The sequence below is a fragment of the Lactuca sativa genome, chromosome 2, assembly GCF_002870075.4.
Source record: "Lactuca sativa cultivar Salinas chromosome 2, Lsat_Salinas_v11, whole genome shotgun sequence".
Classification (NCBI taxonomy): domain Eukaryota; kingdom Viridiplantae; phylum Streptophyta; class Magnoliopsida; order Asterales; family Asteraceae; genus Lactuca; species Lactuca sativa.
Genome location: NC_056624.2, coordinates 230,436,587 through 230,508,675, shown reverse-complemented (window position 1 = coordinate 230,508,675; position 72,089 = coordinate 230,436,587). Strand labels below are relative to the sequence as shown.

General features: G+C 34.7%; 2 protein-coding genes, 1 long non-coding RNA gene and 1 pseudogene across 4 annotated transcripts; all 4 read left to right on the top strand.

Annotated features, from left to right (window-relative positions):
- Window positions 1–14,124: 14,124 nt before the first annotated feature.
- On the top strand, window positions 14,125–14,767 carry LOC111888444 (uncharacterized; annotated as a pseudogene).
- A 2,049-nt stretch (window positions 14,768–16,816) lies between these two features.
- LOC111888457 (scarecrow-like protein 8) lies at window positions 16,817–19,018 on the top strand. The gene has a single exon (XM_023884628.3). It carries the CDS (start codon window positions 17,021–17,023, stop codon window positions 18,860–18,862), a length of 1,842 nt encoding a protein of 613 aa, XP_023740396.1. The 5' UTR covers window positions 16,817–17,020; the 3' UTR covers window positions 18,863–19,018.
- Window positions 19,019–50,133: 31,115 nt separating this feature from the next.
- On the top strand, window positions 50,134–53,286 carry LOC111888447 (proline--tRNA ligase, chloroplastic/mitochondrial). Its single transcript, XM_023884620.2, has 11 exons — window positions 50,134–50,536; window positions 50,945–51,001; window positions 51,073–51,183; window positions 51,316–51,402; window positions 51,471–51,584; window positions 51,664–52,008; window positions 52,106–52,267; window positions 52,342–52,541; window positions 52,622–52,705; window positions 52,786–52,958; window positions 53,045–53,286. The coding sequence occupies exons 1-10, from the start codon at window positions 50,204–50,206 to the stop codon at window positions 52,925–52,927; spliced, it is 1,635 nt and encodes a 544-aa protein (XP_023740388.1). The 5' UTR covers window positions 50,134–50,203; the 3' UTR covers window positions 52,928–52,958; window positions 53,045–53,286.
- A 2,660-nt stretch (window positions 53,287–55,946) lies between these two features.
- Window positions 55,947–58,246, top strand: LOC111888451 (uncharacterized). 2 transcript variants are annotated; one of them, XR_008230065.1, is made up of 4 exons: window positions 55,947–56,380; window positions 57,100–57,166; window positions 57,752–57,843; window positions 57,918–58,246. It is a non-coding gene; the product is annotated as an uncharacterized LOC111888451 (long non-coding RNA). The 2 variants fall into 2 exon arrangements; XR_008230064.1 differs by having other exon boundaries at window positions 57,752–58,246.
- Window positions 58,247–72,089: the final 13,843 nt, after the last annotated feature.

Below are 72,089 nucleotides of genomic sequence, written 5' to 3'. Positions count from 1 at the left end.
TAAGGGTGACGGAACCTATTACTTTATGGACCGAATCTGGACCCCACGCCATGGAGGTTTCAGAGAGTTGGTTATGAGGGAAGCACACAACACTCGTTACTCCATCCACCCGGGTTCAGATAAGATGTATCTGGATCTCAAAAAGCTATACTGGTGGCCGAACATGAAAGCGGAAATCGCTACCTTTGTAAGTAAGTGCCTTACTTGTGCAAAGGTCAAGGTCGAATGTCAAAAGCCATCAGGACTCCTCCAACAACCGGAAATACCAGAATGGAAGTGGGAGCGAATCACAATGGACTTTATCACCACGCTACCCAAGACAGCAGGTGGATTAGATACCATTTGGGTCATCGTTGACAGGTTGACCAAGTCTGCCCACTTTCTACCCATCAAGGAGACGGACAAGATGGGAAAGCTTACTAGGACTTATATAAGAGAAATAGTGCGATTGCATGGCGTCCCTATATCTATTATATCAGATAGAGATAGTAGATTCACCTCTAGATTTTGGCAATCATTACAAAAGGCACTAGGGACGAGGCTGGACATGAGTACAGCCTACCATCCGCAGACTGACGGGCAAAGTGAGAGGACGATCCAAACATTAGAAGACATGCTGCGAGCTTGTGTGATCGACTTCGGGAAATCGTGGGATACACACTTACCTCTTGTGGAGTTTTCCTACAACAATAGTTATCATACGAGCATCAAGGCAGCTCCATTCGAAGCCCTCTATGGCCGGAAGTGCAAATCCCCTTTGTGCTGGGCCGAGGTGGGAGACATTCAGTTAGCTAAAGGACGAGTTCCTGACAGCGCCCTCACTGGTCCAGAGATCATTCGAGAGACGACCGAGAAGATTGTACAGATACGTGAACGACTAAAAGCCGCTAGGGATCGACAGAAAAGCTACGCCGACAAACGAAGAAAACCCTTGGAATTCCAGGTGGGAGACCGGGTTCTTCTGAAGGTCTCGCCCTGGAAAGGCACGATACGCTTCGGGAAGCGTGGAAAGTTAAACCCAAGGTACATAGGGCCTTTTGAGATTCTTGCTAGAATCGGCCCTGTAGCTTACAAACTAAACTTACCCCGCGAGCTAAGTAACATACATCCTACTTTCCACGTCTCAAACTTGAAGAAATGCCTGTCTGATGAGACTCTCGTGATCCCCCTCGACGAGATCGAGATCAATGAGAGCCTCAACTTTGTGGAAGAACCTGCGGAGGTTTTGGATCGTGAAGTAAAACGGACGAAACAAAGCCGCATCCCAATTGTGAAGGTTCGGTGGAACGCCAAGCGAGGACCGGAATTCACTTGGGAGCGCGAGGATCAAATGAAACTCAAATATCCTCATCTCTTTGCTTAGTAATATTGTAGTAGCGTATTCATTGTATTCTAAATTTTGGGACGAAATTCCCCTAACGGGGGGATGATGTGACAACCCCAAATCTATTCCCGTTACAAATCCCGTTTTCACTAACGGAACGTGTCACTATACGTTATTTTATGTAATAACTGAGATCGTCAATATCCGAATATCTAAATTTATGCATGGCTTGATATTATCATAAGAAATATAACTCGTATGTGTTAACCCTGTTTAACCTAATAGAGTTGTATTACCTTTCCAACCACTTCACCCGGGTAAAAAGTTTTAACCCAGTTAACTTTAAACATCGAGTAGCCGTGTATCGGGTGCGATACCCGAGACATATGAAATGAGTGTACGCAACATTTGAATACCTTTTACCACACACCCACTCTCTCTCTCTACTTTCTCTCTCTAGACTCGAAATCGACCCTGATTCCGCTAATTTCCGACTTCCAAACGTAAGTACTCATCCTCTATTTTAATCTAGTCATGCTTCATTGAACTTAGGGGCCAAAATCATAGAAATCAAGGAACAAAGAGGAGTTTACGGCCTAAGAAGCTCCTTAGGCCGTAAACCCCCAAAATCATGCCAAAGATCAAGTTTTTCCTTCTTCTAAGCTAGTATACTAATTAAGGCATATATCTAGAAGAGTTTGGACACTAAAACACAAGGATTTGATGCTTAAAAAGGAGTTTACGGCCCTAGCTTGTGCTTAGGCCGTAAACACCTTAAACACCCCAAAAATCTTGGATTTAAGTCCCAAAAACTCATCTAGGGTGTTTAGTATTTTAGCCTTGACACTAGTAAATGTTTAAATACATCAAACAACACCATTTGAGGACAAAATGAGGAGTTTACGGCCTAGCTTAATCTTGGGCCGTAAACACCCAAAAAGTTGTGTCAAACAAGTCCCTAAACCACTTAAATGCATGTAAGGAATTTAGCTAAGGCCTTTGGAGGTGTGTTGTACCATTAAACTTCACATTTGGAGGCAAAATGAAGAGTTTACGGCCAAAGATGTTCTTGGGCCGTAAACTCCCCAAAAGTTCATGCCAAATTGTCCCAAAACTCATTATAGGGCCTTCTAGGATTTATCTAAGGTGTATGAGACCATGTTGTACCATTAAAACATACATCTTGAAGGATTTATTGGAGTTTACGGCCCAAGAACAAGTCTTCGCCGTAAACTCCCCAAAAATGTCACACATTTAGAGTTTAATCCCTCCCTCTTAGTCCAAAACACATACCATTAAATTAAGGAAGTGATATAAGGCCCTAAACATACCTTTTGGAGTGTCACAAGAGTTTACGGCCAAGCCTAGGGGGCTTACGGCCGTAAACTCCCAAAGGATGGCCTTTGGGCCATAAACTCCAAGGGAGTGAGCTCATGGACCCTCCCGTAAATCATTCATGGCCTTGTACCACTCCCGGGAACCCTTTCTAGGCCTTAAAACCCCGAAAACGATGCTAGAATGTCCAAATACTATAATGAAAAGCATAAGATGATTAACTTCTTGTAAAATACATATTTCATATAACATTAGGGTCCTAAAAGGTGCTCAAGTGTTTATTTGGTACCAAACGCTCAATCGACACTTTTACCCGATTTACCCGATTCACCCGATTTCCGCGATTTCAGGTGAGTTCATACCCCTTTAATGAACCTTTCAAATATTTTAAATGTTTTAGGGGGGAGATACAAGTTGCATATAAATGTTTATGTAAAGTTTTACAGAACGGTTTCCGCGTTACAAGGATTAATCACATGCGATTCACTACCTTTAGTTCAAATCACATGTGATTTGTCCCTATGCCTTATAAACGGGTTTTACCCTTTTCAAACTATTTTTAAACAGTGAGTCAGATTTTAAATGTTCTTTTGGAAAAATACTTTTATTTAATCAATTTACTTATAAAATGTAACCACTCTGATATATTTATATAAGTAAGACTTGGAGGACTTAGGACCGATATCTCGCCTTATTTCCTGTTCTTGTTTGATTGTGGGCTTAGGGTAGTAGTTATCCGTCCGACTGTCGTTGATTTCTTAGTTATATAATATGTATATCAGTGTGGGATACGAATGTTACTGCTTTCACTTAATACTAAGGTCACTAACATGCCAAGAACCATCCTCACTAAGATAACTATAATAGGTATAGTTACGGTTGCTACAGCTACTACTCGCTAAATTCATTTCTATCTACACTATATTACTCACTATTACTAGACAATACACTAGTAAGAGAATACACTATGATCAATACTAAAAGATTACTACACTATAACAATAGAGAAAACACTAAACAAACAATAATACACTAACCCACTACGAGATACTCTATTCGCTATCCACTACGCCCGATGTTTTCCAGCAGGGAGACGACTCTACATGTATAGATCTATACGGGGCAGACGCTATCACATCCCGACTGTTAATTTCAGTCCGCGCCGTTCAGGCCCAGGGATGCCACTACTTCACTATACTGTGCATGACTGGGAAGGTCATGGGATCCTCTATTATCCTCACTATTAGTAATATACAAGGAATACTCTACAACTACTCTAAAATACTACACTAAATGCTAAACTACATCCCAAAGTAAGTAAGTATCTATCACTAAAGGAAGCTTGCACCTCTATCACTGATTTCAGGCTTAACCTATTCTATCACATTTATTATTTGGAGTTTTGCCAATATACTTTACAATAAACTGTTTCAAAGAAATGAAGAATGCATACTTTTCACAGATTGTCACTAAAAATGTATTTTCTGGAAAAATATGGGATTTTTCTAAGTTTCTACTACTTATGAATAATGATACATTTTTCGCACCAATGCTTTGTATACAAAAACTCACACTAAACTCTTATGAACTCACCAGCTTTATGCTGATATTCGTTTTCAAAATAACTTGTATCTTCAGGTCAAAGATAGACAGGTACAGACGCGGCATTTTTTTTTGGAGAAGGTGGAGCACACAAGACCCATCTCTTATTTTTGATTTACTTTTGGGTGATTGTTAAACATTACAAAACACACTTGTAATTAAATTCACTATGTAATGCTATGGTTGTATGTTTCTTGTTTCTACTATTATGCAATTGTGATGATACTGTTCACTACGTCATCCACCCCGAAACGTATTCCGTCGTTATCGGTTTTGGGGTGTGACAGTAGCAAAGGACACTCGATACATCTAAATTTAACATGGTTTCATCATGTAAACTGTAAACTGTGCAAAGGTGCTCCAAAATATGGAAACCATATATTCATCGAGTGATTAGACTCGGATACAACATGTATATTCATCGAGTGCCTAATTGTTGGGGAAGTTTGTCACAAAGTTTGAGCTTGGTGGAAATTGTTCTCGATTATATACTCAACAGTGATAGAGTTAATGTTGGCTTTTAGCAAAGACAAAACACCTTTTGATACAACAGGTTTCAAGCAGAGCAAGTTTTGGAAGAAAGAGCAACTGACACACAAAAGTGTTTTCTGCATATATCAAAAGTAACGAAAGCTACATAGCATAAAAACAGAAATAAAACTAAAAAAGAAAACTGCTGCTACCTAGAAAACAGGAATAAGGCTATGAAAACAAACTACCCACTAGCTTGACTAATTCAGCAAAGCAATTACTAAAACATAAAGAAAATAACTGAAGAATAACGGAAGGCTTGCACGTGACTGGTTGACCAAGTTGATATTGTTCTCTTTTAACATTCCCTCTCAACATCAACTTCTACCATACCCATCTTGTCGCCAAACTCAACCAGTTTTGCACTTGATAGACTCTTTGTGAGCAGGTCTGCAACCTGATCAGCAGTGTTTACATATTTAAGGTCAATTTCCCCTTTTAAGACCTTTTCTCTGATAAAATGATAATGAACTTCAATGTGCTTGGTACGTGCATGAAAAGTAGGATTCTGAGCAAGCTTGATTGATGACATATTATTACAAAGCAGCGGAATACTATAATTAACTTCTTGGTTCAAATCCTTTAAAAGTTGCACAAGCCACACACATTCCTGAGATGCTACTGCAGCAGCTCTATATTCGGCTTCAGTTGTGGAAAGAGAAACTGTGGGTTGACGCTTGCTACACCAAGATACTATACTGGATCCAAGCATGAAGATATAACCTGTAGTTGACCTTCGAGTGTTCAAATCACCAGCATAATCAACATCACAAAATCCCATCAGCTTACATTCAGATTCCCTCTTAAACTGGATTCCATAATTGAGAGTAGTCTTAATATACCTTAATACCCTTCTAGCAGCCCCAAGGTGGGGGTTTCTTGGACTCTGCATGTAACGACTTAAAACACCAACTACAAATGCAATGTCTGGTCTCGTTAAAGTGAGATATATAAGACTACCCACCAACTTTCTATACATTGTTGCATCATCTAACTCCTTACCCATGTTTGCACACAACTTAGCGTTGTTATCCATGGGTGTTACAGCTCCCTTGCAATCAACCATTTTGAACCTCTTTAATAGATCAGTACAGTACTTATGTTGGTGCAGAATTAAACCATCATCATCATAGTTGATTTCTAACCCCAGAAAGTGTTTCAATTTCCCTAGGTCCTTCATGAAGAACCGAGTGCACAAGTTCTATTTGAGCTGAGCTATCATGTCATCCAAATCACCTGTAATTATTAAGTCATCGACATATACAAGCACCATCACTACTTTGCTTCCAAATTTCTTCACAAACAGGCTAGCATCTGCAGATGTACTTGTGTATCCATTGTGTTCAAGAAATTCACCAATTTTCCCAAACCACGCCCTTGGAGACTGTTTAAGCTCGTACAACGCCTTCTTGAGCTTACATACATAATTAGGATGCTGTTTGCTTTTGAATCCAAGAGGTTGTTCCATGTGAATGACATGGTCCAAGTTTCCATATAGGAATGCATTACTTACATCCATTTGCCAAAGTTTCCATCCCTTGCTGGCTGCCAAAGCCAACAAAACCCTGATTGTAGTTAACTTCGCCACTGGGCTAAAAGTGTCCTCGTAGTCCAGCCCATATTGCTGTGAGAAGCCATGAGCTACCAAACGGGCCTTAAATCTTTCGACTGACCCATCTGCATTACGTTTCACTTTATACACCCATTCACACGAGATGGGTTTCACTTCAGTAGGTTTTGGAACTAGTTCCCACGTCTAGTTTCTCATTAAACCAGCTACTTCTTCTTCCATTGCTATAACCCATTCTCGTTTAGTGGCAGCTTGATCATAAGTTTCTGGTTCACACACATCTTCTTTTACTAAAGCAGCATTGGCATATCTGGGATTAGGTTTTCTAAGTCTTGTAGACTTTCTGACACTTGTGGCTTCATGGTTCTCATTATCATTGTTGATTTCATTGTTAGCATTGTCTTGGATATCTTCATTATCAATAATGACTTCATCATTATTCAGGTGTACTCTTACTTTAGAGGATTTTACTTCATCTCTTAGGGTTTTAGAATCAGGAAGAGCATTGTGATCAGTTGACCACCATGATGAAGTTTCATCAAATACCACATTCCTTGATACATAGCATCTACCATAGGTAGGGTCACAACACTTCCAACCCTTCCTTTCCTGGTCATAACCCACAAAGATACACCGAACAGCCTTCTTATCCATCTTGCTGCGTAGATGGTTGGGTATGAACACATAACATAGACACCCAAAGACACGAAGATGACTAACATTTGGCTTCAACCTCTTAAGCTTTTCAAAGGGAGACAAATAAACAAGACTTGGTTGAGGAATTCGGTTAATCACATAAGTTGCTGTCTTCATAGCTTCTGCCCAAAACTGACCTGGTACATTCTTGTCATGAATCATGCTTCTACAGATCTCGCCCAGGTGTCTATTCTTTCTTTCGGATACTCCATTCTGTTGCGGAGTGTTTGGACATGTAAGTTGACGCTTGATCTTGTGTACCTTAAGAAAGTCACTGAATTCAGAGGTCAGATATTCCCCACCATTATATGATCTTAAGCAACCAATATTATACTCAGTCTCTCTTTCAACTTCATTCTTGAATTCTTGAAACTTACAGAACACTTCAGACTTCTCCTTCATGAAATACACCCATACGTATCTTGTATAATCATCTATAAAGGTCACCATGTATTTCAAACCTTTGATAGATGGTTTCTTAACAGGTCCAAATACATCAGAATGTACAAGTTCTAGAGGCAACTTAGACTTGTACTTTGAGTGTTCGAATGGTTGTTGATGAGCCTTTCCAAATTGACACCCGGCACACACTAAACCCTTTTTGACTTCAAGTTGAGGGAGACCTTTCACCATTTGCTTTTTGATCATCAAATCAAGCTTGTCATAGCTAACATGACTCAACTGCATGTGCCAAAGATCCACATTTTCATTCCTTTTTGTCTTCTCTACATAAGTTGTTTCGGCAGACATCACATAAATTGAGTCTGATCTTCGTCCTTTTAGAATTGGCTTTGATGGAGTCACAAATTCTTTATAAATCTTCACATCATCAGGGCCAAACAATACATAGTGGCCAGCATAAGCAAGTTGAGAGACAAAAAGAAGATTCTTTTTCATACCTGGTACATGGTACACACCTTCAAGTTTTAGTTCCCTGTTATTGTCTTCTGGGCAAAACACAACATTGCCAATGTGAGCAATCGACAACTTTGAATTATCAGCTATCACTATTACTTTACTGCCTTCATAATTTCTGGATTCTTGCAACTTTTCATGCTCTGGTCCAGTCATGTGATTATAGCATCCAGAATCTACTATCCATTCTTCAAATTTGTTGCCACGACTCTCTACTGTTGCGTTAAATGCCACATCTTCTTGGTGTTGAGTATAAAAAGCTTCTGCATCCCATGTTTCTTCTACTTGAGAAGTTGCAGCATTTCCTTCCTCAATGTTTTCTGAACGACAATCACGTGCCATGTGACCCCTACGCCCACAATTATTACACCTGAAAGGGAATCTTTTGTGGGAACGGTTACTCTTTGTCTTATCTTCAGACGATTCTCCTTTATCAAACTTACGACTCGTCTTTCTTTGTTCATGGTGCTTACTCTTGTCTGAATTCTTTTTAGACTGTGATTTATACTTCCCTTTACTTTTCTCTGCGTAAAGTGCTTCATCATCAGTCCTAACCGTGGCACCTCCCATCTGCTTCACTAAGGCTTCCTGTCCTGCCAAGAGATTCTCAAACTCAACTAGTGAGGGTTGAGTTGCCCAACCTTGAATTGCAGTTACAAAGCTTCTAAACTCTGGTTTGAGACCATGTATAATGATCCTTTTTATCCTCGTCTCACTGATTTGAGACTGAGGATCAAGCTCCGTAATTTCTCTACAAGTAGACTTCACCTTGTGGAAGAACTGAGGAGATGTCATGTCTCGTTGAGACACAGACAAGAGTTCATTCTCGAGTAACTGTAGCTTTGTATCGTTCTTCTTAGAGAATAGGGCTAACAACGTATCCCATGCCTCTTTTGGTGTCGACATATCCCTGATATGCTCGAGTATATCTTCTTCAACGGTTGTCTTTAAGACGAACATTGCCTTGCCTGCCTTGATCTTCCACTTTCGTAGGTTTCCATTGTTATCTTCTGCCTCAGGTTGTTTTGTTTCGGTCCCTTTCACAACTTCCCACAGATCCTGTCCTTGCATATAAGACATGATGCAAGTTGACCATGTGTTATAGTTCTGATTGTTAAGCTTCTTTACTCCACCAACAACTTGTAAATCAGCCATTGACAACGAGGCTCTGATACCACTTTGTTGGCTTTTAGCAAAGACAAAACACCTTTTGATACAACAGGTTTCAAGCAGAGCAAGTTTTGGAAGAAAGAGTAACTGACACACAAAAGTGTTTTCTGCATATATCAAAAGTAACGAAAGCTACATAGCATAAAAACAGAAGTAAAACTGAAAAAGAAAACTGCTGCTACCTAGAAAACAGGAATAAGGCTATGAAAACAAACTACCCACTAGCTTGACTAATTCAGCAAAACAATTACTAAAACATAAAGAAAATAACTGAAGAATAACGGAAGGCTTGCACGTGACTGGTTGACCAAGTTGATATTGTTCTCTTTTAACAGTTAATCCAATATAGGTGATCGCTATCAAAGATTTATGAAGGTATCACATTGGTTTTTGTTTGGGTGCTCTGGAATTTAGGAAATCACAAGGTGCATTATTCTAAACTAAAAACATACTTGGCTCTGGCGTATGAGATACTAATGAGTATGCCCTCACACCTTTGATTAATGCTTGGAGAAAATGAAGGAAGTAATCTCATATGGTTTGAATGGTGTGGCGACCAATCACAGAATGGATAACTCATAGTAGTATACTAGTATATGATTTCATCTCATGTACTCTTTTGTTTTCTTATTTCTCTTTGTCTTTATCCTATTGTACCCACTACCCGCCATTTTCCTACTAGTTTTATAATTTATGTAAATGTCACTTTTTCAATAAATATTGTTTATATATAAAAATTGACCATACTTTAATTAAAACTTCAAAAGTAAGTAAATAAAATAATAACGAGACCAATTCCGAACTTTATTTCAAAAGTATATGACGTAGGACATTTTTTTTATAAAGTGATATTCTTTATCATTTATATATCTAATTTAATTATTAAAATTTAATATTGAATGCATATTTATATAGATTCTTTTAAGTAACATAACGATTTTGGACGACACACAAATGTAATTATGTTTCTAGTTATGCAGTAATAGTCAAGTGAACGCTCTGGTTTTTAATAAAAAGGGTGCAGAGAGGATCAACTTTTTGATTTTGTAATGTCGTATTCTTTTAATTGAGTGTATAGTAGGAAGTAGGAACCGTAAGATTGCTAAAAACTGAAATGCATGGATACAAAATCCTGTTATGTAATGTTTTTATTTTCTTTTTAGCTAGTGCCTAACTAACTTTAATAATATTCGGTTGTTAAAAAAATAGTTAAACGGGAATCTTTATAGAAATTTTTATATTTTGGAGGTCATTATCGATTAAATCATGAAAATTATTTATTTTTTGAAAATAAAATACAATTAGTTTTGTAGTTGTCTACACATTGAGACTTAATAGTTAAACAAGTCACCAACCCATAAAAGTAAAATACGATGACTTTTTAAAATACATGATTAAAATTGAACGGGTTTTTGTTTCTAAAAAATGTATTTAAAAGACCTTTAACTATTACTTTTATTATTTTTATAATGAATAACACACACCATTTATATTCTTTTGGGGCATTCAGAGCCTAATGTTTAAGGTGCAAAATTTCACACATGATGTTCATTGTTAAAACATTGGTAAGCCTATAATAGAGAAATTAACATTGTAGCACAACAAAGCTTTGATTATGTTCCGGATTGGTCATGAAGTTTTTTTTTGACACAATAAGTATCTAAAATATCAATTTACCTATCAAATATACCATTTTTGGAAAGGAAAATTGTAACATACACGTTTAGAAATCGTGTTTTGTAATGAATAATATTATGAAATATTATGTGATATTGAGTATTGAGTTCTAACATATAGTTTTTACTGGAATTGAAGTAAACCGAAGTAAAAATACATTTAGAATCACTCGGAAAATACTGGAAGTCTTATGAGATTCCAATCTAATGTCAAATATTGAAATTTAACAAAAATATAAAATTTGAAATAAGTAAAATTTTATGAATGTTGTAGAGAATCTCGTTAGAAACATTTAGGCGAAAACTTCATCGAAATCCGAGTTATAACGAAGAAGTTATGACTATTTGAAGTTTCGCGACAGAACCGGCATGACGCCGAATGACGTAAAAAGTGAGTTTTCGATAAACTAATTTTTAGTCCTTATGATCTAAATGAAAGTCATAGTATTCGTTAAACCGAGAATTTTCATAAAAAAAACGTCCAAATCTGACTTCGTATGAGTAAGTTATAATTTTTCTAAATTTCGGTATAACAATAGACAACTAAAAACTCGAAATAAAGATCGAGCGATTTTTTGCCAACACAACCTAAACGAGAATCGAAGGTCTCGTCAATAGTGGTACAACGGTAAAAAGACAGAAGAAAACGGACATCGGATGAAGAAGTTATGAATTTTTAACAGACTTTTCTTGTCCCAGCCCGTTAAAAATATAACGTTAGAAATAAAGTCTTTAAAAAAATAAAAAGAAAATATTACTTAGCAAATAAAAAAACAAAATAAAAATTGTATAATGTAAATGTTTTAAAATTATTACAAGTTTTTAATTAGAAGTCTATAAACTTTTAATTTTTATAATACAACGTTTTAAACTAATATTTAACGAAAATATTTTAAAATGTTATAAAAAAATTTAAAACACTTTAAAAATACTGTAAAAGAAAGTTTAGAAATAACTGTATGGAAATTATATTTTTTTTAATGAAAATGTAAAAGAATAAAAGTTAAAACATGTAACAAAAATTTAAAACATTTATAAAATATTTGGTTTAGAAGCACTTGTATTAAAACTATATGAAAGTATAAAAAATTGAAAAATTATAAGTAATGTTTACAACATTGTATTAGAAAAAACTATATGAAAAAAATATCATAAAAATGTTGTTAGAAATTATAAAAAATCTGAAGAAATTTATAAAAAAAAATATTTACATTTAAACAACTTTCTTTTTTTATATACATTTGACAATTTAACTTGTTAAATATGTTCATATATTATCATTGTCACATGCTAATGCCATAACATGTGACGATGATTATATGTGAACACATTTAACAAGTAAAATTATCAAATGTATACAAAAAAATGTCTAAAAACGTAAACACAACGAAAAAATAATTACCATGACAGTTAATTTTACTTTTCTTTATTGATGATGTTGGTATTGTGATTTCTACTAATTTGTTCCACTGTTCCTTATTTATCATACAATTCTCAATATTAATCATATTTGTTTTTATTACCCACTTAATCTAGGAAAATAGCAACACTACCATGATTTAGAAACTTGTCATATATATATATATATATATATATATATATATATATATATATATATATATATATATATATATATATATATATATATATATATATATATATATATATATATATATATATATATATATTATAAAGGGGAGCACTTCTTAGGAATAGTGCCTAACCAAGGTTCTAACTAAGGTACTGTTCATCGGGTTCGCTCCTCGACCATGGTAAGGAATATCTGTCCTTCAGTCTTTTGCTCTTATCCAACCTTTTCTTCTCCCATCAAAATCGTCTAGAAGCCCTAACATGTCTTCTCGATCGCGTTTCTGGATCCTTCTCCACCAGTTCATATCCTCCTGATGAAAACGGGTTTCTACCCACCGCCTTATCAATACATGATCTCTCCCAAATCTGAAATCGGCAACGGATCTTCATTGAATGGTTGAAACGGCCTCAGGACGGGAGCGTATTACCGGTGTACCTACACATCTGCTCATTTTCTAGGTTTTCTAATCTGATTTCCACCCTTTTATTCTTTGGCTCCACCCATTTCTTTTGTTTTGATCGGCCAAGAGGGAAGACGAACACAAGACAGAAGTTAGGGAAAAGACAAATGGGGGGTAAACCATGGTCTAACCGGTTCATCGATCTTTTGCATCACCGATTGAGAACTGCCAGCGCCACCTTCTGAGTTCATTGGGTTACTTTACTTATGATTTTGGTTACCTTCTTAAACCGCACATCACTTGATGCGGCTTCTGGTCATAAATCAGATAAGTGTGGAAAGAAATACATTTGATTTCCTTTTCTGTATGTTCTTAAATAAATCTGTCAACTGTTTAGCATCCTATATCTTTCGTTCAGCTGAAGTTCTTTTCAGATGTTGGTAACTTAAAAAGGTACTTACTTAAAGAAGGATTGGATTGTTTTTGTTGTTCAAACTTTTCAGATTTGAGGATGCATATCAGGTGCTTGACGAATTGCTTCAAAGAGTCGGTATCAGCGGCGTCTCCTTCTATTTCTATTCACCGCCGTAGACGTTTAATCGCCGCCCGTTCTCCGATTTGAGATCTTTGATTAATTTGACCAGCTGAGGTGAGATTTTGCTCGATTTTGCATTTACTTTTGTTTTGTAGGCTCATGAATCATGATCGTGACAGCTTTTCCTTATAGCGTTTAGCGCACTTCTTTCTCCTTGCCATACCATCTTAAATTTAGTTTTCTGCAATTTATGTGCATGTCACGAATCGATTGCTTTTGTTTTCTAAATCCTGAGATCGATGATTTGTATATACGTGAATTACTGATATGTATTTTATGGGTCCAGTCTTTTGTTGTTAGGAGTTAGGAGAACACCTGAAATACTAATATCGAAAAGTCAAGTGTGACATGCAAATATTGTGGCCTTAAGTACATAATAAAGATCTAAGCAAATACCAAATGGTATGTAAAGTAGTGATGATAAGATGTTGGTGCTTAAATCAAATGTGATGGCTTTCATCGAAGGTCAAAAAAGGGACTGAAGTGCTTTGTGAAAGTGAAATTTGATTTGCAAATTACTAAATATACAACAAAGGTGAGGTACTATTAAGGAATGACTGGAGTAGATGCAATCAGTTGCCCAACCTTTGAACTTAAAACATCATTGTGTGAGAAAGATGAGCTTTGTTCATACTTGTTTTTTCTTAATCTTTCAATAGAAAAAGGATTGTAGCATTCAAAAATGATCATTTACAAGTAAATGTTTCTAATCTGTTTAGATGTCGTATTTGCATGTATGTATGTTAATTGGATGATGAAAGTTGTTAAATGTATATATGCAACTTGTAGCTTCCTAAAATGATATGATATTGATAGATGACAGAAGAGATGAATATTGTTGATTTTTAGCATGGCAGAAGAGATAGATATCATAGCGAGGTGTTTGGCAGCTTCAAAATTTGACAGTGAGCTACTGTAATTGGGGTGGAAGTAGCAGGGGGATTAGGTATGTAGTCTATTTTTCACATAATGAATTAATGTACATGTACATTTGGGTTATAGATTATGATTGTGTTTGTTGTGTTGTGTAGGGCATTTATGGAGTCGCAGTTGGCAACATTTAAAGGAAGCAATCCTCAGCTACAGGTGGTTACAGAGCTTAACCGTGGTCTATTAAGATTAGATTAGATATTATTTATGAATGAATGCCAATGGATATGAAGATGATTAAATGATATTATTTGGTTAGAGAACAAGAATGAGCGGGTTGTATCTGTGATGAACATGAGTCCAGAAGATGTGCTGCTTTGTGCAACCAGCCTTAGAAATTCACTTGGAAGAAACATGGTGAAGCTCAAGACCAGACATGTCACCAAACACCCCTGCGTGTAAGGAACCTAGACAACAGACTTGCAGATCTGATCTGCATCTGCTGCTACATTTCTTTTATAAAACTACATGTATTAACTCTCATCTCAACTCTCAATTTGACATCATTAACAAAAACTTAACCAGTTACCAGCTTCTCAACTCTATCATTGATGCCTATAAAGCAGACACTATTTGTTTTTAAGAGACAGTTTTGTGTAAGGATGGTGCATGTTTTTACTCAAATGCTATAAATTGACCTCTAACTCTGTGCTCTACAACAACTAGAGGTGTACAAAGCAGACCAAACCGTTGGTTTTCTTTTCCCATTTTTAATAAAAAACCCGAACTGAACCGAACCGACTTTTTAACGCAGTTTCACTTCCAAAAACCAATATTACTTGATGAGGAAAAACCCATGAAGTATTTGATCCGTGGAATCTGGCTCTCCAGTTTCACTTCCAAAAATCAATATTACCCAAATATGAACAAAACGAAAAGTAAAAATTAAATTACACGAATGGTCCCTGTGGTTTGGGGGAATTTATATTTTTGGTCGCTAACTTTTTTTTTAACTTAGATGGTCCCTACTGTTTATTTTTGTTGCACGTTTGGTCCTTGTCTTACCTAAAAAGACTATTGTGCCCTTATTAATTTATTTTTTAATTAATTTTCTTATTTATGTATTTATTTTTTTACATATTTAAAAAAAATTAATAGACCACACATATTTGTATCTCCTCGGATGATCCCTACTGTTTATTTTTAATTAAGTTATTTTTTTAACTCGGATGATTCCTATTGTTTATTTTTGTTACGCGCTTGGTCTCTGTCTTACCTAAAAATACTATTTTTCCCTTATTAACTTTTAATTAATTTTCTTATTTATGTATTTATTTTTTATAAGTATATAAACAAGAAAATTAATTAAAAAAATTAATAAGGACACAATAGTCTTTTTAGGTAAGACAGAGACCAAATTCGTAACAAAATTAAACAGTAGAGACCATCCGAGTTAAAAAATTAAATTAATTAAAAAATAAACAGTAGGAATCATCCGAGGAGATATAAATATGTGGTTCTATTAATTTTTTTAAATATGTAAAAAATAAATACATAATTAAGAAAATTAATTAAAAAATAAATTAATAAGGGCACAATAGTCTTTTTAGGTAATGCAGGGACCAAACGCGCATCAAAAATAAACAGTAGGGATCATCAAAGTTAAAAAAATAAGTTAGGGACCAAAAACACAAATTCCCCCAAACCATAGGGACCATTCGTGTAATTTAATTTTTACTTTTCGTTTTGTTCATATTTGGGTATATTTTTTTTGTACACATCTAGGTAATGAACTTGTTGAAAGCGTTCAAATCTAGGATTTAACCTGCTATAGCAGGTCATAATGGTCATATGTAAACACTTTCAACAAGTTTGTTACCTACATGTGTACAAAAAAAATATAGTTACCCATATGTAAACATACCGAAAAGTTAATTACCTTAATAAGTCATATTCTCTATTTAATAAAAACTAATAATTTTTTATTATATTTATTATCATTTAAAAATAGTAGGACAAATCATTGATTTATATGAATTTGAAGTCTACAATGATGAGTTTATCCTATTTGGTGTATTTATGGGTTTAAACTAGAGTTCTATGTGTAGCTGATTTTTGAATGGTGTCACGTTATAGAGTATTATTACAATTGTATGAATTATATCACAGTAATAATCAAATATTAAGAGAGCTAATTATCCCTCTTTATTTCAACACTAAATCATTGAATTTCTATCAAACGCTCTGACATTTTTTTTTTGGGTTTTACGATTTTTTTTTTTTTAATTTTTCTGCACCGCAATTTTAATAACTTAAATTATATATCTAATAACCTTCGACCGTGACGACGTTACAGATGAACGACACACAACATACTGCCTATTAACTATGCAGATTTATAGTATTAATTATGCAGAACTAAAAATCATAAGTTTTAAACAGTAAATATTTATGTGTATCAAACATTACCGGTCTATATTGAATTTCATAATTTAAATAATCAACCGTATGGTGTAGAATATATTTATTGTAATACGTGGCTCCCGTCAAGAAAAGGAAGCTTTTTATAAGCCACTTGTAACAAACAATACTCATACCTTCATGATCAAATACAAGAATTGATCCAATTTTGCTTTTCGATCAAATTCACGAAACCCCTTTTGAATTTCCCCCTCCATGAATATTTTTTCCTCGTAAAACTAAAAGCGTTTCCTTTTAGCTTCATTCCATTTACCTCCGGTGATAATGTCGTCTGGGTTTTCCGGCGGGTTTCCAGATTTCTTCAATGCGAACGGAGGCGGTGTAAGCAACGTATCCGGAAGATCTATGTCCATGATGAATGTTAACAGAAGTAATTACAACCAGCAAGTGAATTACAGGTCTCCGTTAGCTGGTATTCTCTCCGATTCCTTGTCGCCGGTCGGTGGGTCACGATCTGACTTTGATGGAAAGCGATCGTTGGCAGAATTCCAACAGCAACACCAGCTCCGGCAACAAGCTGCGGTTTACATGAGAAACGTGAAACCAAGGGCGTATAATCAACAGACGGATTTCTTATCTTCGCCGGAAGTTTCTTCGGTTTCTAGTATCTCCTCGTCGTCTGTTTCTAGATACGGTGGTCAGATTCCTCAACAACTCCGGCCAAACTTCAACGGCGTCATGAGTAATTATCAGATTAACGATTACTCTCCTGCAAAACAACTGCCGAAGAATCAAGAAATGGAGACAAAGATGTTGAATCGTTTACAAGAACTAGAGAAAGAGCTTTTGTTAGACGATGACGACGGAGAACACGACGCTGTTTCGGTGATTACAGACACCGAGTGGTCCGAAACGATTCAGAAGTTACTGAATCCTCTTCAGGCACAAAATCCAGATAATACCGTTGCACCTTCTCCAACGACGTCGTCCACGTCATCATCTGCATCGTCGTCAGCGACAGTTTCTCCGAAGCAGTTCATATCAGACGCCGCCGAGGCAATAACAGACGGGAAATCAGAGATTGCGATGGAGCTAATCACGCGCATTAACCAATTTTCCAACGCGCTTGGAACTCCTGAACAACGCTTGGGTTTTCATATGGCGTCTGCTCTCCGATCGCGCGTGAGCGTGAACTCCACGGCGGAGGAACAGTCCTCCCCAGCCACGGAGTTGTACCGAAAAGAGCATATTTTGTCAACGCAATTGCTGTACGACAAATCGCCGTGTTTCAAGATAGCTTTCATGGCGGCGAATAATGTCATCCTGCAAGCTTTATTGGGTTCGGGTAGACCCGAGAGAAGGATCCATGTGGTCGATTTTGATGTTGGTCATGGGCTTCAGTACGTGTACTTACTTCACGAGATTGCCGCGGCGCGTAAGATTGACGGAGTGATTCCCATTTCGTTAAAGCTCACAACTTTTAAAGATTTCGGTAATGGGGGTTCTGAAAGACTGAAGCTTGTTGGTGATGGACTCAGATCACTTTCTAACAAATTGGGTGTTTTGTTTTATTATAATGTTTTGGATTTCAAATTATCCGATCTCAACAAGCAAGGTTTAACGATTGAAAACGAGGAGGTTTTGGCCGTAAATTTCGCTTTCAAGTTGAGTAAGTTGCCGGACGAGAGCGTGACGACTGAGAATCTGAGAGACGAGGTGCTCCGACGGGTGAAAGACTTATCACCGGCGGTGGTGACGGTAGTGGAACAGGAACTGAACGCGAACACCGCTTCCTTCACGGCGCGTGTAAACGACTTGTTTAGTTATTACACCTCCTTTTTAAATTCGTTAGAAGCGACGATTCCAAGGACCAACCCAGAGCGAGTCAAGATTGAGGAGGGACTGAGTCGGAGAATTTTTAACTCGGTTGCGTGCGAAGGGAGGGACCGTGTTGAAAGATGCGAAGTGTTCGGCAAATGGCGGGCCCGGTTGAGGATGGCCGGGTTTGATTCAAAACCAGTGAGTCAACTCACCGCCGAGTCGCTTAAGTCAAAGCTGAATTCATGGACACGTGGCAACCTGGGTTTTACTGTAAAAGAAGATTCCGGTGGGATTAGCTTTGGGTGGATGGGACGGCCACTTACCGTCGTCTCTGCTTGGCATTAGCCTATAGATGGATTAATTAATTAATCGTGTTAAGTGTTAGTTAATGTTGTGTAATCCCACCTAACAAAAACGAATAAACGTGGCACTTGATTATGGGATTAATGTGTATAAAATGAAGCTCCAAGGGTAGGAATATAAATACCAAGTTCTATTCTATTTTTTAGTGCATTGTTATCTTTATCAATTTTAATAGTATACTATTAATTATTTGTAAAACTAATAAAAGAATGAATATTGATGCACATTCGTACCCATTTCATCCGTCCTACGTGCACGTTTTATCACTTACAGTAATGATTTGTTATAATAATTTTATATCTAAAAAATAATTTATTTTAGAGTAAAAGAGATAACGTTCTTATAATATGAACCAAAAGGGAGTACAAGGGTTGTTAGGCACACAACCCCTCTAAATGGCTTGTATTGTATGGTAAAATGTCTTAGGTAAATAAAGGGCTCCATTTTGGTAGGTATTTTAAGAAAGGTTGTAATCATAAGGTCGTGTATGATGAAATATTGAATGATTGTATCCAAAGTTTCGTGATCCACATGAAAGATACACGGTAAGTTTGACAAAAAAAAGTTGATAACTAAAAGCATTTAGCTTTTATTTAGTTTTCATTTACGTAGAATTATTATATAAAAATACTTGTATTTTTATAAAAGAGTAAATCACTCGTTCTTCATGCATGTGTCAAAATTCATATTCAGTCGTTATTTTCAAAAATTAACTTGGATCGTCTTTCAAGTCGTTAGAAATTGCACGTTTCATCTTCCGTTGGTTTAAATTTGCTAATTTTTTATTCCCTGTGACGCATAAAAAGACTATTATGTCATTTTTCTTTTATTTTTCATTTATTTTTTATACTTATGATATTTTTAATTATTAAAAATTATTTTAATTGCTTTTCTATTTTGTTGAATAAGAGACCTGACCACGACCAACACCATCGGAAAGCGGAGCACCACCGTCACCCCTCACTTCACTCCATCCATTACCCCCTTCAAAGTTCACATCTTTCATTGAAAATAACCGCAAACCACCATCGAACTAGCCACGTTTACTATTAACACCACCAACAGCCTCCATCGGAAAACCCACATGCAAATCTCAAAAAAAAAAAAATTAATCAGGGCAAATCAGGAAGGATGAATTGTGGCATGGTGGCGACGGATACTAACGACTTTGTTTCTACTCCATCGAATCTCAACAAATATCCTCATATTTACTGTCAATACCACCAGCAGGCACCCTCTTCGATCTCCGGTGTGCACTCCATCGTCTTAGATCGGCGCCAACTAGGGTTTCGAACCTTCACCTTCATCTTCTCATATCTAAGATCATTGCCAAGGGTTTAAGTACTTGTTACTCTCGTTCATAGGCTCTAATACGAAGGGAAAATAAACACGGTCATCACCACTACCACGGTTGTCCTTATTCCACAACCAAAGAATCGACGGAACAAGCGAGATGGTGGTAATGGAGGAGTCATAGGTATCATCGTTGCCTCTTTTAATCCACCAGTCGACAGAGAAACAATAAATGGTAGTGGTGAGCCACGATGGTGATGGCGAGCCGCAGTGGCAATGGCGGTGTTAGTGTTGACCGATTGTGATGTTATGTACAGATGGTGGATGTTGTATCGATGGAGAGGAAGAGGAGTGAGAAAGATAGGAGACTGAGTTAAGGAAAGGGAAGGGGGGAAGGGTAGGTTAGGTGTGTGTATGTGTTTATATATATATATATATATATATATATATATATATATATATATATATATATTATTTTCATTTTTCAATCTATAAATGATAAGTAAATAAAATAAAACTGAAAAAAAAATATTAAGGGCAAAGTAGTCATTTTAAGTTTGTAAGGATAAACCGAGTGAAAAACAATTATATAAGGGTAATCCGAGTTAATTTTTGAAAATAGGGCATGAACGCGTCTTTTGCCACCTATAGGAGGGATGATACGCGTAATTAAAATATATAAAACTTTATAAAATATAAAAGTTAAAAACTCATAAACAAAAAGTATTGATCATAAACTTTTTGTTATAAAAGTTTTAAGCGTCATAGGTGAATCCATTATTATAACATCCGGATCCTTGAGGTATGAAATTTTAATTAAATGTGAGTTTTAAGGGAGTCACGATGTTACATGGCTATGAGAGATGTGAGTCTCATTTAAGTGTCAAAACATTACACTATAATGGTCACGACGTGACATCTGATCAGGGGCAAACCATAATTTTTGGACTTGGACCCTATTTAAAGGAAGTGAAGGGCTATGGTTTCCATCACCCTTAGCCTCCTAAACCTCCTTGAAGAAACCACAATCCTTCTCTTCCATTTTTTGACCTCATCTTGATGTTTTTGGTTGCTTTTGAAGGAAGAAAAAAGGCTTTAGTAGTGTTTTAAGCATCTTGGCAAGCTTTGGGACTTCATTTGGGTATCTTTGGATCTTTTCTAAGCATTCAAGATCCAAACTTTATTCTAGGTTTTTAGATCTAAGTTTTAGTCCCTTTATCTTCAAGTTTCCAACTTTATGGATTCTTGAGGTCCTTTGAGTGTTATATGCCTTGGATATGAAGTGTGCTTTTGTTTTGAACCCATGCATGAGATTCTTTGTGTTGTTTCTCCATTTTTGACTTATTTTGAGCTTTAGGCTTACAATGGATATACATTGTTGAAAAGCATCAATTTTTAGGTAGTATTTGACGTTAGGAAGCCTTATGGAAGGAATGAGTGGATGCCTTAATAGATGGAGATTTGAATCCATTAAGTTTTGGAAAGCTCAGTTCACGACATGATAACTAGGGTTTTTTGGTTATTTTGGACTGATTATGTCACGACGTGATGGTTAGACAATCACGATGTGATGGTAGCTTGAATAGGGATTGAGTTAGATTGTGATTAAGTTTGTGATTGGACCGAGTTTGTTTTCCCCAGAATGTAACCAAGGGTTGGTCACGATGTGAGAGTCAGATGATAGTGATATTGACCGTTGACTTTGACTCTTAATGTTAACTTGTTGACCTAAGTTGAGTTTTGGTAAAATTTATTGTTCTAATGTATAGACTAATGCGGGGACTTTTTTGCTTCGATATGTGAGTTGTACCACCTATTTCGAGGCATCAAGTTGTGGTTTATCTGACTTTGTGAGAAATGTGAGTCTTCTCACTATACTACGTAGGTTGCTAGATTGTCTTTGTGACTCTTACATGAAAGATTTTGGTTGGATCACAGCACTTGTATGAAAGATTGTGGTTGGATCACATCAGTTGTATGAAAGATTGTGGTTTGAGCACATCCCTTGTTTGTCTTTGTGACTTGCATGGAAGACCATGGTTGGATCATGGTAGAAATGCTAGGGCTAGGCTGTAGTCTGGAAGTGATTATAAGACTATGGTTGGATGATAGCATTCATATAGAGTTTTAATACACCCCTAGAGGTGGGCCTACTGATATGTATGGTTATTTTGTATTTTTGGGAACTCACCAAGCTTTGTGCTTACAGTTTTGTGGTTTAAACATTTCCAGGTACTTCCAGATCCAAAGGGAAGCGCTCGGTTTAACTACACAGCATCCCAGATGATTTTCTGCACTGATGATTGTTATTTTACTCTGATGATTGTGATATATTTTACTATGAATTATTTTGTAACATATATTGTGTGAATTTGATGATTTAGAAATGAAATTTTTTATTAGTATTTTTGGGATGTTACAATTATATACCACGGTAGGTCTTAGGATCCCACATAAATTTTTTATTTTATTTAATATTTATGTTAAATGTGACTTGAGCATATGAATCATTCTCATGGAGAATTTGATTTAAATAGAGTACTTAAGGTTCATGGAGCATGTCACAAAGGAATAGATCATATGAGAAAGGAATGCATCATCAGGCAAAGTAACGAATCAAGTGACAAATGAACAAATCTTTCAAAAGGGTGTAAAGAGCAACTTGGAGCACTTGGAGCAACTCGAAGCAACATGTTGCGCCATCCAAGTGGAAGTTGCGCCATCCAGGAACATGTTGCACCAAATAGATTGAAGTTGTGCCAAGAGTATGGATGTTGCGCCATCCATAAGAGTGTCCCACCAATTGGAAGGATCTCGCACCAATCTTGATTGATTTTGCACCAAAGTGAAGAGCTTGCATCACATTGGAAGGATGTTGCACCAACTGAAGAATTTGCACCATCCTTAGGAGCATGTTGCGCCAAACGGGAAGGTGTTACACCATCTTGGTTTCTTGATGAGCCATGATATCCCTGATGAGTCACGAAGTCCTCTATGATGCTCAGAAGTTGGCGATGCACAAGGAATTCACCATGTTGTGTCACTATAATGGATGTTGGGCCACTAGTGTTCATGATGCACCACCTGTACATCATGATGATCTACTATGGCATAAGGTGCTCCATCATGTATGTTGCCAATACTCATCTGTTGTATGTCATGGGTGAATGTTCCAGAAGCTACTGCATGGAAGAGTATGATTTGTTGACACCTTTCACGGGAAAATGGACTTAGCCCATTAGGGTTTTAGGTCTGATCCCTTAAGTATAAATATGGATGCATGCTAAGTCATTTGTGTGTCTTGAATTCTTGAGTGATAAGTGTATCTCTGTGAAATTGTTCTTGTAACCCATGTTTGATAACTATGAAATAAAGAATACTCCCCTCAGGCTCGTTGACGTAGGTCACCTTGACCAAACCACATAAATATTGTGTCTTTGAGTACTTTTGGTCTTGTTAGTTCTCTGCTTTACTTCCTAACAAGCGGTATCAGAGCTGCAGTTTGTGTTCCTGTGATTAAAGATGTCTACTCACACATTTGATTTGGAGAGGTTCAATGGTTCAAATGACTTCACCTTGTGGAAGGTGAAGATGAGGGCTCTTCTGGTTCAATAAGGATGTGCAACGGTGTCAGATAAAAAGGTGGAGATTCTGATGAAGGAACATAGTTCCATTTTGTTGAGTTTAACAGATGAAGTACCGAGGGAGATCGTGGATCAAATAACTGCTTATGGGCTCTAAGGGAAACTTTATGACAAGTACCAAAACAACTCTTTAACGAATAGGTTGTATCAGAAGCAAAGGTTGTACACTCTCAGAATGTCTGAAAGTACCCAGGTGAAAAATCATCTGGATAATTTCAATCGCATCATCGTGGATCTACAAGGGGTTGATGGGAAGATTGAAGATGAGGATCAGACGATCATTATCTTATGTTTTCTTCCAAACTCATGAGATTTTTGTTGATACCATGCTCTGTGGTAGGAAAAATATCACTATGAATGATGTGAAGGATTTATGATCTCCAAGGAACTAAAAAGAAAAAGTTTTAGTTGGTGAAGAGGTGTCCAACTCTGGTTTGTTCGAAGGAAGAGGAAGGACAAAAGAGATGAAAGGGGGAAACAGAGGGAGATCACGTTCAAAATCGAAGTCTAAAGGTTCATCAAATGTGAAATGTTATAACTGCAAGGAGGATGGCCACTTCAAGCAAAATTATCCACATCTAAAGAATGGAAAGTTCAAGAGTGAATCAAGCAGCAATAACATTGTTGTTGTAGTTCAGGAGAGTTCTGATGAATGGGACAATGGTGAGGTATTGATTGTAAGTACATCAAGTTCTGCAGATGCTTGGGTCTTGGATTCTGGAGCATCCTATCACATGACATACAATCATGACTGGTTCGACTCCTTCAAATAGTGTAATGGAACAATCAAGATGTGTAATGAATGGGTGAGAAGTATCAAGGGTAGTTGCACTATGAAGATCAAGATGCATGATGGTATGGCCAGAAAGTTAGATTGCTGGTACGTTCTAGAACTTCGGAAGAATCTAACTTCTCTTGGAAATTTGGCTAAGAATGGGATGAGGTACGTTGGTGAAGGTGACTGGGTTGTAGTCACCAAAGGTGCTTTAGTAATAATGAATGGAAATATGAATTTTGAAGGGATCTACATCCTGGAAGGCAGTACGGTTGTGGGAATGGTGGCTATCTCCCAATCCTTGAATGAAGGTAATGACAAGACAAAGTTGTGGCATCATAGGTTAGGAAAGATGAGTGAGAAGGGCATGTCAGTTCTAAGTAAACAAGGATTGTTTGGTGGAGAGGTTACTGGAAAAATCAAGTTTTGTGAAGCTTGTATCAAGGGAAAGCTTCGCAAAGTGAAGTTCGGTATCGGTCAACACATAAGTAAAGAAATCTTGGAATATGTTCACTCAAATCTGTAGGGCCCTGCACTAGTGAAGTCTCAATGTGGAAGCTCATACTTTGTGAAGTTCATTTATGATTATTCAAGGAAGGTTTGGTTGTATTTTCATAAGAACAAAGATGAGTTGTTTGGGAAGTTCAAGGAGTGGAAGACCATGGTTGAGAAAAGCACTAGAAAACAAGTCAAGACTATGTGGACTGATAATAGGTTGGAGTTATGTAATGTTCCATTTAATAACTTCCATAAGATAAAATGTATAGTGAGGCACCACACTGTACAGCACACACCACATCAAAATGGAGTTGTAGAAAGGATGAACTAAACACTCATGCAGCGTGCAAGATGCATGTGAATATGTTGAACATATCACCATCAACTGCAATAGACTTGAAGACTCCTCAAGAGGTATGGTCCGAAAAACCCTCTAACTATTTTGGTTTACGTATATTTGGATGCCATATGTATTATCATATAAATGATGATAAACTTGAGCCAAGTGAAATGAAGTGCATATTTCTAGAATATGCAATAGAAGTAAAAGGTTATCGACTGTAGAGTATAGAAAAAGGAAGAACTCCTAAATTTATCATGAGCAGAGATGTAACATTTGATGACTCTGCCATGGGTAACCAGAGATGAGGTGATACGTGTAAAGCAGGAAACAAAGATCAGGACGCTAGCCATGAGGTGGAGTTTGCAACTTAAACTCCAGACATAGTTGTGATAAGTGAAAAAGAGCAAGGCTATGATGCCGTACCCCAGTCCTTTGGGGGGAGGTTAGTCACAAGGTCATGGGGCGGACCGAGGTGGTCCTTCAGAATATAGAGATGATCCAGCAGATCAGGTAGAGATTGCAAACTGCTTAGAGTCGGCAGAAGAGCTATGCCGACCGGCGCCGATCTAAGTTGGAGTTTCAGGTCGGTGGCACAGTGTTGCTAAAGGTATCACCTTGGAAAGGTTTGATTTGCTTCAGGAAGAGGAGAAAGTTAGGTCTCCAGTTTATTGGGTCGTTCCGGGTTATTGCTAGGGTTGGCAAGGTTGCTTATAGAATGGTACTTCTGGAGGAGCTCAGTCAGATTCATATCACGTTCCATGTTTTGCAGCTGTAAAAGTGCTTAGTGGATGAGGATGCAGTGGTATCATGGGATGATGTTCAGGTTGATGAGCGCTTGAACTATGTCGAGAGGCCGGTAGCTATTCTGGAAAGGAAGGTAAAGGTTTTGCGTAGCAAGGAAGTACCTTTGGTAAAGGTACAATGGCAGCATTAGAGGGGATCTGAGTGGAACTGGGAGCCAACGGCTGAGACGGGGGAGCATTATCCAGATTTGTTCACCGTAGCAGGTTTCGAGGATGAAGCCTAGTCCAAGTGGGGGAGAATTGTAACATCCCGACTTCCAGGTATTAGAATTTTCTTCTTTGGTGTGATTTTCTTTTCAACTCGGCGAGTTGGTAGCCCCAAATCGGCGTGTTGAAGTACTTTAAGCCACGTGTTTTATTGGACCAACTCGGCGAGTTGGCAGCCTCAACTCGGCGAGTTGGCGGCTGACTATGAAACCCTAAATTTTACGGGTTTTCACCCTATTTAATCTCCTTTAACTCCCTAGGGTTGATCCTTTATCAGCCTCCAAACCCTTTTTGCGGCCCTAGTGAACCCTAATCACCCTTCCCTCTCATTTTGTGAGCTAGTGTGGCATTTTTTGAGCAAAAGGAGAAGAAGTCACTACTAGAAAAACAACCTTTTACGACGCTCATTGCGTGTCGTAAAAGGCTCAGACGACGCGCAAATGCGCGTCAAGGAAGGCCCTGTCATAAAGATAGACGACGCGCATTTACAACGCTCATTTACGACGCGCAGTTACGACGCGCGTTTACGACACGCAATGCGTATCAAGGAAGGCCATGTCATAAAGGAAGACGACACGCATTCACGTGTCGTAACCTTACGACGCGCGTGTTAATGACACGCAATGCGTATCAAGAAAGCCTCTGTCAAGAAAGGCCATGTCATAAATGAATATGACACACATTTTTGCGTATCATAATTTTAAATGTTTAAAAAAAATATTTTTTATAGATTTACTTATTTTCAAATTAAATTTGTATTTAATGTTTCATATTAGAAAATAAAATATCTTATACAAAAAATAAAATCCATTGCATAAATTTAATGTCATACAAATAATTGTTCCATGGAAAGATAAAACAAATCAATAGAAGTTGTAACAAAATTTTACAAACGAATTAGATACAAAAAATACAATCCATTGCCCCTTTGCTTATTCAAGATCAACCTGCAAGTAGCTAACTAATCTGTACAAATTCACCCTTGCTTCTTCTGTTTCCACATGATACCTGTTTTCATATCAACAAATTAGTATTATCCACTCATGGTCTTACTTCCTCACAACAATAAGGAATTACGAGTTTGACACCTTTAGGATCAGCATGTAGGATCAGCAGGAGCATTATCCACACATGGTCCTACTTCCTCTAGAGTCAAATCCAAATGATATGTTAAGAATGTATGTAAAACACTTGGTTAGAAAGTCATCAGGGTAAGGTAGCAACTGTGCATGTAAGTGATAAGATATATGAGGAAATAAACTCACCTTCAGAATGTAGTTTCTCCTTGTTATTACCATTATACTTCACTCTAAACCATTCAAAGATGAAACTTCCTTTCTCCCTGAAAGGGATCAAATAAACAAACTTTAAAACGACACAACAAAGTAGATGTGACTAATAATTTGTCATATATTTGATTTTTTTTCACTGTTTTTTGAGTTTTCCACGTATATTCTAATGTTCAATATCCTTTATTATTTTATCTTTAAGACCATTTTCCTAACAATAACATCTTTAATGAGCTTGTAAAATGACGGCTTACCCTCTGCTATAAGATGCATTGTGGGGTATCCAAATGTACTGACAAGGACCCCAGTCCAAAATCTACAGTGAACCAGGGGAACACATGCATCACACCTATCTTGGACACTCATCCACAATACACATTCAGAAAAAAAATATGTGAAACCAGAAACATGGAGTCAAGAAACAGAAGCATTAAAAGCCACTAAAGAAAACATATATATTGCTAATAAAGTCGCCCTTGTTGTTCCTAATATACCTAATGTACCCAGTGCTCAGTATGCATGATCTATCATAACTGAGCCCTGTAAACATGAGGATATACAAGCAGATTTAAGAAAGGCTTAAACCTTGTCACCACCTCAAGGGCAAAAGCTTCCAGAATTGAAGCAAAAGTTTTCACCCTGCAAAATAGCTGAAAACATAAACTACTTTTTTTTACAATTTTTGTCATATTTAAAAAGTTAATTATTTAAGTTTTGAAGAAATAGATCATTTCTCACCCTATTCATTTCCGGAGCATTGCTTCCCCACAAGCCATCATCACCAAGACCTGTTGCCCAACCATTTACCAGATCATCATCAAGATTATTCTCTGACTCCTTTTTTTTTTACAATTTTTGTCATATTTAAAAAGTTAATTATTTATGTCGTTTCCAATCTATCTCAATCAGTTTTGCACTGTTTGTAGATTGTAAACAAACACAATGAATAAGCTTTTGCTGCATTTAATATAAAAATAGAACAATTGAATCTAGAGGTGAATTGTTTTGAGGGATTTGTCGTTTTTTAGGTGTTGTTGTTGTGTTCATGCATTCAGAAGCTGAAGTGGAACAGGGGGAAGAAAAGGAACGAGTGGGAAACTTTGATTGGATTATGGTTGACTCGGAGACAGATTCAAGAGTAGCAGGGTAACTGTTCTTGATTGGTGTTTCCTTCACAATAGGTGGCTCATGGTCAAGGGCATTATCGTCATTTCTCGAGGTTTCATGTACAATGGTTAAGTCAAAATTGTCATCATGAGATATATTAAATGATGGTGGCGATGGAAACCTGCACCCAACATAAGACAAACATCTGTTACCAACTTCTATTCTTTTTTATAGAGTAATTACAATAATGGTCCCTATGTTATTCCCAACATTTCAGGTTCAGTCCAACTTCTATGATAAAATGACTTTTCTACCCTCACATGTTTCTTTTTAAAGTACATTGCATTTTTGGTCCCCAAGTATAGTTGATGTTTTTAATTTTGGTCCCAAAAGGTTGTAATGCTAATTTGGTCCTTATTTAAGATTTGTGTAATGTTTTTTGTCCCTGTTCCTTGTAAAATGGCTATTTTTAGGATCGAAATTGCAAAAATCACACCCATAGACCAAAATGGTCACTTAATTTGGAACCGAGACCAAAAACATTACACGAATGTCAAATAAGGACCAAAAATGCAAAAGAAAACCTTTTAGTACCAAAATCGCAAAAAGCAACCATACTCAAGGAACAAAAATGTAATTTGACTCTTCTTTTTAACTTTTCTATAATTTGTTTATTTTAAACTATTGTTAGATGTCATTTTACATGGATCAGTGACAGATTAGAAACAAAAACCAATGTTAGGGACCAATTTGAAACAGAAAAAAAAACATTGGACTGAATATGCAACAGTGGGTATAACACAAGGACCATTCTTGTAACTAACTCTTTTTAATTCAATGATTAAAAGAAGAAGACATCTAGATAAAATAACGAGTTTAAAATACCTGTTTTGTGTCTCCAAATCACCTTTGGAGTCGATGTAAATTATACCAGTATTGTTGTCACTCTTTTTCACTCCCCTAATTGTTTCCTGAGGTCTAGATTCTGTTTTGGGAGAAGGGCAGTGGAACTTTTTACTTGTAACTGGAAACTTTTTTATTTTATTTGTTAGTATTTCAGGTGGTGAAATAACAACATCTGACATAGATCTTCTTCCTTTTGGTTTGGTGTTACTTATAATTTTATCGTTCATCATTTCTGTGAACAGGTTTCTTGGCTCCTCCACATCAATGACTTCAACATCAACCACCTCTTTTGCATCATTCTCAACCTGTTCTTCCATTGTTTTCACAAAATTAGCAACAACTTTTGTTAGTGATGGAAATCCTATCTAGCAAGAAGTAAAATTACTATAATAAATAAATAAATAAAAGTATGTTGCAAAATATTTAGGAATTAATTTGGTATGTTAAATTTCTTTCTTGACGAAATCGCTCATCTGCTTGCAAAATATTTAGGAATTAATTTGGTATTTGTAAGTAAATAAAATCAATCTGTTGTGAAAAAAGATGAACATAAACATAGAAATATATTAGGGACAGGGAGAGAGAAAAAGAGAGACCTACCTAGGAAGATGGCCTGGAGGTGTTGTGTCATGAACAGTTATATAGACCCGCATTCCACCCTGTGTGATTAAGATAAAATGCAAAACAGATGATGAAAACCAGAACTAAATAATCATTTCAAATGCATAAGATGATGGATCTGAATTATGTTATTGAGTTTATGACAACATAATTGTTATTATCGAGAACTTCAATTGTCTTCATAATCAATATATAGTGTCAACTTTCAACACTGCAAATTTGGATTAAGCATTTACATTCATGATTCATATTTGTAGATTGCTCGAACTAAATCATCACAGGGATGAGTTTGAGAACAAAACTCACTCTTGGAAGCTCAATAATCCATGAGTTTCATCTCTTAATAGATTTTTACGTTGTTATGAATTTGGAAGATTTTTATGATTTACTCAGCCATTTCTATTGCTTTTTATGATTCACTAACCCTTCTTGGTATTTATATTGTAAAACTACTATGAAAAAGATTTGATTGTACAAAATACATAACATACCACTTTTGCAAAAGCTTCCCATGTTTTGATTTTTTTATTTTGAAACAAACAAAATACCATCAGGGTTAGTAGATACAAAATTACACAAGAGATCAATCACAATTTGAAACGAATTTGAATCAAATTAAGCCAAGTAGCAACAAATAATTCAAAGTATTATGTCTATTAATTCATATAATGAGATAAATCACATAAATTAAAGTAAAATCTAGTGTTTAGTTAGGTTACCCCCACTGAACAGTAAGTGCTTCTTAATACTAGTATTCCATAGGGCGAACAACGTTGACATCTGCATAGACGCAAGATTTAGACATGTTGTTCACAAGTCTGGAGCAGTTGATGGTATCGTAGAGGCAGTGATCGACGATTTGTTGAACGGATGAAGCAGAGAAGTCGTCGACAGATGCTCCTAGGTTGGGGAAAAGGGTAGGGTAGGGCTGGTTGAAGTAGGCTACAACGGCGACCACCGGAGAGGAAGGGAGGAGAAAGAATACCGATAAGAAAAGGAAGAGGAAGAAAAGAAAATTTGTACGTACCGTAGGTTTCTTGAGAGCAAAATTTGTCTGAGGGTTGCGTTTTGCCCTGATTGGCTCCCAATTACCATAAAGGGTTTGGATTATGGTATTTATTAGAATCCCCTGGTTTAAAAAATTTTGTATTTTACACACCATAAACTTTCTCTCTCTAGCTCCACCATCGTTGGTGTAAAGGTGAAAGAACCCACGAAACCATCCTCTATTGTAGCATATTTGGTCGGTACTTATTTAATTGTGTATCGATGAGGGTAGCAACTTAATGAACGAACCTGCAAGAAACGAAACCCTAGTACTGATAAGAAGAAACGCGGTCTCACCGATGATAAGAAGCGAAACCCTAAGGTTTTTCGAATGTTTCTTGATTTTCCAGAACAAGATACGAACAAGTGTGGTGTGGACTTACAAGTAAGGCTCTAGAGGGGTGAGTCGATTTTGAAGATGAAGAAAAGAAGAGGGGAGAATCGATTGTGAAGATGAAGAAAAGAAGGTAGAAAAGAAAGGCGGGTTTTCAAAATTTTAGGGTTTCGTTTTCCCCCGTTATCTTCTCAAGGCGCGTTTCACTAAAATTATAAAGCGACACCTACAGAAGACGCACGTTTAAGATAAAGCGCCCTCCGTGTTTTTAATTTTTTTTCTTGAGATACTAATTTAAGGGCACGCAAAAATGCGTGTCCACTATCCTTCAAATTTTGGAAGTCTGACATCATTTTTAAGGACGCCCAAAAATGTGTAACGTGAATCAGCGAGTGTCATTGTTTGCGCGTCATTAAAGGCTATTTTTCTTGTAGTGAGTAAGAAGAAGGAAGCAGGGATCTAGCAAGAAAGGCTCTCATCTTCAGTTTGGCACTCTTTTGGACATTTGTAAGTGTCCAAGATCCGATTTTTACTCCTTTATGTAGCTAGATCTCGAGTTTTGTCCCTTTTTCTCCTTTTTCTTGGATGTTGCTATGGATAGATTTCGTAAAGGTTGCAGCTTGAAACTTTATGAATCTCCGGTTCAAGGTGACCTTATAGTGGTTTGGATCTCGTCTTTAGCCAAGTCTTGATGCCATGCATGGAGTTTAGGTCATATTTTCCCTTTTTAACCTATTTTGGGTTCAAGACATGCATTGGACATGCATGTCCATAAAGCACCAACCTTTGGGACGTTTTTGAGGCTAGAACCACTTCTGGAAAAGTTAGGTTTCAGATCTCAATGATTTTGGGCTTAATTGTTAAGCCCTTGAGTTTTCAAGCCTTATGGTGGGGTTTTTGAGCTCTAGGAGTAGCCACAAAGGATAAAGTTGGAAGCTTTATTCTTTTAGACAACATTTGAGTTTAGATCTGAGCCTTAGGCTATGTTTGGTGTACTAGCTGAAAAGCTAGCTGTTAGCTGAAAAGCTAGTTGTTAAATAAAAAGCTAACTGATAGCTGAAAAGCTAGCTGATAAAAATAACGTTTGGTAAAACTAGATGAAAAGCAAGGTGAAATATATAAAATTACATAAAATGACATGTAAGAGTATGTGTTTCTATAATTAATTAAGGGGTGTATTTGGAAAATTTTAGAAAAGCTCCTAAAAAGCTAGTCTAAGTAGCTTTTCAAAAAGCTAGCTTATAAGCTAGCTTAAAAGCTACTTTTTGGCTTACCAAACACGACAACATATAAAAGCTCGAAAAATAAGCTAGCTTATTAGCTAGCTGTAGCGCGCCAAACACAGCCTTAGAGTCCCTGGAATCGAAGAATTCAGTTGAATATGTTAAGTTGGGAAAACTTGGCGAGTTTGTTGGTATTGGAAAGCCTAGCACCAAAATGATGATGCCTCTAATGGCTCACACCCAATACCAGAAACCCTAGAATGAGGAGACATGAGATATGAGGGATTGTTCTAGAATTGCCTCATTTGTTCAATTATTGAACAATTACAATTCACCACTTGCATCTTTAATTAATTCTACTTAATCCTTAATTACTTTTTAGACTAATTCTGATTAATAATTAATCAATTATAATTAACTTCACATTAATTTATTAATAATATAAATTAACAAATCAGTTATATAACTATCGATCTCATATTAATTTATTAATCACATGAAAAATCAACAAATCAACTATCTATTTCCAGTTTATATGTTAATCATATGATATATTAACAAATTAATTTCCCATAATTTCAATTAGTTTGTTAATCGTATAATAATCTAATAAATTATACTTCTCTCTCCTACTATCATTTCTAGCTATTTCTAGTCATGAAGGCAGCCCAAAAAGGACTTTTCTTTTAACTACAAGAGTATACCAATTTAGTTATGAGCTTATACACCTTAATCCAATAGTCTCCCAGTTGGATAAGTCTATAACTACAATTGCAAGTATAACGTTGAAGTAAACATCGAAGAGTGCTTTCCAAACCACTGCTGAACTCTGATTTAAATCAAATGCTTTCCCTACTATAAGTAATCAACTATTCCTTCATTCTACAAGATACCGTATGAATAGTCATTGATTAAATTATCAACCTCATGTTCATTTATTTTGTTTCCCGATTTCCCGATTTGTGATTAAATTCAGACTTCAAAAGTGAACACACCAATTCAGTCCGGACCAGATATGGTTCATATAAATCAACTCAAATCACCGAGGGGCCCAAATATATTGTTTTTCCTATTACGGAAAAGGAATGAATAAACTTCGACTATATAATCATACATTTTACTCACCAAATCATGCATGACATTACACTTTATAACACCTAGTTACGAGATGTGTTGGAGTAAACCAATTCACAACTGATTTGCAAAATATGATTTGTATATCTCTATTTGAAGAATAGTAGATGTTATCGTCTTACAATTACTTCTGATTGAATCCATGAAGTAATCTATAAGTCTGGGTTTATCTAATACTTAAAATCCCTATTTCCATGTACTCATGAATATTGCGGCAGTCTGTATGAAATGTCTAATCCATATAGACAATCTACAATCGATTCATGACAGTATTAATTCACTACTTACTTCCAAAACAATGAACGACTGTGGAATTTTGAATAATATTTAAATTACTCAAGGAAGTGAAACATGCAAATTGAAACACAATAATAAATTAATTAACTATAGTATCATATCATACCCATTGTATATAAATAAATCTCTATTATTTAATCACCATAACAACTACAAATTTATTCATTGTATAATGTTTCGAGTAATCAACTAACCACTTGAATTAAACAACATCAGTCAAGCCATGTTATAAACATGCATACTATGCCTCTCTATGGTTATTCTTTGTGAACAGATCGACTGGACATTACTCTAATGACGCTCATTTCACAATTCCAAATTCTTATCGTTAGTTAAGATGTAGTGCAATTTCATCTTTACATGTACTGGCATTCTATGATGTTAAGGTTATAAAGTCACAGAGACTGAGCATTCGATATTACAAAATGTTCCACTAGAACTTTTTACTAGAAACAATTCCATGGTTATGAAGTCTCAAATTCAAGGTACACTCCTTAGACACTTCTCTTGCATTAATGCTTCCAACTCACATGTAGATTTAACAACCATCTCCCATTATGGAAACATTTCCATATTCTCATATGACTATAAACTCTAATCAAAAGTAATATCAATCCAAAATGTGTCACTGTGGTCCTTCCCTATAATATCATACTTCTAACTATCCACAACCAACCAATCTTCGGTAAAACCTCAAAATGTTCTTGACAGTTGTTTAACAACTTTAGTCACAAAAAATTCTAATCCTTTTCACACAATGCTAAAGGCATTTGAAAATTTAGAATAAATGAATATTATAGCACATGTGATCGATCTTATATCCGAAGCATATGAGACTCAGTTCATTATGTTCTACATAAAGACTTGATATATGTTCAATCTCTTGCTATAATATTTGCTTATATCGAATCTCATATGTTGAAACATTTCAACATGATATTCATATATGTCTTTGACTAAGTTATATTAAACCATTTGATCTAGACCTTTAGACTCGATATAAAGTATGAATGTCGTCTCCCTTAAGTTCACTATAGTGATATAATTCCCAAACTTTTCAAATTGCAAATTCGAGATATTATTCCCTGCGGATAGTATTGACAACATATAATACCAACATAACAATTATCCTCCCACTATCTTTGACATGTACCCAAAAATCAACTAGACTTCTTGAAATCAATACCCTTTAACTTTCCTACAAAAGTGCATATTTCTATTACATTATGCTTGTCAAGTCTCTGATTAGACTTCTTAAGCTTATGCACCTTAGTTGGATAATGTGTGTTGTTTAAACCCTTAAACAACTGATAAACATATATCTCGAAAGTTTAAACAATTCCTTGCCATTCCTTACGATTTGAAATATGAAGAGGGATGTCATAATCATATTGTGAATTTGATAATGCAATTAACACAACCAATATCCATATTGAACTTTATGAGATCTTTAAAATATATTAGCAAAAGTATTTTCTCATAAACATTTTTATGAATTAGAGTGAAACCTTTGCCACTTAGATTTCAATGTGAATACGTTCCTATCCATGTGAATCTTTCATTTCTGACCTACACTCATAAGACAAGGTTTAGGAAAAACAAAATTCAAACTCAGTTTTCCTTCATGGATTCAACTTCATTTTCCTTTATCTATTGCCTTTTGGCAGCTCAAGGGCCTACCAGTGCTTCCATGTTGTTAGCAAATCACCCATATTGATTAGTGTACTTTTACTGGCCAACGTGCTTTGCTTTTGCAGTTAAATAAAGAGCATAGAACTCATAAGCATTACCAACTCCACTAGAAGTGTACATGTGACATCCCCAATTTCACGGCCAGAAAAGACCGATCTCTTTATGCTTTGTTTTAAAATCAGAGTTATCTTTTAAAGAAAGCAGTTGCGGAATTTGTCCCAAAAACAAAATATGATAACCATTTATCAAAATATTTCTCAAAAAGAATGTATTTTTATTAAATAATAAAACCTCGGGATGTCATGTTCCGATACAGACCAAAAGAATAAACAATATAAAATAGACCTTACAATAGTTATTTTACAACTACTGATCTATAATCCAAAATCTCTCGTCAAGTCCTCCAACTTTTACTCTTGTGCCATTACTTGTAATGCAAAGAAAACTGAGTGGGTCAGGCTTGGGAGCCTGGTGAGCATATAGGGTTTTCAACCCACAATAATATATTTATTATATTCAATCATCAAACAATCAACCCAATAACCCATCCCCATTATCTTCTTTATTTCTTAAGGTTATGCCCTAAGAATCGATTATACTTTCTTCATTCATTCCTAAGGATTTACCTAAGGAACTGGCACAAAGTCCATTTGCTACCACGGTTTATACAACAGACACTACGTCTCATAGTCACCAGGGTTCTTACAATTGGCACTACGTCTCATAGTCACCAAAGTTTACACAATAGGCACTACGTCTCATAGTCACCTGGGTTTACACAAAAGGCACGAAGTCACATCGTCACCAAGGTTTATCAAATAGGCACGAAGTTGCATTGTCGCCAAGGCTTACTCAATAGGCACGAAGTCGCATCGTTACCAAGGTTTATCAAATAGGCACGAAGTCGCATCGTCACCAAGGCTTACTCAATAGGCACGGAGTCGCATCGTCACCAACTATTCCATCTACCCATGTTCTACCCAACATTTTTGTAGATATAAATACAAGCACAATTTAAATCATCTAAAACCCGTATAAAAACATCAATTCCAAGCCCATCTCAAATAGACAAATAATATATAACACATAACAAGTATTTCATAGTTAATACTTTATATTTATGTGTTAGAAGAGAGTAACCACACACTCACACATATAAACAACAATATATGTACACATAGCACGTATTTTATAAAATACTTCATATCTATGTGTAAGATGAAAGTGACTATACACTCACTTGATTAGAAGATGATCGGACAACACTACGACTTGTAGAAGTAGTATTCTTCGGTAGATCTGGAAGATCTTCACAAAAACCGGGCTCCTCGCGAGCAGGGCTTCGGCTCGGGAATCTCACTTCTCGAGATCCTCGGGGCTTCGTAACTTGCTTCGGGGCTCGGGAATGATACCGGGGCTTCGGGATATAATTGGCACGCAAAACGATGCAAAACTTAGAGAGAAAGGAAGAAAATTAGCATGGGAAATAGCTGAACTCGGGTTCTATTTATAGGCTGTTGGGTCTGGGATTACGCTGGGCGTAATTTTGGTTACGCTAGGCTTACGCTTCGGATAAGCTTTGATATGCGTGCCACGATCTTCAAAAATTCATAACTTTCGCATACGAGCTCCGATTTCGACGTTCTTTATATCCACGCGAAGGTGAGATTATGCTCTACAACTTTCATTTAGACTTCGTCGGCTAATTTTGACTTTATTTTTATTATATTATTTTTAGTGGGCCGGGACAGAAAAACTTTGTTATAAAATCATAACTTCTTCATCCAACGTCCGTTTTCGCCTGTATTTTTACCGTTGCACTACTAATGACGAGATCTTCGATTCTCATTTAGATTGTTTCGGCTAAAAACCGCTCGATCTCAATTCGAGTATTCAGGCTGCATACCGCTAAGTCGAAACTTAGAAAAATCATAACTTCCTCATACGAAGTCAGATTTGGACGTTCTTTTTATGCACACTCACGGTTTAACGAACTCTACAACTTTCGTTTAGATCACTAAGGCTAAATATCGCTCTAACGTAAATTCACTTTTTACGTCATTCAGTGTCGTGCCGACTCTGTCACGAAACTTCGACAGGTCATAACTTCTTCGTTATAACTCGGATTTCGGCGTTCTTTATATGTACGGAATCCTTGTAACATATACTATAACTTAGTTTAGATTATTTATTATAAATAACCTTTTGTTGAAAAGTCATTTTCGATCCCTATTATCTCTAAATTGACTAGCCCGGATATGCGAGCGTTACAGTATAAAAATAAGAATATGTCGGCTGAAACCACAATAGATTTTCAACCTCAGGTTGCACGCTGGTGACAACTAAAAGGTTTACTGTCGGTTGACTCTTGTAACTCTCAAGATCAATATGACTCCCACTATCTTCTCTACATATAAGTTTCTTTATCAATGAACATTCCTTGACGAGCTAAAACAAGTATTCAAAAGTTCGTGCGAATTCCCGACAAGAAAACACTTCATAGAATATGACTATGTTTATCTTTTGTTTCTCGATCAATAAACAAACATCATAACTCCAATTCTAATGTGATAGAATAAGGAAAACATTCTTACTCTACATATTACAAGGTGTTATCAACCTTATTAGTTTGAAATGAGTTCCAAGATATGATTTGTAGTAACTAGATCATAGCTCTAAAACTTTATTGAAACAAAGTATAACTCATCTCTGATCGAACCATTTCCATTAATGTTTGATTCCTCTTCCCAGTCATATAAATGCACTAAGATGTTATTTTAGGATTAATTATGATACAGTTCCATAATTACTAATATGATCATGATACTAAAGCACTCTCCTTTCCTTTCAGATTGGAGAATATTTTATCTTTCTGCCTAATAGATTCTTCTATTCTTTATGCTACTCTTTGAACTTTTCAAATAAATAAGAATTCCGCTTAATCTTATAAACATAATCATATTTGTTGAAGCATCAGTAAATCATGATGAATATAGTTATCATCCTTTGTGTGGATCTGAACATTTACTAGATCATTTAGTCCTTCACTTGCTTCACATAAACATGTGACCAGTGAAATGGTCATAATTTTCCAATGAACAAGATCCTGATGCATCATGCAATTCAAATTGTATGACTCCAATTTTCTATCCAATTGAAACTTAGTGATGAGATTCCTTTTTCACTTGGTCAAAAACGATAATGCCACAAGCATGTTCTAGAAGAATTATATCCACCATTAATACTACTATTATTAGAAACATAACTAACCCTTTCATAAATTCCATTGCAAGGAAATACAAATAAGGCAACTTCATAAACCAAAACTTCATTTTATTTCTAAAAAGAAATTTGGAACTTGTACTTACAATGCATAAAATGAAAAAGTATATTTCTACACATCTAAAAGAGTAATCGCAATCTATTAAAACTATCATAACTCCTTAGTAGTAGCTCTAAATTTTGACCATCGAACCATGCGACAAAAGTCCATTTCCCACGATCAGATTTAGCTTACTTTATTCAAGCTTCCTTATTTCTTTTGGAGCATGCAATACCATAAAAATGTGATCATCATATTATGTATGGAGTTAGATAATAGATGTACTTGGAGTAGAGTCACATGAATTAACTTTACCATCTTCAAGATCCTTTAGGTATTTTGAGCAGCTTCGCTTCCAATGTCCCTTTAATTGGCAATAGAAACAAATGGACTCATTGGGTCAACATGCAGAGTGATCTTAGAATGACCTTTTCTCTTTACCATACCATCACATGGTTGGACCTTGGACGGTCCCTTTCAATTGGAAAGAGAAATCTTTTCTTGATCATCAATGTTACCATTATCAATGTCCATGGAAACCTTAGGATTACGTGACATCTCTAATTTCAAGAGCCAGAAAAGACTGATTTGTTTATGCTTATTCAAAATCAGAGTATCCTTTTTGAGGAATAATATTGCGGAATTTGTTTCCAAAAACATGTTAATGATATTATCAAAGCATTTTTGAATAAATGTATTTTATTTATATTAAAACGTTGGGATGTCATCCTTCATACAGAAACATAATCATAACGAAATATTACAAGACTTACAATAAGTAAACTAGTGGTCTAATACTCCTTGAATCTCTTAGCATAATGTATCTTTTAAATAAATACATGTGATACAACAAACTGAGTTGGTCAGGTTGGGAAACCTGGTGAGTACATAGAGTTTTTAACCCACAATATTATAATCAGTTTGTTACAGTTATATAATTGACATCAAACAATTAACCCAATTACCCATTCATGTTATTCTCACTCCCTGATCCTAGATCGATGATCTCAAGGGATATATCCTAAAGGATCTCTAAGTGAAAAATATAGCTTTGCAAGTCCATTATCATTATGAGCTAATAAGATAGCCATGGAGTGAATGGAGTACCCACATGAATAATTCATTCATACCTACAGTTTGTAGTCCTGTCTGTATGAGGTTCCTTAACATCTACATGTCGAGGACCTGCTCATGCATAATTTAGTAACACCTATAGGTCGAAGAACTATCCGTGTATGGTTCATTAATGCTTACAGGTCGTAGACCTTCCCGCATGATAATTTACTAACACCTACAAGTTGTATACCAACCCGTTCTTGATTGATTAACACATACAGGTTGTAAACCTGCATGTGTACGATTGATTAACACCTATAGGTTGACGAGCGCTCATGGATAGCTAAGAAGTAGGCACTCTTGGTCAAACGGTCCCCTATCACCCAAATCTTATCAAATCCCTTAGTCGTCTGAGGTAACTTGGTGATGAAATCCATGGTAATATGTTTCCATTTCCACATGGTAACCTCCAAAGACTGAAGCTTGCCATGCAGCCTCTGGTGCTCGGCCTTGAGCATCCGACACGTCAAGCACCTCTCAATATACTACACTATCTCCCTTTTCATACACGACTACCAGTAGATAAGTCGTAAATCCCAATACATCTTGGTGGCTCTAGGGTGTATCAAAAATATAAACTTGTGTGCCTCATCCAACACAGTCTGTCTGATCTCCCCAAAATCTGGTACCCAAACCCAACCACACCGGGTCAACAATACATTATTGTTGGTGGAAAACCTGTCAATCTCGCCCCTAATCCTCTCCTATTTCCAATGCTCTTTCTTGACCCCTCAACCTGCACCTCCTTAATCAAATCCAAAAGTGGCAAAACAATTGAAATCATTATACATAAACTCCCAGCCGAGGAACTAGCCGACTTGCGACTTAAAGCATCAGCGACCACATTCGCTTTTCCCTGGTGGTACAGAATCACGCAATCATAATCCTTGACCAAGTCAAGCCACCTACACTATCTCATGTTCAGATTCGGCTGATCCATGAGATATCTTAAGCTCTTGTGAACTGTGTAGATAGTATATCGGACCCCATACAAATAATGCCGCCAAATCTTGAGAGTAAACACCATTGCTCCCAACTCCAAATCACGAGTTGGATAACGAACATCATACGACTTCAGCTGCCGAGAAGCATAAGCAATAACCCTCCCTCGTTGCATAAGAACCGCCCCAGGTTGGTGATGGATGCGTAACAAAATACTATAAAATCCTCAACACTCAACACTGGGGCCTCACATAACTTCCGTCTCAGAGTCTTGAATGTGGCCTGCTGCTCAGGGCCCCAACAGAAATCCACGCCCTTCCTCGTCAAACGAGTGAGGGGTACAGAAATCTTGAGAATATTGAATAAATCTCTGATAATACCCGGCTAATCCCAGAAAACTCCTGATTTTCGAGGGAGACTTTAGAACCTCCCACTGCAGAAGAGCCTCGATCTTGGCTGGGTCGACCAAAATGTCGTTCTGGTTAACGAGGTGTCCTAAGAACTAGACCTCCCGTAACCATAACTCAAACTTCGAGAACTTGGCATATATATATATATATATATATATATATATATATATATATATATATATATATATATATCAATTATATTTATGATTCTTTTAGGTAACTTCTTAGTAAACTCCTTGACTACTTTCCAATAAGCTTTCCCCCGATTATCTGGAATGCCAAAAAAGTACCAATAAGTTTGGACTAATTAAAATAGAGCGAATACAAGACTTTTTTTTTTAATATAGTGAGAAATATATAACCATCATCTTCTTCCATCCATGATATCTTCTTTTTAGCTCTTAAATCGTTCATCACAAACTCATTCTTCACAAGCTCCTTCAAGTTATCTTTTTTGGCATGAGCATCACCAGACACTTCTTACGGGGTTATACAAGGGATTCTGTATGTCTATGTTGTTCCATGCCACTTTGTTGTTCCCTATTTATCACAACTATGTATGGGCTTTGTGTTACAAACTTCACCATCTATCTAACACCCAAATCATTCTATTTTGCCAAGTGGTAACTGAGCAACAATATATTTTGTGAGACCCACGAGAATAACAATTCACTATGTTAAGACATTTACGACAATAAACAGTATAGGAATGAATTTGGGACGTAATTAAACAATAACTTTGACCTTTTTGTAATATTTTTATGTTTTGACCTTGATTTCATTTGATTGTGTTTTAATCAATTACTATTCTTTTATTTGATTGTCTTTTAATCTTTTGTTATTCTTTTACTCATTCCTATGTAATATAAATAAGTAGATTGTAATTGTACATTACTAATATGGGGAGAATTGAAAAAAAGGATGTTATAGAAGAAAGTAAAACCAATCTATTGTTTTTACATTTGTCAATCTCTCAACTGGACGAGTATAACAATAGTTGCTAAATGGTGGAGTATAACTATGCCACCACCGTTCGGCTACTATAATGAATTGTTTTATTTGTAAAAATCAACTCAAGATTACTTTCTTACAAAAAAAAATTCTAGAAAAGTCTTATTATTTTAGAAAATGTTAATGGTTAAACCCATTTTTAATAGAAAAGCCGAAGAAACCGACAAATTTTTCACTTTAGCCCATTTTAACATGTTCCAAATTGTTATTTTTTCTAAAAAATAAGTTTTTTTCTACATATTTTTTCAAAATTTGTATATAATTTATAAATGTATTTTTATGTATTTATATATATTTTTATGTATTTATGTATTTTTAAGTATTTTAAATAAATTTTAAAGTATTTTACTAATTTTTTTTATGTATTTTTACGTATATTTATATATTTTTATGTATTTATGTATTTTTTAAAGTTTTTTATAGAGTTTTTTATGTATTTTAAATGTATAAACGTATTTTTTACGTATCTTCATTAACAATAAAAATATTCATAAACTTTGTTCATCTACAAACCACGTTCAAGAAAAAAGGGAAGAACTTACCTGCAAAAATAACGTAGATTGCTAATAACCGTCTTTGAATTTTTTTTTGGGAAGTATTTTAGTTCCTTTTTTTTCATTTAAAATATCTAATAATTAGTTTATAATGAAGCTGAAGTAAAAAATACATAGATATGTAAAAAAATATACCAAATACATAAAAAATAAAAGTACTTAAAAGATATATATAAATAAGTAAAAAATTTGTTTATATATTTAAAATACATAAAAATATGTAAAAACCTATATAAGAACTTTAAAAAAATACATAAATACATGAAAATGTATACCAAAATACATAAAAGTATGTAAAAATACTTAAAAATTTATATAAATATGTAAAAATATATATTATACATTTAAAATACATAAAACGTAAAGAAAAAACTATATAAAAAGGTAAAAAAAACTTAAGAATACTTAAATATGTAAAAATATTTAAAAATACGTAAAAATTTGTTTATACATTATATACAAATTTTGAGAAAATATGTAGAAAAATCTTATTATTTTGGAAAAGTAACGATTCGATCTCATCACCACTGAAGATGTCAAAAGGGGTAAAGTAAAAATTTTACGAATTTCTTTGGGCTTTTGTATTAAAACAATGAGACTTCATCGTTATTTTTCCCAAAATAATGAGAATTTTCCGAAGATTTCCCTATAAAAAACATAATTTTACTAGTTTTTATATATATATATATATATATATATATATATATATATATATATATATATATATATATATATATATAATCATGTCATTTTAAAAATTGGTTAATTTTGTAAAGAGAAATTAAATATTTTCCTATCTTTTCTTTCTACTTATCTTTCTATCTATATGAGATGGTGACAAATGTCACAATTTGATAAAATTAATAATATTTTAAGACACTTGTCATAATTTCAAATTGATAAGAAGATAAATAGGAAGAAAAGTTTAAGTATAAAAATATTTGATTTCTCTTTTGTAAATAACTTATATCTCCTATAAACTTGTTCACAAAAAAAAACAATAAATACTACAATTTCTTACAATCATTTAGAGCAAGTATAATTCATTTGAAAAGATAGATTACGGATGAGCATCACCCAGAACTGATAATCAATTTAATGGGAATATAGAATCAGGAACCAGACCGAATACCCTGATTCTAGTTCTCGTCTAGTTCTATAAGACAATGTGCTCTTAAAGGATGTGTTTGGTTCCCGACCAAGTCCAAAATGAACCGCGAACCGAATAACCGATAACCGATTCAGAGGGAAATAAAGGACCGAAAACCGAACCACATTTACTGGTTTCCATTTTGTTCCGGTCCGGTCCCGGGTCAAATGCCCATCATTACGGGGTAGTGGCGAATGCAAAAGTTAAGGAGTGGGGCATGTGTCCCCAATGGCTAAAAAATTTACATATAAATACTCTATTTATTTTTAATTTTACTTTAAAATGTTTTATGTTTTTGAAAAAATTCAAAAAATACCCTCAACAAAATAAAATACTGGAATGGCCACTGTTATGGAGACTAGGTCCACCATAACGGCGTTGACCATTACTAAACAAAAATAATCCGTCATCGTACAGAACTACAGATATATTTCTTAACATATACATTCTAATAATGTCCATCTAAACTATATGCTTTAAAAAATATCTTTTTGTTTGTGCGACAGATTTTTATATATATAGTAGTGGTTTGTTAAATTTATTCTGTAATAATTATAATATAATGATGCTAGTTGGTGTTCGTGGTCCTAGAAATTTCGATGTAAAAATAGTATAAAAAGTAGAGTGAAAAAGCTTAAGAATATTATAAAATTAAAAGTTCGGTACTAAGTAGTTTCCTAAGTCCAGTATGTAGTTTTGGTTGTCTTTAGGTGTTTATCCTAACACTCTTTGAGAAATATTCTTCGACTCTCACTGTTGTCGTTTATAAGTGTTTTGTTTGTATTTTGGTTACCATTCTAACACTGTTATTAATTAGTATTATATACACAATATATGAAATGGTTCAATTGCAAAATATCCAATAATGTTCAAACCTTTTGAGTTATATACTTATATCCAATGCCATGGAAACGTAATATTAAAAGTGAATGAATTCGGGTTATATTTTTATTTCTAGGGTATTTTGGGGGATGAAATAACAAAATTAGCTCAAAAAGGAATGGACAATTTTAAGATTATTGGAAATATGCTAATATACTCACAATCTATAAATTTGCGGATTCGCAAATAAGCCACTAACTTAGAAAGAAAGGAAAGAGAGGATTACGCTTTAATGACGTGATTAAGCCTAGCTAATTCCTTCCAAATCCCTCCAATTTGGGAGGAAGATTATGAGACTACAGTTGTTTATATGTTTAGAGTTCATACATATGCACAATAAATCTTGATAAAATTTGAATTACTTAACACCAAAAGAATCTATATAAGTAATTAATGGATCGCAGGTGATGTTAATGTGTGATATATTGGACACAAAAGCTTGTACTTGGATACTCTGCAAGTAGACAATGAAGAAGGTACTACAAGTCATAAATGCATAATTATATTAATTATTATATGGGGGTGAAACTAGTTACAGCCTTATTAATGTATGTAGGCAACGGATGTTATGCCACGGACCAATTTATGAAATGCATCAGACTTACAGGCCGGTGACTGCATCATCTGAATCCTTAGTAAATTTTCCATCCGTAAAAGGTGAAACTTATATGGTTCATGTCTTTACCATATTAAGCAATGTATGTCACTTTTTCTTTATTATATTTATATGGTACCAATGAAGATGCATGTTATTTTTTTTATAATTACTAAAAAATTCGATAGATTATATATGAGTTTTTATTTTTAACATAATACACAAAAATTGATTAACATTAGAACATACATGGTATGTGTTCAACATTCTTATCGTTATGAATTTAACTATTTAAGAACCAGGAAGAGTAGTACATACACTGTTATTGGGTGGTTACGTAGTTTCATTTTGTAAATATGTGGTTTCAAAATTGTTTTATTTTAGTTTCATTTTGTAATATCATTAAAAATTTAGGAAAATGTTAACTATGCATTTGTTCATTTTAATCGATCAACTTATTTTGTAAGTAATGAATTTTCCAAGACCAGTCTCATTTAGCCTTTTTTTAACCGGTTATAGCTCTTAACTTGCTTACGTGACTTTTTTTTAATGATTTGTATGACTTGGTATTTCTAAAAAAGAGATCGAGTCCGTGTGGGAGAGAAATCGAATTGGGTATGGTGTCTTTGCCTTAAAAGAAACATGATGTTCTAACATTTTAATTAAGTTGTAATACAAATCATTAAAAAAATGTCATGTAAGCCAATTAAGATCATTTAGAAAGCTTGTTATCTAAAAGTGAAAAAATAAGTCGAATGATAAAAAATAACAAATGAAATAGTTCTTTGGTAATTTATAAAATTTTCTATAAAGTTTAACCGGTATTACCTACCATGTCTAGTTAAAGGGACTAACAGACGAAAATTTTAAAAAGCTTTTTTACCTAAAAATGAACAAAAATAAGTTCACTAACTAACAATGGACAAATAAAATATTTGTTGGTCATTTTCATATTTTCCTTAGGAGTTATTGTTGACAAAAAGATTTATATTTATTTGATTTAAAACACAAGACATACATCACCAATGAATGCATTCGTTGTCGTACTTGTTTTGTGTTATGTCAATATTATAATAAACACATAGGTTAAACGTAAGAAATAACTTATATATTTTTACGTGTTTATATATTATAACAGTTTTACTTTATTATTTCTTTATATTACAAATAAGACGCTACAATAAACAAATAAAAAACCCCACTATCTTTCATAAAACCCTAAGTGGGATTTTGAAATTAACATTTATATATCTCTCAAAATACATGGCATTTTGAAATTTTTATTCATTACAGCATTACGTTATGGCGTTGTGCATACAATTTGTATTGCATTTGAATGAGGAGAACTGTATTATTGTTGATAAAGCTCACTTTTATATCACAGTTGTAAACAAAATACTTCAAGAATCAAATTTGACTTATATATGCTTTTAGTTCTGTAGACTCTTCAAATGGGTATAATTTATTACATCTATGTTTATACATATTACATAAACATATACAGTGCTTTTTCGAGAAACATAAAGTTACATCGAACACCATTACCTCTTTGTAAAATTACCACCTTAACTAATCAGCAAACTACTTCGTTCTAAGTCAATTGCTCACATCAACTGCACAGCTTTAGTTTTGAATGTTATTTATGTTGGGTTGGACACCTGGATTTATCTAATATATATAAGTGGTAAAAATGGGTCGGCCTATATTTTAGGCCTATTGGGCTTTAGGATTTAGTTTAAGAGTACACATTTTGACATTAGGAATTTAGCATGGGAGCAAAAAGTTTAGTTGTGCAAGAATGAAGTAAGATGCTAAGGTTCACAATTGTCCTAATCTTATAATCCATGCTATTTTAAATAACAAATTTAGTCATTTTTTAAAATCAAAATACAATGCCACTTTGCAATGAAGTGAACGATGTCACTTTACACTTTACAGTGAACAATAAAGTATTTGTTATTAGCGGCGGAAACCATGCAAATAATGCATTTCACAACAAAACCATTGCAAAATTGATGATTATTTGGAAATTTTGTGAAATTTTTATTATTTATTTTATAAATCATTAAAATTTGGCTATATTGTTATATTCGCTAACAATATTTTAACAAAATGCAACAAACTTAATCTTGAGTGCTTAAACAATTCAAAATTTTGTTTGTTACGATTCCTTCAATTTCTATTATAGTAAAATTACGTTGTATACAACTTTTATAAATTTGGTTCTAGTTTTAGAAATTTGACAATGTTGATTCTTTTCCACCTATACAATCCAACCCAATCCAATTATTCATACTCATTAGCATTTCAACTCAATCTCATTTTATATTAAAAAATTAAATCAATATAGGTTTTATTTTGTATATATTTTAGGATATTTTATACTAAAGATAAATATAATTATTAACTAAAATGGTTTTAAAAAAGGACTTGAACTTGAATTCTCAACCTAAAAAAGAAAAGAGACTAGACATCTAATAGCATTTGATAGATTTGCTAATTATAAAAATCAATGGTTTCAAATTTCCTAAAGACTAAACTACACAAATGGTCCCTGTGGTTTGCTCAAAATTGTCATTTTGGTCCAAAAATGTTTGGACTAGCACTACAGGTCCAAAGTTTTCATTTTGTTGCGAGTTTGGTCCGATTTGTTTTGATTTATTTTAAATGACGAGTTTGCCCTTCATTTTACATTTTTTTTTATTTTTTTAATGACTTTAATGGTTTCTAAGTAAAAGAATAATAAAAATAAAATTAAACTCTCAACGCCTCACCCTTCTATTTTATTCCCTGCTATTAGACCCCTTCTTCCCCATTCTTCATCGTTAACCGGTAAAACCACCACCACCGGTCAGCAACACCGCCACCAGTCAGCCCCTAGAAGCATCACCAGTTACCACCGCCACCACCCTTGATTTTCCGATCAACGACACCACCACCGGTCAACACCTCTCTCTCTCTCTCTCCATCACTTGCCGGTAAAATGCGAACAACCACCACTTCCACATGCCGGAGCCGCCACCATACCTCTCTCTCTTTCTCATGATCAAACCACTCTCTTCTACAGATGAATACACAGACAAAATTCAGAAATTTAACATACAAAAATGCATACAAAATCCAGAGATTTCTAACACCAAATACATGCATCTGTTCAAGATTTGATACATGAACCAGCTAGGGTTTCGAAAAACTTGATGGGTGGCTCCACCGCCGGTACCTCAACCAGCTCTGAAGCTCCAGATTTGCAACATCTCTACAGCATCGCCAACAACTCTGTCGAAGACGACACCATCGTCTGGTGTTACCTTCTTGCGGATCTGAAAACACAATGAAGATTTGTTCAAACTCGTCGCTCCAATCAATCGTTCGTCGTGGTTTAGATTTGACGACAGCTAGGGTTAAGGTTCCCAAACGGTGGTGGAGGCTTTCGCATACGAGGGTTTTCCTGTCCGACGTTGGTGAAGGCTTTCAGATCTGAGGAACGGCGAAGCATAGGAGAAGTAGAGAAACGAAGGCGGCGAAAATTTGGGGTTTGCTGAGGAAGATGGCGTCGGACCTCCCTTCTTCGAGTTGCAGATCAGAGTGGCGTTGGTTTTGAGTTGTTAGGTGGTGGCTAAATGGATGGCACCGATGGTGGTGCTCCGGCTAAATGGGTGGCACCGACGGTGGTGCTCTGGTAGCAAATGAAAAGAGAGGGAGAGTGTTAGAAGTGAGAGGGTGGGTTGAAGGTTTAATTTTATTTTTTAAAATTTCTTTTAATCAGAAAACATTAAAGTAATTAAAAAAAGTAAAAAAAAAAAAATAAATAAAGGGCAAACTCGTCATTTATAAAAATTCATAAAAAATCGGACCAAACTTGCAACAAAATGAAAACTTTGGACCTGTGATGCTAGTCCAAACTTTTTGGGACCAAAGTGGCAATTTTGAGCAAACCACAGGGACCATTTGTGCAGTTTAGTCTTTCCTAAATTTGAACATGTAAAAAAGTGTAACCATTGTAATTATGAGATGTAAATGGACATGATCTATTTTTTTAGGGTGTATAATGAAAAAATATTACAGAGGCAAAAATTTGCTCAGAGTCAAACCCTCATCCTTTCTGGTTTCTCTGAAACTCGCACACAAATGGGGGCTTTGCGGCTTCCATCTCTCACTTCCATTTTCGCCGTCTCCTCTGGCCGCTCTTCGTTGTTTCTCCGCCGCAGCAACCAGCTCCATGTGCGGAAACTCACTACTACAACTAAACTTTTCGCCCAGACTACGCCTGCCACGGAGGTAGCTCCCCCTGAATCGAACCAGAAGCCTCTTGCTCAGGAACAAGGCATAACGCCTCGCTCCCAGGATTTCAATGCTTGGTACCTCGATGTCATTTCCCAGGCTGAGCTCGCTGATTACGGCCCTGTTCGTGGTACCATGGTTATTCGACCATACGGTTATGCCATTTGGGAAGCTATTCAGGTAGGTCTTTTGTTTGTTTTGAGACAAACTTGTTAAGCTCTAGCTGTTCGATTTTGGATTTTTCTTTACCTTCTTCGAAATGTGACCTAGATTTTCTCAATCTTTAAACATCTGTAACGTATCCTGTAGTACTTCTTTGCACTTAAATGCAGTCAATTCTGATTTGTTTGAAGCTAAAACCAACAACTTTTTTCTACATTCTTTGTGACCAAAAGCAGCATGGATGAATTATACTATACATATTCACAGATTAGATCACTCTCTATAACGTAGCCAAATATGTGATTTCTATTTACCACTGGAAAAATAAACATACACTTGAAAGTAAATTTGTAGCTCTTGTTTATCATCTGGATTCGACGGAGTAATCTTGTAGGGAGTTGTTGACTTTTGGTTTTCCTTTTACAGGATTATTTGAATATTAAATTCAAGGAAACAGGACATAGCAACATGTATTTTCCACAGGTAGCTATTAAGTTATTGTCTTTTTGTTGATCATTGAATGCAGTGAACTAAATAATGGATGTTACTTGCAGTTTATACCATATTCCTTCATAGAGAAAGAAGCCAGCCATGTTGAAGGTTTCAGCCCAGAATTGGCTCTTGTAACTGTTGGAGGAGGGAAAGAACTTGAAGAAAAACTTGTGGTACTGATTATAGTTACTCTACACCTCTGATTTGATATTGTTTTGTATATTCATCCACAAATTACGTTTCTAATCATGAGAATTAGGACATGAGTATGACTTTGATTCTTGCAATTTCTGAGGCTCTTGCAGGTTCGACCCACTAGTGAAACAATAGTGAACCACATGTTTACTCAATGGATTCACAGTTATCGTGATCTTCCACTTATGATCAACCAGGTTTCCCTTCACTTTATGCTAATTATTCATTTCTCAATTCTCATGTTTTCATTTTTATCCTTTACTAGTGGGCAAATGTCACAAGATGGGAGATGCGCACCAAACCCTTTATCAGGACTCTTGAATTTCTCTGGCAGGAGGGACATACTGCACATGCCACTCTAGAGGAAGCAGAGAAGGAGGTTTGTATTTCTTTTATATGTAAAAGATTAGTTTTTAAAAAGTTTGTGTTGTGTCTAACAAACAGATTGTTAAATGCAGGCAATGCAGATGATTGATGTGTATACAAAGTTTTCTTATGAGGAAGCTGCAATACCTGTGATTCCAGGTAGAAAATCAAGGGTGGAGACATTTGCAGGAGCAGATAGAACTTACACCATTGAAGCTATGATGGGTGATTGTAAGGCCTTACAGGCTGGAACCAGTCACAATCTTGGACAAAACTTTTCACGTGCTTTTGGAACACAGTTTGCTGATGAAAATGGACAAAGACAACATGTATGGCAAACCTCTTGGGCTATAAGCACAAGATTTATTGGTGGTATCATCATGACACATGGTGATGATGCTGGATTAATGCTTCCCCCAAGGTTGGCTTCTGTACAGGTGGCCTTCTTTAACCAAAATCTCTATTTTCATTTTATTTTTTCATCACCATTAATCATGAACTAACTGAAATATTGTTTTGTGATTAACTTACAAGGTGGTGATTGTGCCAATTTGGAAGAAGGGTAATGAAAAGAAGGAAGTTCTTGATGCTGCAGTGTCTATCAAAGATGTTCTTCATACTGCTGGGATTAAAGTGAAGCTAGATGATTCTGATCAAAGAACACCAGGATGGAAATTTAATTTCTGGGAAATGAAGGTCAGATATTAATTTATATGGAGTTTTTGTTATCCCCTTTTAAGTTATATGATATTTTTTGAATTTTTGTACAGGGTGTTCCTTTAAGAATTGAAATAGGTCCTCGTGATGTTTCAAGCGGGAGTGTTGTTGTATCTAGAAGAGATATTCCTGGAAAACCAGGGAAGGTTTTTGGAATATCTATGGAACCTTCCGTTCTCATACCTTATGTCAAAGAAAAACTGGAGGAGATCCAGTTATCCCTTTTGGATAAGGCCAAGTCATTTCGAGATAGGTAAATGTAAATCATGGGCAATATCGTAATTTTACTCATGTTTGGGTTTGGGGGTATTTAAAGTATTCATTTATCTGCAGCAACATTGTGGATGTGAAGTCATATGATGAACTGAAAGAGGCAATATCACAGGGAAAGTGGGCAAGGGGTCCATGGGTAGGAAGGTATGTTGGATTTTCATTCTAAAAATCACTTCATACAAATATTCTCTGATCTTCTTCTGGTGTTATGTTTACTATTATAGTGATGAAGATGAATTGAAGGTGAAAGAAGAAACAGGGGCAACGATTAGGTGTTTTCCTTTTGAACAACCTCAAGGCCCAAACAAGTGCTTGATGACTGGCAATCCAGCTGATGAAGTTGCAATTTTTGCTAAATCTTACTGATCAATTACTTGTTATTATTATTCACGAAAAGGTCTTCTCTTCATTTCTACCATTAAAAATCCAAATTGAATTCTTAACATGTATCATAATCTATCTATTGATTTTTTATGCATGTAGCTGGTGGACATGAAAAAAGCATATGATGGAGAAAGATATCCAAACAGAAAGATGTAAAGAGACTTTAAAGGGAAAGGGAAAAGGGAAGAAAGAAGATATCTTTGAATTTTCTTTTTCAAAGTAATGATAATAGAATAATTTGCTACCTAGCAAAGACCCATTTTTTTTTCTTTTTAATTTATGGCACGAACAACAACCTATGTAGTGTTTTCTCTTTTCAGAATCTATACCTTCTTACTTTTTTTTTTTTTTTTGAAAGAGATCTATACCTTCTTACTTTAGTCGATATGGAGGGGGGCTTGACAACAAACATGTGTGTGTGGATGGAGAATCGACACACCTTAGTTTAAAGTAGATATTATGTATGATAATTTTTTATAAACTATGGGCTTGGACACATATAGGCAAAGATTTTAAGACAAAAATGATGGTATAAATACAATATATCCAAAGCTATATATATTTTCCTGAAGTCGGCATTGATTTTGCTTATTGCAAATGTAGTATATTTTTTTTCAGCAATGAATGATTTCTGCAATAAGATAGATTAATCAGTTTATATGATTGTTTAGTTTTATACATAAAGATAGATTGATCAATTTATGATATAATTATAAATAGTTTTAAAAATATGAAATTTGTGAACAATTGCAAGACATTGACTAATATTTTCTTAATTACATTTGACATGTGGTATGTGGTATTAAGGTTTGTAGGTTTTATTTTACCTACGGTATTCTCTCGGTTGGGCTAAGGTTTCCATTTTTTCGTTATTTTTTTGGGAAAAAAAAAGCATCAAATGTAAACCATAATATATTTATATACAACCTACGAGCAAAAAAAAAAAAAAAAAAAAAAAAAAAACTCAAAAACATAGGCTTCATACGTAACCTACGGTATACAAGTATACAATGCACAGTTTATGCATTGTATACTTGTATACCATAAGTTTCGTATGAAGCCGACGGTTTCATATTTTTATTTTTGTTTTTTTTAACAAAAAATAAATACTATATGTATAAAAACTACTTCTAATGAATAATGTGGTAAAATTTACGCAAAAAAATGACACATACATCGTTGTTTTTTAAAGACTCCATTGAGAGAAAATAGTAGGTCAAATCAAGAAAAATGTAGGTAAATGATATAATCTAAAAATAAATCATTCTATATTATGGGCGGATGGGCCCTGAAAGAGTAGACGAGCCACAAAAGAATAGTCTATTGCCCGAAACCATGGGGGGCGTTTGTGTGGGAGGGAGGGGGGGAGTGGGCAGTCATAGTAAAACTGTGTTTGATCGTAGACAATCCTAATCTTCTACGGTTTCATGGGCTATTTTGGGGTAGATGGATATTTTTTTGACTAAAAATGAATAAGTCATTAAGGATTTAGGCTAGTTTAACAATTTTCTCATAAAAACTATTTTATAAGTTAATTATTTGAACCTTAATAATAAAAGTGCAAACCATATGGACCATTTTACGGTTTTATCAATAGATATTAGTATATTACATACTAGGTGTGAGACCCGTATACTACACAGGTTTATTAAAAATAAAAATTTAATATCAATAGTTAAACATTAAATATTTTATAAAGTAATATTTTTACATAACATAATGTAATCTTTAGGAACATTTATAAAAGAAATCAAATATTCTTTAAAATATTTATGAGACTTTATTATCAAATTAATAGAATGATTATCTATTTTTATAAAACTCATTGGAATTTTATGGAAATTTATTTAAAAAAAATAGAAATTCTCAAAAAATAACAAATAAAAAATAATAATTCTAAAACTTTAAAAAAAATTACCAGGGCAAAACTCTTGAAATTTTTAAAGTGGAAAAATAATTTTCATTTATTCGAGATGACTTTTTCGTACTACATGCTACTGTTCATTTAGAATCTATGAACACATAATTTACATGTAGTTTGCTCTTCTAGAATTTATCAACAAATAGTTATCGAATAATGTGTATGTTTAGGAAAAGATAGGGTACATGTGGACTTGAACAAGAGTTATATGATCCCCTCGAAGCTATTATATCCCACACATCCCTTATCTCATCAAGTACAACTCTACATTCTCCCCATTCTTTTTTGTTTTTCTTATTTCTTATCCATATCAAAAGTTTATTTATTAGAAATAAATATCTATCAAATTTATGTAAACGCTGTTACAAACATAATATATATATATATATATATATATATATATATATATATATATATATATATATATATATATATATATATATATATATATATATATATATATATATATACTTGGTGTGAGACCCATATATTATACAGGTTGATTTAAAAAAATTAAATATTAGATTAAAGTGTAAACAGAAAATATTTTTTAATGTACAACTTTAAAATAAAAAAGAAAAAATGTATTTATTGAAATTTAATATCATATATATGATATTTAATACTTTACATATATGAATATATGACTTTAAATTTTAAAAATTGAAACAAATCAAAAATTGACAAATGGAAAATATTTATTTCAAAAATACCACAAAATGATAAGTGTCAAAACTCATGAGAGATTGACATGTGGCAAAAAAATAACTTCATTTATTAAGAATATATATATATATATATATATATATATATATATATATATATATATATATATATATATAGAGAGAGAGAGAGAGAGGGGAATGATCATTTGAGAACTCAAAGTTTCCCAAGAACCCGAGAACTAAATGTGGAACGTTGGATCAAAAAAATGAAGGGTCGAGATGCAAGGTGGTGTTTTTGTAAATAAGTAGACAAAAAAGGAAGGAGAGGTATCTTAATTAATTCAGTTAGGGGTATTATAGGAATAAAAGTATACTTAAATGATTTCTTGAATCTAATATCTGATAAAATAAATTTTCATCTCTCTCTCTCTCTCCGTCCCATTTTCCTCTCTCGCTCAAACCTACGATCCATCTTCCGACGATTCACCTGCGTCGAATTGCCTCTAATCCTTCATCCAATTCCATGCTTTCGATTCTAAAATTGCTTCTACTCACACGAATACGGTGAAGATAAACGATCGATTTCCATATCCCAATCGATCAAACTATCATCATCGATCATCAATCTATATGAAATCTGAAATCCCCAAACGATCGAAGTTTCATTGTTGCTGAACTCCTTGATCTCATGTTCTTCAAAGAAAAACTCCACTGAAGATGCTTTGATTTTGAATCGTTTATCCTCCATCAGTTCCCCGGAGTACACCGTAATCGCCGACTTCATCTCGGCCTCCACTGTAGATTGAAGACCTGAACGAAGAAGATGATCCATTGTCGATCAAAATTTAGGTATTATCTGTTTCTATTGTTGACTCCTAACATTTGTTTGACCTTTATGAATTGTTTTTGCCTAATTGTTAAGTTGAACCTGTTTAGTTAATATGTTTTTAAAAAAAGTTAAATCTTTGTGTTGATTGTAGGTATAAAAATAGACATCTGTGTTATTGAAAAATATAGATATTTGTTTGCACTCAACATGTTCGATGAAATGCCTCAATGAGAAATATCACATGCTAACTTCACTTTGACTTCATAAATGATGATTTAATTCCAATTTAGGATTCTGAAGATTTTTTTGGTTATATATTGAGAAATGTAGGAGATATTTTTATTTGTGGAAGATTGCATCCTTTTGAGCATAGAATATAATGTCGGAAACTAGTCGTCTTCCACAAATAAATTTTCATAATACAATTTAAATGGATTACATGCTCCTCAGGTACATGTTTTAATTTTATTTACTTCTTATGTGTCATCTTTTGCTCTTATAATATACATGTTACAACAAAAGATCCTCTTGCTTCATGGTAATTAGTAATATTTATTTGATGTTAGAATTATGAGTAGAAGAGATTAGGAACTTGTTAGAATGATGGTTTTTGCCTGGACTTGGTGATGAACAAACTTCCTGTTAGTAAATAGTTAATATAGAACTAAAATTGTTAAATGTATGTGAGCTCCTTTCTCAAATATTTAATAATCTTTTTTTTGTCAAACAATATTGGCAGGAAGAAGTTGAAAGAGGCAAGAGAGCAATTTATTTGATGGGCGCTTCCTTGTTAGAAACATGCAATGGTATTTGACTATATGTTTTGTCTCTCAATTCCTACTCATTCATTTTAATATAATATTAATATTAATATTAATATTCAACAGTGAATTTACACATCCCATATGGACAAAGTATTTTATATTAATATTAATATTAATATTCAACAATGAATACACATTATGTTGTACACTTAGTAGGAAATATTGATGAAGATACAGATGAGTGTGCAGTTTGTGTAGAAATAGGAAAATGTTGTCTTCATTGATTTATATATATATATATATATATATATATATATATATATATAAAATTTAGCTCTACCTATATTTTTTAAATGTTGTGATGAAAGAAAATCTATAAACAAAGTTTTAATTTTCAGGTAGAATAATTTTTTTTATTTGTATAATCACTCCAAGTCATCAGAGTAAATAGAAGCGTTCGTTATGAGTTTATTTTATCTCATATGTTGTGTATCCTCCTTCTTTATGGCAGATTTCAAGTAAACTTTATTTGTGTCTTTTTATATTAATTGTTAAAACATTTGATTTTGTATAAATTTTGACGATATTGTAACAAAAATGAAACTTGTGTTTTGAACATTTTCTTAGGAGCTGGTTTCGGATATTGGCTAGTGAGGAAATATATTATTTCTGAAGATGGAGAAGTTGATGTTCGGGTTGAAGTCACATGTATTATCCTGGTAGGTTACTATATTCATTAATTAAACTAATATTTCCAAAAGTGGTTCATGATTTAATGAATTCTATGTTTTAGTTGCTTATATTTGAGGCTTGTGTTATCTTTTTCTGAGCACGAAAGACACCCCTTTGGCAATGACTGCGGTGGGGTCTTGTTTGGGTGTATACTACATGATCACGAAGATTGTAAGGAAAATGCCATGTAGGATCTATGCAACCCTCAAAGAGCTCAGCCTTGGTATGATGGAGAAGGAATGGAATGTATCATTCCATTGGAATTGACGATTCTTAAATGAATGTAATTCCTTCCATTTTCTGGAATTTATGAAGAGGAACAATTTTGTTAGCCCTAAAGTTGCTTATGAAACAACAACTGATTTGCATGTACAGTTAGATGAATTTTAATAAATTCAACTATATATATATATATATATATATATATATATATATATATATATATATATATGAGAAACTAATATCTTGCTCTTTGATAAAACTATTACAATTTTTTTACTAATTTCCTGTATCTCTTCTTGCAAAATGTATCATTCCATTGGAATGGACGAATCTTGAATGAATGTAATTCCTTCCATTTTCGGGAATTTATGAAGAGGAACAATTTTGTTAGCCCTAAAATTGCTTATGAAACAGCAAGTGCTTTGCATGTATAGTTGGATGAATTTTACTAAATTCAACTATATATATATATATATATATATATATATATATATATATATATATATATATATATATATATATATGAGAAACTAATATCTTGCTCTTTGATAAAACTATTACAAAAAAAGTTTGCTAATTTCCTATATTTCTTCTTGCATTTGCAGATTTGCTCTTGATATTGACCTTGATGCTCCAAAAATTAGAATTCTTATGAGATTAAATGCCCCATCAAAGTATAACAATCATTTTCGTTTGGATTTTGGTCATTTGACATTGAGGAAAGATGGATATTTTAATTAATCTTTGGGATATTTTATGTTCCATCATTGATTTCTGATTCGATGACCAATAAACTAATCCGTTAGTATAATATATAAATGAAAATATAATTTTATTGAAGTATTTTGGTTGCAAACTTTACATATGAATTACATGTGATTCACATGTAATTTACATATGATTCATATGTAAATCACAAGTGAATCACATATGAATTACATGTGATTCACATGTAATTTATATGTGATGTAAATCACAAGTGAATCACATATGAATTACATGTGATTCACATGTAATTCACATATGATTCATATTTTAATCACATGTAATTCACATATGATTCACTTGTGATTCACATGTAAATACGAATTACATGTGATTCACGTGTAAATCACAAGTGAATCACATATGAGTTACATGTAATTCACATGTAAATAACATGTGATTCACATATGAATTACATGTGATTCACATGTAATTCACATATGATTAATTTGTGATTCACATGTAAATTACAAGTGAATTACCTATGAATTACATGTGATTCACAAGTTAATCACATATGAATTATATGTGATTCACATGTAATTCACATGTAAATCACAAGTGAATCACATATCAATTACATGTGATTCACATGTAAATCACAAGTGAATTACATGTGATTCACAAGTTAATCACATATGAATTACGTCTACATGCACACATGCATTTTGTGTAAGTGTTCTTTGTTAATTTTTTTAAAAAGTTTTCTTGTGAATTTCACATTTAAATCTTAAAAGATACAATCACATGTGAATATCACATTATATAATCACATGTGAATCTTACATGATATATTGCATTAATCAATTTCTTTTCCTGTAGATTTTGAAGATTTTTTGGAAAATATTGAAGAGGTGAAAAATGATAAATTGAAGAAAATATGGAAATCTTGATATGAAGAAATGATAACACTGTGAATCTTTGTAGTTTTTTTTTATATTTTATTTTGTATCGAATAAAATACTTGTATTATGTTTATAGATTGATTAATAAAAATGAGATTTTTTATAATTTACTTACGAATATTATAGTATAAGAAATATGCATGTATGCATTTGAAAAAACAAGCATATATGCACCTAAAAACATTGAATATTTTGTGTAACATCCCGAAATTCAAGTAAGGCCATTTAGCCCTTCCTTTTTATCAAATGGTCAAGACTAGTCCATGAGTGAGTTCTTGTAGCACATGAGTACGCTGGGCGTATCGGGGTACGCTGCGCGTACTCATGCGCTTAATTTGGACGCGGACTCGCCTGGGTACGCTGGGCGTAAAGGGTCCAGATGCAAACCCTAAATGTTTGGCTTGTGCACTATTTAAATGATGCTAAGGCTCATTTCCCAACCTCCATATCAGTGAGTGAAACCCTAAGAGAGAGCCCTCCATCGTTCTTAGCTTGAGTGTGTGTGTTTTAAAGCTAAAAGTGCCTTGGTGTGTTAGTGAAGAAGAAGGAGAAGAGCTTGTGGAGGCTAAGGCTTGAAGTGCAAGTTTGGATCTGAGATCTATAGAGGAAGGAGCTGCATTTGGAGGTATAAAGTTCAAAACTTTCCTCCTTATTTGGTTAGATGATTGCATGGACCATTTCTAGGGTTAAAAGTCCCAAAGGTGGAGACTTTATGAGTGTGATGTACTCCATGGACCTACGTCTGTCCCATTTCAGTGATATTTGTGTTATAGATCCATAAAGTTGCCATCTTGGTCGTTGTCATGAGGTTATGCTTGAGTTATGAGCTTTCTAGAGTTAGGAAATGGAATGTTATGGGTGTTAGTGACTTGTCCAGACATGCAAAGGCTTAAAGTCACCAACTTTATGGATTAAGAGGCTTAGAAATGGTCAGATCTAAAAGTTGGACGTGGGTCTTAACTGTTTAAGACCTCAAGAGTTTAGAGTCTGGAACTAGGGTTTACGTGGGGCGTAATCCCAGTACGCGCGACGTAAGGGGTCGCACACCCCGTTTCTGTGAGGGCGCCGGGTATGCCCAACGTACATGTTTGGTACGCGCAGCGTAACCCGAAGGGTTGACTTTTGTTGACTTTTAGGGTCTGGTCAACTTTAGAGTCTTTGAGCTATGGGAGGGGTAAAATGGTCTTTTACCCTTCTGAGAGTAATAAGAGAGGGAATAGCCTAGCCTTAAGGGATGTATTGATTTAGAGTGTTTCTTTCATATGATTAGGCGGAGGCTAGATCGAATTTTTCAGAGTTGAGATTTTACCGAGTTACCCGATGTGAGTCTTCTCACTATACTTTACCTAGAGTGGTAATCAGAGTTATGTGACAGAGTATTTTGTATGCTTTTGCATGATGTGATTTCTATGTGATTTATGATATGTATGTGCCAGAGTTTTCAGAGTTAGGACCGCAAGGTCCACAGAGTTAGGCCCAGAGGGCCCATAGAGTTATGGGACTGGAGGGTCCCACTGAGACACATTGACCAGAGGGTCAAACAGAGTTATAGCCTCGAGTGGCTAATATGTATTGTGTGTGGTGTTTTGGGGAACTCACTAAGCAATTATGCTTACAGTGTTGTGTTATGTGTTTTAGGTACCAGTGAGGATCGCAGGAAGGCGCCGGTTTGATCAGTACACACTCGAGGAGCTTTTTACATATTTTGATATTGGGATGTGATGTTATGAATTGATTACGTGATACAATGATGTTTTATGACAATTATGAATGAAAAGGTGTTTTATAAATGTGAAAAATTATTTGAAAATTTGGGTGTTACATTTTGTTAAAAAAATGCAATTTTGAAAAAAAATTGCACTTTTTTTTTTATAAAAATCACATTTTTTTTTTGGAAAAAATGTTGTTTTTTTGAAAAAAAATGTTGTTTTTTTTTTCATTTTTTTTAAAAAAATTCATGTTTTTAGAAAAAAATTAAAAGATCTCCATTTAAAAAAAAATGATTTTTTTTAAAAATAAATCCGAAATTTTGAGTTATTTTGTTAATTTTTAAACAGTTATATTAATATATTAAATAACACAAAAAAATTAAACATTAAATGAGATTGGTAAGATGACGATCATATCCTTAACGAATTATTTTTTATCCAATGCTCCACTTTTAGTTCTCGAGCTTTCGGGAAACTTTAAGTTCTCAACCGATTTCAACCATATATATATATATATATATATATATATATATATATATATATATATATATATATATATATATATATATATATATATATATATATATATATATATGTGTGTGTGTGTGTGTGTGTGTGTGTGTGTGTATAACAATTTAATTTGTTTCTCTATAAGTTCAGTCTTTATAATCGGCTAGTCTACATTAGACCGGAAAATTAACTTAATAAGGTAAAATAATTTTCAGTTTGTACAAATTTAGTTCATAGTGGTTTTGTACACATTCTTCCGTTATGACTTATTTTATTCAAGTGTTGCTCACGACATCCAACGTGTGACAATCAATAATAATGTGTTCCTATATGTGGCTCGTCCCTCACTTATATCAGTAACCTAATAAATGAATCAGTCAATATAATGTTGAAGCCTTAGTTTTCTCCAATCAGAAGATGTCTTGGGCTTCGGTTCCATCTGTCTTCGTAACAGACAATGAGATTCTTTGTGATTACTTCCTTCAAACTTGAATTTGCACTTCAAAAACAAAAAAACAAAAAAAAACATGACAAAAAGTTTAGAGTCTTCCTAATCCATACGTTTGTAGAATTCCACTTCCCTTGTTGATTTGCATATCACTTTCTTAGTTATGCAATAAACTACTAAGTTGAAACAAATTATGAAATAACTAACTAAACAAAATCTAAAAAACTAAAATCATGAAACAAAACCAGAAAATCCAAAACTGTAAAAACAAAACAAAACTAGAGAAACAAAACATATCATATCATATCATACTATATTATAAAGGAAACATTTTTTTTTTCACCACATTCATTTGAAACTTCCAACTTTTCATATTTTCATACAATATGCTTAATTTGTTAACTTAAATATGCTTTTAGCTGTAAACAATATCATAAATGGAAGAAGTTGTGATTTATCAATATGATATGCTTAATTTGTTAACTTCAATATATAGTTAAATAAATAACTTACATTAATATATCAAATAAGCTTAAAAAATTAGTGTAAAATTTAAAACCTAAAGTAAAATATCAAATAATGTTTAAAAAAATGCAATATATATATTTTTTTAACATAGTTAAAAGGAAAACATTAAATATAATAATAATATATTCTAACAATATATTTTTAACCTGCGCCGCGCAATGCGTGGGAATTCGTCTAGTGAAAGACTAAAACTGAAGCATTACTCGATTTAACAATAAAACTTAGATATTATCGTACAACGAGTAACAAGTTGGGCCGCTAGATTTTTTATATGGTAAAATCAATTCTTTTGAAAACTACATATATAAATCCAGGGGATATAACATTGTTATGCATGATCCCTTGTACTCTCTTAAGAAGTTTCAACGCATCCGACACGAGGAAACCAAACATATCAAATGTAAATGATATAAACACGTGTTGATTTTCCATGTATGATTTTTCATGTTTGGTGATCTTGCCTGTAACAGTTTTTAAAGCAATTTGTCCCATTGTGAAACCCTCATCCCTCAAGCCCACGAGAGAGGATGCCACTATAAGGTCCACACATGCGTGTTTCCCTCTAACTCATCTAAAAATCAGAACGTCAGCCGATCTAAAAGTTGACGTTTCTTCTGCTGGGTCAATCAAAAAATTTGCAGAAGCCTTTTTGTTAACGGAAATCCCAACACGTTTAAATATGTCAAACAAAACTAAAATTGATTTAAAAAAACTAAAAGTGGAGCAATGTTGGTTGCAACAAGACTAAAGTTGATTTTAGGAATCCGAAGGTAAGTTTATCTAATTAAAGCAATTTTAACTTTTGAAAGATTAATACCGATGTAATTTTGATTTTTGAAGGTAAGTCATGATAGTGTTATATGTATTTGAATCGATTAAGTTTCCATCATTAATTAGTATGGTTGCATATCATCATGAGTAAAGAGGAGTGGCGACTTTATTGATTTTAAGTTCTACAACACGCTTCGTGCTTGTCTTTGTTGTATGCAATTAAATTTTAATCAAGCTAATTATTTTGGATTTTCTACATGATACATAATAGTTTAACTATACTTTTTACATAATGTTCAATCTCTAACCATAATCTATTTTTATCTTGTTTTTAACCTCAAAATATATATTTCTAATATATTTCATTCTTCCAGCTTACATAGATTGTCAAACAATAATATTAAATTTTTAGTTTTAACAAATATATAATTTATATTTTTTTCATTACAATAATATTAAATAAACAAGACTACATTTATAATACACTTATAAATAAATATTATATATGCATTTATAAAAATAAATATTATACATGCTTTTGTAAATACATTATCGTGTTTCATGATTTTAATATGTATTTAAAATTTTATATAAAATTCGCTTAATAAAAATAAATTTTATATTTATGATTAATTAATATAATTTATTATATAACAAAAGATTATCAATATTAAATATTATATTTAAATTAAAACTAATAGATAAAATAAATTAGAAATGTATAACTATATAAAGCGATGGATTAAACCCGACAACTGAAACTTCATCCTCATATTTGGAGAAATGAATAGTTCCATATATGGGGTAATATTATTCATATCTCCAAATATGCGAGAAGAAATGAAGTGTGGTTTGAGAAGAATGTGTAACGACTCGAAAATCACAACAAATTTAAACTTGTAAAAAAAAAACCCATAGTTATAAAATATTTACAAAATCATTGTTTCCAAATTGTTTTGCCAAATCAGAGCGTCCCAAAATCATAAAGCTAAAAATAGAGGATGTGTACGGTTACGCCTTCGCCTTCCTGCGATCATTAGAAATACTTGAAACAAAAACTAAAAAACCGTAAGCCAAAGCTTAGTGACCCCCCCCCCCCCCCCCAAAAAAAAAAAGTACCACCACATAGCACACATAACATAAATGAACAAACATGTTGGGTCAGATCAGTCATCATACTGGAATACCCGCGGGTCCACAACCACCGGTCTGGATTACGCCTGGCCCAATTAATCATCAGAGTGGAATGCCAATGTACATCGGATTCACTCAGTCGTCAGACTTGTTGGGTCAAAAATATGGTTTATACTTTACTTTTTTGGGCAATTATATTTTTCTGTAATATTTTTGGAGTTTACGGTCGTAAACTCATTTACGGCCCATGTTATCCGGCCCATGTTCTCCAAGTATAAATATAGGTGTTAGGGTGAGGAGTATTGATTGATGAACCCTGAGGAGTTTACGGCTAAGAGAGAAGAGAGTTTACGGCCAAAGAGCATTTTGTGTGAATCTTTTGTATCTGGAACTTTAATTCTAATCAGTTCATACAGAGTTTTATATTATTCTTCTTCTCCTTCTCTTCTATTTGATCTGACATCATCCGTTTGATTGGGATTCCGCACCATCAAACGGATCTTATTGATATTGTAGAGGTTAAATTGTAAAAGTTGAATTGTGTGTTTGTTTAGTTTTGCATTTTTAGTTATTTTACTAAGTCAGTTTTATGCGAAGCGTGTTGTAATAGACTTAGTATATTTTTTGTACACTCAGGTTCCCTATAAATAGGGACTGATGATAGAAGTAGAGGATAACTTTTGGAACTCAAATATCCTTTCTGCTTATTCTTGTAATCAGTCTTTATCAATATAAGATCTGATTAATATTTACTCTTCGTGTTCTTACTTTTCAATCACTCAAATCATTATTGCTTTCATAATCTCGATAACAATTCTCTTCAGATACGGGCATATTAGGGACTTACAATTGGTATCAGAGCCAAGTTGTATCAGTCAATTTTGTCAGATTTGGAGCATTATTTGATCTTATTTTCGAAATATTCTTGCGTTTTTGGATAGATCTTTGAAAATTAAGGGGGGTTTGTGTCTTCGTGTTTTTTCATAAAAAATGGTTTTTGATCGAGTTTTGGAGCTTCAAAGTCGAAAAATCGGTGTTTTTGATCGGAGTTTGCGGCCGGCGGCTAGGGTTTCGGAGTTCACGGTCCGAGCTTGCGGCTTGGAGTTTACGGCGTCGGACTCGGCCTCGGTGGTTTACAACCTCGCTCAGCAGCCTCGTCCTCGCATAGCTCCTCGGCCTCGCAACCAGCTTCGCTTCGCATATTAAAAAAAGGGGGAACTGATTTGGGGCTGTAGAGGATCGAACACACGACCCCTGGTTCCTCCCTTCAGCGCTTTACCAACTCATCTAGCTAGCTTGATGATAAACTCCTTCCGAATTTAATTCATAAAGCGACTTTCTCGGTTCAAATTTCTCATTTTTTACACTTTTAACCCCAAAACTCAATTTCTTTTAATTCTAAATTCTTTTTTCATCCAAAATTTAAAAATAATAATAATAATAATAATAATAATAATAATAAATAATAATAATAATAATAATACATAAAAAAATAAATTAAAATTAAAATTAGTAAATAAAATTATATTTTAATTTTTGACTTTTATTTTTTTAACTTTTGACCTTAAATTTTGATTTTGACTTCCAAGTTTGACCTTTGACTTTAAACTTTGACTTTTTCATTTAATTTTCAAATTTTCAAATTTAGTTTTTCGGTTTGACTTTTAAGTTTGGCTTTTTCAAGTTTGACTTTTGAGTTTAACCTTTTAAATTTGACTTTTAAGGTTGACTTTTGAGGTTTATAATCAAAGGGTTTGACTTTTAAATTTGATTTTGGCTTCTAGTTGTATTTTTTAATTGGCTTCTAGTTGTACTTTTTAATTGGTTTTAAGGTCTACGAGGGAGTTGAAAACATGAAAGAGAGTCGTCACGATATGTTAAGACAAAATTTCAACATTTTCGATTATATCTCTAGAGAAACCCTCGAAACTTAGTTGCAGCGATTTACTACACTCACTACTGAGATGAATATAGTTGGGATCTTCTTGTCCAAATCTGAGATAAACAAAAAGCTATTGAATTCACTTCCGAAATGGTGGGATATGAACGTGGCTATCATCAAGAAGACAAAAGATCTCAATCATCTTAGTCTTGTTGATGTAATTTAAGAACTTGATACTTTGAAGTGTAGAGAAACAATGAGTTCTGAAAAACATTCCGGTCACTGAAGTTACATGTACTCCAGCTTGTGAAGCCACGATTAAATTTTTTCGGGAACAAATTGATTTATTTAAAAGAGAAGTTCAGGACCTGAGATATGAAGGATATCAACTTAGGAAACGACAGAAACCCCTGAAGGCTGAATTAGAAGCAAAAACCAAGGACTTTAGGAAACTTCAGGAAGAGTATAGCAACAAGTGTGAAAATTATGATTATGTTAAGGGACAACTTGCTGCTGTAACTGAAGAACTTGACGCTTTAAAAATTAAGTGTGGAAAAACTAATGTTAGTTTCAAAAATTATAATGCGTCAAGTCAGACAGTCGAGTCCTTATATGAAACCCAATTAAAATTCAAAGAAAATCAAAACAAGGGTCTAGGGTATGATAGTGTACCTCCTCCTTATAATCATAACTACACATCCATCCCTATGACACAGGACGAAACTGACAGGGAGCCACATCTTCGATATGGCAAACGAGCTGGATTTGTGTCAGGAGGAGTTATTAATGTTGAGAATACTGATATTTCTGTTACATGTGCAGGTAAAGTAGCAGAGGATGAGAACAAGGAGAGTTCTTCTGAACAAACAAACGACCCCTTGAACTCTAAATCTGTTGCTTCTAATCAACCTGCCGTTGGTAAATATAGGCCACCATTTCAAGCTAAACATAGTGCATGTTGCAACTGTGCGCAGGGCCGGTCTAAACGTATATGGGGCCCGGGGCGAAAAGAAAAAAATGGCCCCTTAAAGACAGATATAATAAAGATTCAAAAAATATTATTTATTATTCACTATAAACGCATTCAATTAGCAATAACAAGCAAGTCAAATTGTTTATCTTTTGAGCTAGTTTAAGTTTGAACCAACTTTAGTCCCTAAAAATCATTTAGGTAATAATTTTTTAATATATTTGGACTACATAGCCCAAAAATTTTGGGCCCCTGGAGACGTGGGCCCTGGGCGGTCGCCCGGGTTGCCCACCGTCTGGACCGGCCCTGACTGTGCGTGTGGGAAAAATAAGAGAGAAGACAAGGATACGCCACCAGGGGCCGGAATAAATAACTTCACAGTGAAGAAAAAGACTTGTTTTCACTGTGGAACACCTGGACACATTGCCAGAAATTGTCCTAATCGTGCATACGTTCCCTACTATGCACAAGGATGGCAAAACGCGCCAAGTGGGAGATACTTCAAAAGAAACCATTCCAGGTCACGTTCAGACAATGGTGACTGGAACACGCAGAAGGCCAAAAATCCAAATCCCAAAGGCAAGAAGGGAATGCCGGCCAAGAAGCCCAATCCAAGAGATGCTCCAATGAAGCCAAGACTGGTTAGGTCAAAGTCATCTCGGCAGTCGGCTTCAAGTTCCAAAGCAAGTATTAAGGCACCCATCCGCTCAAACAAGAAATGGGTTAAACCCGACTATAGATGGGTTCCGAAGTCTCAAACTCCCAAATCACCTAATGACTCTAATATTGTTACATCTTCTGTTTGTGATAAGCAGGATATGTCATGGGAGAGAGTATCGTGCGTTGATGACAAAGGTCGACCCAGTTTCAAAATGGACTGGGTTCCAAAGACCAACTAATCCCGCTTTGTGCTGGAGCAGCTATGGAGGCATATCATCAGACTTCGGTTTGTTGATAGTGGCTATTCCAGGCACATGATAGGAGACATCTCTCAACTGTGCAACATTTTGACCTTGCTTGAGAGTATGTGTCCTTATGCGGGAAGGGATCACTCATAGGGTTAGTGCTTAACGATGTGAATAATTTTTGGATCTATTATGAGATTATGCGTGTGCTATTCTCAGACCTTCAGAATGCAGATTCAATCGGTGAATTACGGTTTGCATTTTCTTCTCTATATTCCTGAGTTTTTCTTAAGCTGATTCGCTTTAAAGACTATTTTTTGTTTTAGGATAGTTTAAATTTGCGCATTTACTTTCGTTTCTCTCCTATGAACAAATTTAGGGGGAGAAATAAAAACAAAAAAAAGTTTTAAAAATTTAAAAAAAAAATCCAAAAACATTAGAAAATCAAAAATATGGTGTTAATGTAATGTACTTGCAGGAGATGTTTTGGGAAATGAAATTAGCAAGTGAGAACGGGCAATCTGAATCGGCGTAACGTACCTAAGTTGAATCGTCTACGCTCTGTGCTCGATGCGTTGGTAGACACGAAAGATTTTAAATGGGCTTGACTAGGGAGAGTTGAACCTGATGAATTTAAGGACTTGACAAATTTTGACCTAGTTAGATTCGTTTAACCTGATTTCACGACGCTCGGATAGGTTGAGCAGGGAGATATACATGAGAATCTACCGGTCACATTAAATAACCCGTATCTAGAACTGTGGATTCACTTTTCCTTGATGTGCGGATTATGTCCTTAATTCCGGTTGGATGGGGCGACTGGTAAATTCCGATAAATTAGGTCTGTAGAATATCATTTTCTTTCTTTCTGTCTGTTAGTCATATGTTGTCTCCTTTGCGTGACTTCAAATCCGACCTGGTACATAACATATGTAACTCTATTTCTCTGCAGGCTATATATATGAAATTCCTCTCATTTGTTAGCCATATGTTGTCTCCTTTGCGTGACTTCCAATCCGACCTGGTACACAGCATATGCAACCTTCTACTTCTCAACCCCTCTGAAACAATAAGTAATAGAATTCTGAATCTATCCTCTCTCTAAATGGTTGTCAGCTCACCCGGTGTAAGGAGTACTCTGGAAGTTCTTGATGGCTGGGGCATATCAGGAAGCGGGAAACATGTTCTAGTACACTAAAAATTGAACACATACAAATTGTCTGTAGATCTCGCTGCTCGATTTAGGTGGACAACAATATCCCTGGTTGTAGTCAGTTAAATGGTCTTAAGAAAAATGTATTTAAGAATTACAGCCAATCATGATAGTAATGTTACAATTAGATATATGCATGTATCATGTCATTGGTAAATTGTCCAAAATTGTCACAAATTTTTCGTGTTTAATTGGACCACACTATTGGCGATCGATCAGACGAAGATGTGAAGATAAGGGTACCGACAAGTGGAATAAGGTTGTCCAACAACTTTGATCTCAAATCACTCTTAAAGTTAGCTATTACTTTGATTTTTGTTAAGTTTGTTCATAGTGTTCTTCTAATTTAAATAAAAGGGAGAATTAAAAATAAAAAAATTCAAAATAATTCAAAATAAAAAATAGTGTTATTTCTGTTTTACTTTTTGTTCTAAGTTTTCTCTTAGTTTTGTTTTTGTCTTGAAAAGTGATTTCAGGTGAAGATGAAACTCATGGAGTTTGTGTTGAAGATTTCTGAGCCAAAGCCTCGTCTGTGAGCATCGAAGAATTCTCATTCGAAGGAGCAAGAAATGAAGATTATTCTTTGAAATTCAATCTTTCAACCCCAGAAGCAAGGTGAAGCTGAAATTGAAGATTATGTGATGGATTGCATTAAAGCCTCCTCAATCAGTCTGCCGTTATCTTAAACCTGCTGAAGTGATCCAGAAGATTTGTTCTCTCCGTTGTTCTCTCTGAAGATTCTCAAGCTGAAAGCACCAATTTTCAAGAATCAGTACAAGAAGTGTAACATCCCAAAATTTAAGACCAAAATTTCTTTTTAATAAAACATTGCTTTAAACAAAGCATCATTCCAAAACATAATTTGAGCATAAGTTTTCAAAAACACATGTTTATTATCAGAGTAAACGTTCCCAGGCTGACTACTCTATGGTGTGTGCCATGCGATCACCCCGAGCTCCTCCCTCCGCTACCGGAAGTACCTGAAACCAAAACTGAAAACCGTAAGCACGAAGCTTAGTGAGTTCCCCCATCATACCATATACCATACAACCACATAGCATACATACTGTCGGGCAATTCTGGGGTGCCCGACCTACCCGTGTCAAGCCATTCTGGGGTGCTGACCTACCCGTGTCAAGCCATTCTGGGGTGCTGACCGACCCATGTCAAGCCATTCTGGGGTGCTGACCAACCCGTCGGTCCTAACAACCGACTCTCGGGGACTATTCCACCCCCTACTGCTACTATCACATATATCATAACATAATCATACTATCAGACATATATGGAGTGCCTGAACTACTCTTCGGTCCTAACAACCGAACACGGGGACTGGTCCCCTCATACTACCTCTATCGCATATAACATAACAAGCCAGCATGCAAACATATCATCACATACTGTCAGACGTATCTGGGGTGTCTGACTACCCTTCGGTCCTAACAACCGAACACTCGGCTACTAACACATACAACATATCATGCTAGCATATAACATATCAGGTACTAGCGAACTTAGATGATATCACAAAGACAATCATCTATCATACAACTCCTACTGGTGGGTCGGCATTGTGGCCTTAGACCCACCGCTACTGGAAGGTAACTCACCTGATATTGCCGAACTGCCGCTGCTAACCCCTTCGACCGCTACCTGACCGCTAACTCCGAACTGCTGCTCCGCTAGCTCCCTGAGCTACCAACAACAACCCAACACTTAGTCTAACTGACCTCCAAAGGTTAACCAAGTCAACTCTGGTCAAAGTCGATGTCCTGGTCAAAGTCAACCCTCCAGGTCAACCCTACTCGCCGAGTCACCCTGCTGACTCGCCGAGTCCATAAATCCGGAGTCCTTCCACTCGCGACTCTACTCGCCGAGTCATCCCCTGACTCGCCGAGTTTACTGATCCTCGATTCCTGTCCTGACCAACTCACTGAGTCCTGGCTCGACTCGCTGACTCGAGTCTTAACTCGAAGGGTTTAGGACCACTCGACCTGACTCGCCGAGTCTAAGAACAGACTCGCCGAGCACACGACAAACTTCATCCAACTCGACGAGTTGTTCATCCAACTCGCCGAGTTCATGCCCATCTTCATCCGACTCGACGAGCTGTTCATCCCACTCGTCGAGTTCCTCCTCATCTCCAAGCTACTCGTCGAGTCCACTCGAAGGACTCGTCGAGTCCACTAAGATCCACTTACATGCAGAGGACTTCCGAGTCATGCATGAGCTTCAAACTATATATCCACCCTCCCCAAGCCTATTTCCCAC

Excerpts from the sequence above, each read along its gene's own strand:
- LOC111888457 (XM_023884628.3), top strand. The coding sequence starts at position 17,021 with ATGTCGTCTGGGTTTTCCGGCGGGTTTCCAGATTTCTTCAATGCGAAC.
- LOC111888447 (XM_023884620.2), top strand. The coding sequence starts at position 50,204 with ATGGGGGCTTTGCGGCTTCCATCTCTCACTTCCATTTTCGCCGTCTCC. Across the intron at positions 51,403-51,470 it reads TTCCACTTATGATCAACCAG|TGGGCAAATGTCACAAGATG; the intron begins GTTTCCCTTCAC and ends ATCCTTTACTAG. Across the intron at positions 52,009-52,105 it reads CAAGGTTGGCTTCTGTACAG|GTGGTGATTGTGCCAATTTG; the intron begins GTGGCCTTCTTT and ends TTAACTTACAAG.